Below are 72,089 nucleotides of genomic sequence, written 5' to 3' on the forward strand. Positions count from 1 at the left end.
AAGCAGAAAGAGAGATCCCAGCTACAGTAGTAAGTAGGTCCCCATGCAGTCTAGCAGCCAGCACGGTGTCACATTTGCAGCTGCTTTCCTGTGGGAGCTATCTTCAATACCACACTTTTTCTGTTCAGCTCCCATTGAAAAAACTACTTTTTGTCTCTTAAGGTATACCGCTGAGTATGGGAGCTACAAGAAAGCAGGAAGATAGATCCCAGCTACAGTAGTAAGTAGGTCCCCATGCAGTCTATCAGCCAGCACGGTGTCACACTTGCAGCTGCTTTCCTGTGGGAGCTATCTTCAATACCACACTTTTTCTCCTCAGTTCCCATTGAAAGAATACATTTGTCTGTTAAGGTATACCGCTGAGTATAGGAGCTTCAAGAAAGCAGAAAGAGAGATCCCAGCTACAGTAGTAAGTAGGTCCCCATGCAGTCTAGCAGCCAGCACAGTGTCACATTTGCAGCTGCTTTCCTGTGGGAGCTGTCTTCAATACCACAATTTTTCTCCTCAGTTCCCATTGAAGAAACTACATTTTGTCTCTTAAGGTATACCGCTGAGTATGGGAGCTACAAGAAAGCAGGAAGATAGATCCCAGCTACAGTAGTAAGTAGGTCCCCATGCAGTCTATCAGCCAGCACGGTGTCACATTTGCAGCTGCTTTCCTGTGGGAGCTATCTTCAATACCACAGTTTTTCTCCTCAGCTCCCATTGAAAGAATACATTTGTCAGTTAAGGTATACCGCTGAGTATGGGAGCTACAAGAAAGCAGGAAGGCAGACCCCAGCTACAGTAGTAAGTAGGTCCCCATGCAGTCTAGCAGCCAGCACGGTGTCACATTTGCAGCTGCTTTCCTGTGGGAGCTATCTTCAATACCACACTTTTTCTGTTCAGCTCCCATTGAAAGAATACATTTGTCAGTTAAGGTATACCACTGAGTATGGGAGCTACAAGAAAGCAGGAAGGCAGACCCCAGCTACAGTAGTAAGAAGGTCCCCATGCAGTCTAGCAGCCAGCACGGTGTCACATTTGCAGCTGCTTTCCTGTGGGAGCTATCTTCAATACCACACTTTTTCTTCTCAGCTCCCGTTGAAAAAACTACATTTTGTCAGTTAAGGTATACCGCTGAGTATGGGAGCTTCAAGAAAGCAGAAAGATAGATCCCAGCTACAGTACTAAGTAGGAACCCATGCAGTCTATCAGACAGCACGGTATCACATTTGCAGCTGCTTTCCTGTGGGAGCTATCTTCAATACCACAGTTTTTCTCCTCAGCTCCCATTGAAGAAACTACATTTTGTCTCTTAAGGTATACAACTGAGTATGGGAGCTACAAGAAAGCAGGAAGATAGATCCCAGCTACAGTAGTAAGTAGGTCCCCATGCAGTCTATCAGCCAGCACGGTGTCACATTTGCAGCTGCTTTCCTGTGGGAGCTATCTTCAATACCACAGTTTTTCTCCTCAGCTCCCATTGAAAGAATACATTTGTCAGTTAAGGTATACCGCTGAGTATGGGAGCTACAAGAAAGCAGGAAGGCAGACCCCAGCTACAGTAGTAAGTAGGTCCCCATGCAGTCTAGCAGCCAGCACGGTGTCACATTTGCAGCTGCTTTCCTGTGGGAGCTATCTTCAATACCACACTTTTTCTGTTCAGCTCCCATTGAAAGAATACATTTGTCAGTTAAGGTATACCACTGAGTATGGGAGCTACAAGAAAGCAGGAAGGCAGACCCCAGCTACAGTAGTAAGTAGGTCCCCATGCAGTCTAGCAGCCAGCACGGTGTCACATTTGCAGCTGCTTTCCTGTGGGAGCTATCTTCAATACCACACTTTTTCTTCTCAGCTCCCATTGAAAAAACTACATTTTGTCAGTTAAGGTATACCGCTGAGTATGGGAGCTACAAGAAAGCAGGAAGGCAGACCCCAGCTACAGTAGTAAGTAGGTCCCCATGCAGTCTATCAGCCAGCACGGTGTCACATTTGCAGCTGCTTTCCTGTGGGAGCTATCTTCAATACCACACTTTTTCACCTCAGTTCCCATTGAAAGAATACATTTGTCAGTTAAGGTTTACCACTGAGTATGGGAGCTACAAGAAAGCAGGAAGGAAGACCCCAGCTACAGTAGTAAGTAGGTCCCCATGCAGTCTAGCAGCCAGCACGGTGTCACATTTGCAGCTGCTTTCCTGTGGGAGCTATCTTCAATACCACACTTTTTCTCCTCAGTTCCCATTGAAAGAATACATTTGTCTGTTAAGGTATACCGCTGAGTATGGGAGCTTCAAGAAATCAGAAAGAGAGATCACAGCTACAGTAGTAAGTAGGTCCCCATGCAGTCTAGCAGCCAGCACGGTGTCACATTTGCAGCTGCTTTCCTGTGGGAGCTATCTTCAATACCACACTTTTTCTGTTCAGCTCCCATTGAAGAAACTACATTTTGTCTCTTAAGGTATACAACTGAGTATGGGAGCTACAAGAAAGCAGGAAGATAGATCCCAGCTACAATAGTAAGTAGGTCCCCATGCAGTCTATCAGCCAGCACGGTGTCACATTTGCAGCTGCTTTCCTGTGGGAGCTATCTTCAATACCACACTTTTTCTGTTCAGCTCCCATCGAAAGAATACATTTGTCAGTTAAGGTATACCGCTGAGTATGGGAGTTACAAGAAAGCAGGAAGATAGATCCCAGCTACAGTAGTAAGTAGGTCCCCATGCAGTCTATCAGCCAGCACGGTGTCACATTTGCAGCTGCTTTCCTGTGGGAGCTATCTTCAATACCACACTTTTTCTGTTCAGCTCCCATTGAAAAAACTACATTTTGTCAGTTAAGGTATACCGCTGACTATGGGAGCAACAAGAAAGCAGGAAGATAGATCCCAGCTACATTAGTAAGTAGGTCCCCATGCAGTCTATCAGCCAGCACGGTGTCACATTTGCAGCTGCTTTCCTGTGGGAGCTATCTTCAATACCACACTTTTTCTGTTCAGCTCCCATTGAAAAAACTACTTTTGTCTCTTAAGGTATACAACTGAGTATGGGAGCTACAAGAAAGCAGGAAGGCAGACCCCAGCTACAGTAGTAAGTAGGTCCCCATGCAGTCTAGCAGCCAGCACGGTGTCACATTTGCAGCTGCTTTCCTGTGGGAGCTATCTTCAATACCACACTTTTTCTGTTCAGCTCCCATTGAAAGAATACATTTGTCAGTTAAGGTATACCGCTGAGTATGGGAGCTACAAGAAAGCAGGAAGATAGATCCCAGCTACAGTAGTAAGTAGCTCCCCATGCAGTCTAGCAGCCAGCACGGTGTCACATTTGCAGCTGCTTTCCTGTGGGAGCTATCTTCAATACCACACTTTTTCTTCTCAGCTCCCATTGAAAAAACTACATTTTGTCAGTTAAGGTATACCGCTGAGTATGGGAGCTACAAGAAAGCAGGAAGGCAGACCCCAGCTACAGTAGTAAGTAGGTCCCCATGCAGTCTAGCAGCCAGCACGGTGTCACATTTGCAGCTGCTTTCCTGTGGGAGCTATCTTCAATACCACACTTTTTCTGTTCAGCTCCCATTGAAAGAATACATTTGTCAGTTAAGGTATACCACTGAGTATGGGAGCTACAAGAAAGCAGGAAGGCAGACCCCAGCTACAGTAGTAAGTAGGTCCCCATGCAGTCTAGCAGCCAGCACGGTGTCACATTTGCAGCTGCTTTCCTGTGGGAGCTATCTTCAATACCACACTTTTTCTTCTCAGCTCCCATTGAAAAAACTACATTTTGTCAGTTAAGGTATACCGCTGAGTATGGGAGCTACAAGAAAGCAGGAAGGCAGATCCCAGCTACAGTAGTAAGTAGGTCCCCATGCAGTCTATCAGCCAGCACGGTGTCACATTTGCAGCTGCTTTCCTGTGGGAGCTATCTTCAATACCACACTTTTTCTGTTCAGCTCCCATTGAAAGAATACATTTGTCAGTTAAGGTATACCACTGAGTATGGGAGCTACAAGAAAGCAGGAAGGCAGACCCCAGCTACAGTAGTAAGTAGGTCCCCATGCAGTCTAGCAGCCAGCACGGTGTCACATTTGCAGCTGCTTTCCTGTGGGAGCTATCTTCAATACCACACTTTTTCTGTTCAGCTCTCATTGAAAAAACTACATTTTGTCAGTTAAGGTATACAACTGAGTATGGGAGCTACAAGAAAGCAGGAAGATAGATCCCAGCTACAGTAGTAACTACGTCCCCATGCAATCTAGCAGCCAGCACGGTGTCACATTTGCAGCTGCTTTCCTGTGGGAGCTATCTTCAATACCACACTTTTTCTCCTCAGTTCCCATTGAAAGAATACATTTGTCAGTTAAGGTATACCGCTGAGTATGGGAGCTACAAGAAAGCAGGAAGGCAGACCCCAGCTACAGTAGTAAGTAGGTCCCCATGCAGTCTAGCAGCCAGCACGGTGTCACATTTGCAGCTGCTTTCCTGTGGGAGCTATCTTCAATACCACACTTTTTCATCTCAGCTCCCATTGAAAAAACTACATTTTGTCAGTGAAGGTACACCGCTGAGTATGGGAGCTACAAGAAAGCAGGAAGGCAGACCCCAGCTACAGTAGTAAGTAGGTCCCCATGCAGTCTATCACTCAGCACGGTGTCACATTTGCAGCTGCTTTCCTGTGGGAGCTATCTTCAATACCACACTTTTTCTCCTCAGTTCCCATTGAAAGAATACATTTGTCTGTTAAGGTATACCGCTGAGTATGGGAGCTTCAAGAAAGCAGAAAGAGAGATCCCAGCTACAGTAGTAAGTAGGTCCCCATGCAGTCTAGCAGCCAGCACGGTGTCACATTTGCAGCTGCTTTCCTGTGGGAGCTATCTTCAATACCACACTTTTTCTGTTCAGCTCCCATTGAAAAAACTACTTTTTGTCTCTTAAGGTATACAACTGAGTCTGGGAGCTACAAGAAAGCAGGAAGATAGATCCCAGCTACATTAGTAAGTAGGTCCCCATGCAGTCTATCAGCCAGCACGGTGTCACATTTGCAGCTGCTTTCCTGTGGGAGCTATCTTCAATACCACACTTTTTCTGTTCAGCTCTCATTGAAAAAACTACATTTTATCTCTTAAGGTATACAACTGAGTATGGGAGCTACAAGAAAGCAGGAAGATAGATCCCAGCTACATTAGTAAGTAGGTCCCCATGCAGTCTAGCAGCCAGCAGGGTGTCACATTTGCAGCTGCTTTCCTGTACGAGCTATCTTCAATACCGCACTTTTCCTGTTCAGGTCCCATTGAAAAAATACATTTGTCTCTTAAGGTATACCACTGAGTACGGGAGCTACAAGAAAGCAGGAAGGCAGACCCCAGCTACAGTATTAAGTAGCTCCCCATGCAGTCTAGCAGCCAGCACGGTGTCACATTTGCAGCTGCTTTCCTACGGGAGCTATCTTCAATAGCACACTTTTTCTGTTCAGCTCCCATTGAAAAAACTACATTTTGTCAGTTAAGGTATACCGCTGAGTATGGGAGCTTCAAGAAAGCAGAAAGAGAGATCCCAGCTACAGTACTAAGTAGGACGCCATGCAGTCTAGCAGCCAGCACGGTGTCACATTTGCAGCTGCTTTCCTGTGGGAGCTATCTTCAATACCACACTTTTTCTGTTCAGCTCCCATTGAAGAAACTACATTTTGTCTCTTAAGGTACACAACTGAGTATGGGAGCTACAAGAAAGCAGGAAGATAGATCCCAGCTACAGTAGTAAGTAGGTCCCCATGCAGTCTAGCAGCCAGCACGGTGTCACATTTGCAGCTGCTTTCCTGTGGGAGCTATCTTCAATACCACACTTTTTCTTCTCAGCTCCCATTGAAAAAACTACATTTTGTCAGTTAAGGTATACCGCTGAGTATGGGAGCTACAAGAAAGCAGGAAGGCAGATCCCAGCTACAGTAGTAAGTAGGTCCCCATGCAGTCTAGCAGCCAGCATGGTGTCACATTTGCATCTGCTTTCCTGTGGGAGCTATCTTCAATACCACACTTTTTCTGTTCAGCTCTCATTGAAAAAACTACATTTTATCTCTTAAGGTATACAACTGAGTATGGGAGCTACAAGAAAGTAGGAAGATAGATCCCAGCTACATTAGTAAGTAGGTCCCCATGCAGTCTAGCAGCCAGCAGGGTGTCACATTTGCAGCTGCTTTCCTGTACGAGCTATCTTCAATACCGCACTTTTCCTGTTCAGGTCCCATTGAAAAAATACATTTGTCTCTTAAGGTATACCACTGAGTACGGGAGCTACAAGAAAGCAGGAAGACAGACCCCAGCTACAGTAGTAAGTAGCTCCCCATGCAGTCTAGCAGCCAGCACGGTGTCACATTTGCAGCTGCTTTCCTACGGGAGCTATCTTCAATACCACACTTTTTCTTCTCAGCTCCCATTGAAAAAACTACATTTTGTCAGTTAAGGTATACCGCTGAGTATGGGAGCTACAAGAAAGCAGGAAGGCAGACCCCAGCTACAGTAGTAAGTAGGTCCCCATGCAGTCTAGCAGCCAGCACGGTGTCACATTTGCAGCTGCTTTCCTGTGGGAGCTATCTTCAATACCACACTTTTTCTGTTCAGCTCCCATTGAAAGAATACATTTGTCAGTTAAGGTATACCACTGAGTATGGGAGCTACAAGAAAGCAGGAAGGCAGACCCCAGCTACAGTAGTAAGTAGGTCCCCATGCAGTCTAGCAGCCAGCACGGTGTCACATTTGCAGCTGCTTTCCTGTGGGAGCTATCTTCAATACCACACTTTTTCTTCTCAGCTCCCGTTGAAAAAACTACATTTTGTCAGTTAAGGTATACCGCTGAGTATGGGAGCTACAAGAAAGCAGGAAGGCAGACCCCAGCTACAGTAGTAAGTAGGTCCCCATGCAGTCTAGCAGCCAGCACGGTGTCACATTTGCAGCTGCTTTCCTGTGGGAGCTATCTTCAATACCACACTTTTTCTGTTCAGCTCCCATTGAAAGAATACATTTGTCAGTTAAGGTATACCACTGAGTATGGGAGCTACAAGAAAGCAGGAAGGCAGACCCCAGCTACAGTAGTAAGTAGGTCCCCATGCAGTCTAGCAGCCAGCACGGTGTCACATTTGCAGCTGCTTTCCTGTGGGAGCTATCTTCAATTCCACAGTTTTTCTCCCCAGTTCCCATTGAAAGAATACATTTGTCTGTTAAGGTATACCGCTGAGTATGGGAGCTACAAGAAAGCAGGAAGAGAGATCCCAGCTACAGTAGTAAGTAGGTCCCCATGCAGTCTATCAGCCAGCACGGTGTCACATTTGCAGCTGCTTTCCTGTGGGAGCTATCTTCAATACCACACTTTTTCTGTTCAGCTCCCATTGAAGAAACTACATTTTGTCTCTTAAGGTATACAACTGAGTATGGGAGCTACAAGAAAGCAGGAAGATAGATCCCAGCTATATTAGTAAGTAGGTCCCCATGCAGACTAGCAGCCAGCACGGTGTCACATTTGCAGCTGCTTTCCTGTGGGAGCTATCTTCAATACCACACTTTTTGTGTTCAGCTCTCATCGAAAAAACTACATTTTATCTCTTAAGGTATACAACTGAGTATGGGAGCTACAAGAAAGCAGGAAGGCAGACCCCAGCTACAGTAGTAAGTAGGTCCCCATGCAGTCTAGCAGCCAGCACGGTGTCACATTTGCAGCTGCTTTCCTGTGGGAGCTATCTTCAATACCACACTTTTTATTCTCAGCTCCCATTGAAAAAACTACATTTTGTCAGTTAAGGTATACCGCTGAGTATGGGAGCTTCAAGAAAGCAGAAAGAGAGATCCCAGCTACAGTACTAAGTAGGAACCCATGCAGTCTAGCAGCCAGCACGGTGTCACATTTGCAGCTGCTTTCCTGTGGGAGCTATCTTCAATACCACAGTTTTTCTCCTCAGCTCCCATTGAAGAAACTACATTTTGTCTCTTAAGGTATAAAACTGAGTATGGGAGCTACAAGAAAGCAGGAAGAGAGATCCCAGCTACAGTACTAAGTAGGACCCCATGCAGTCTAGCAGCCAGCACGGTGTCACATTTGCAGCTGCTTTCCTGTGGGAGCTATCTTCAATACCACACTTTTTCAGTTCAGCTCTCATTGAAAAAACTACATTTTGTCTCTTAAGGTATACAACTGAGTATGGGAGCTACAAGAAAGCAGGAAGATAGATCCCAGCTACAGTAGTAAGTAGGTCCCCATGCAGTCTAGCAGCCAGCACGGTGTCACATTTGCAGCTGATTTCCTGTGGGAGGTATCTTCAATACCACACTTTTTCTGTTCAGCTCCCATTGAAAAAACTACATTTTGTCAGTTAAGGTATACTGCTGAGTATGGGAGCTACAAGAAAGCAGGAAGGCAGACCCCAGCTACAGTAGTAAGTAGGTCCCCATGCAGTCTAGCAGCCAGCACGGTGTCACATTTGCAGCTGCTTTCCTGTGGGAGCTATCTTCAATACCACAGTTTTTCTCCTCAGCTCCCATTGAAGAAACTACATTTTGTCTCTTAGGTATACAACTGAGTATGGGAGCTACAAGAAAGCAGGAAGATAGATCCCAGCTACAGTACTAAGTAAGTCCCCATGCAGTCTAGCAGCCAGCACGGTGTCACATTTGCAGCTGCTTTCCTGTGGGAGCTATCTTCAATACCACACTTTTTCTGTTCAGCTCTCATTGAAAAAACTACATTTTGTCTCTTAAGGTATACAACTGAGTATGGGAACTACAAGAAAGCAGGAAGATAGATCACAGCTACAGTAGTAAGTAGGTCCCCATGCAGTCTATCAGCCAGCACGGTGTCACATTTGCAGCTGCTTTCCTGTGGGAGCTATCTTCAATACCACAGTTTTTCTCCTCAGCTCCCATTGAAAGAATACATTTGTCAGTTAAGGTATACCGCTGAGTATGGGAGCTACAAGAAAGCAGGAAGGCAGACCCCAGCTACAGTAGTAAGTAGGTCCCCATGCAGTCTAGCAGCCAGCACGGTGTCACATTTGCAGCTGCTTTCCTGTGGGAGCTATTTTCAATACCACACTTTTTCTGTTCAGCTCCCATTGAAAAAACTACATTTTCTGTCTTAAGGTATACAACTGAGTATGGGAGCTACAAGAAAGCAGGAAGATAGATCCCAGCTACAGAAGTAAGTAGGTCCCCATGCAGTCTAGCAGCCAGCACGGTGTCACATTTGCAGCTGCTTTCCTGTGGGAGCTATCTTCAATACCACACTTTTTCTGTTCAGCTCTCATTAAAAAAACTACATTTTGTCTCTTGAGGTATACAACTGAGTATGGGAGCTACAAGAAAGCAGGAAGATAGATCACAGCTACAGTAGTAAGTAGGTCCCCATGCAGTCTAGCAACCAGCACGGTGTCACATTTGCAGCTGCTTTCCTGTGGGAGCTATCTTCAATACCACACTTTTTCTTCTCAGCTCCCATTGAAAAAACTACATTTTGTCAGTTAAGATATACCACTGAGTATGGGAGCTACAAGAAAGCAGGAAGGCAGACCCCAGCTACAGTACTAAGTAGGTCCCCATGCAGTCTAGCAGCCAGCACGGTGTCACATTTGCAGCTGCTTTCCTGTGGGAGCTATCTTCAATACCACACTTTTTCTCCTCAGCTCCCATTGAAAAAACTACATTTTGTCTCTTAAGGTATAAAACTGAGTATGGGAGCTACAAGAAAGCAGGAAGATAGATCCCAGCTACAGTAGTAAGTAGGTCCCCATGCAGTCTAGTAGCCAGCACGGTGTCACATTTGCAGCTGCTTTCCTGTGGGAGCTATCTTCAATACCACACTTTTTCTCCTCAGCTCCCATTGAAAGAATACATTTGTCAGTTAAGGTATACCGCTGAGTATGGGAGCTACAAGAAAGCAGGAAGGCAGACCCCAGCTACAGTAGTAAGTAGGTCCCCATGCAGTCTAGCAGCCAGCACGGTGTCACATTTGCAGCTGCTTTCCTGTGGGAGCTATCTTCTATACCACACTTTTTCTGTTCAGCTCCCTTTGAAAAAACTACATTTTGTCTCTTAAGGTATACAACTGAGTATGGGAGCTACAAGAAAGCAGGAAGATAGATCCCAGCTACAGTAGTAAGTAGTTCCCCATGCAGTCTATCAGCCAGCACGGTGTCACATTTGCAGCTGCTTTCCTGTGGGAGCTATCTTCAATACCACACTTTTTCTGTTCAGCTCCCATTGAAAGAATATATTTGTCAGTTAAGGTATACCGCTGAGTATGGGAGCTACAAGAAAGCAGGAAGATAGATCCCAGCTACAGTAGTAAGTAGGTCCCCATGCAGTCTAGCAGCCAGCACGGTGTCACATTTGCAGCTGCTTTCCTGTGGGAGTTATCTTCAATACCACACTTTTTCTTCTCAGCTCCCATTGAAAAAACTACATTTTGTCAGTTAAGGTATACCGCTGAGTATGGGAGCTACAAGAAAGCAGGAAGGCAGACCCCAGCTACAGTACTAAGTAGGTCCCCATGCAGTCTAGCAGCCAGCACGGTGTCACATTTGCAGCTGCTTTCCTGTGGGAGCTATCTTCAATACCACACTTTTTCTCCTCAGTTCCCATTGAAAGAATACATTTGTCAGTTAAGGTATACCGCTGAGTATGGGAGCTACAAGAAAGCAGGAAGGCAGACCCCAGCTACAGTAGTAAGTAGGTCCCCATGCAGTCTAGCAGCCAGCACGGTGTCACATTTGCAGCTGCTTTCCTGTGGGAGCTATCTTCAATACCACACTTCTTCTTCTCAGCTCCCATTGAAAAAACTACATTTTGTCAGTTAAGGTATACCGCTGAGTATGGGAGCTACAAGAAAGCAGGAAGGCAGACCCCAGCTACAGTACTAAGTAGGTCCCCATGCAGTCTAGCAGCCAGCACGGTGTCACATTTGCAGCTGCTTTCCTGTGGGAGCTATCTTCAATACCACACTTTTTCTCCTCAGTTCCCATTTAAAGAATATATTTGTGTCTTAAGATATACCACTGAGTATGGGAGCTACAAGAAAGCAGGAAGATAGATCCCAGCTACAGTAGTAAGTAGGTCCCCATGCAGTCTATCAGCCAGCACGGTGTCACATTTGCAGCTGCTTTCCTGTGGGAGCTATCTTCAATTCCACAGTTTTTCTCCTCAGCTCCCATTGAAAGAATACATTTGTCAGTTAAGGTATACCGCTGAGTATGGGAGCTACAAGAAAGCAGGAAGGCAGATCCCAGCTACAGTAGTAAGTAGGTCCCCATGCAGTCTATCAGCCAGCACGGTGTCACATTTGCAGCTGCTTTCCTGTGGGAGCTATCTTCAATACCACACTTTTTCTGTTCAGCTCTCATTGAAAGAATACATTTGTCAGTTAAGGTATACCACTGAGTACGGGAGCTACAAGAAAGCAAGAAGGCTGACCCCAGCTACAGTAGTAAGTAGGTCCCCATGCAGTCTAGCAGCCAGCACGGTGTCACATTTGCAGCTGCTTTCCTGTGGGAGCTATCTTCAATACCACACTTTTTCTTCTCAGCTCCCATTGAAAAAACTACATTTTGTCAGTTAAGGTATACCGCTGAGTATGGGAGCTACAAGAAAGCAGGAAGGCAGACCCCAGCTACAGTAGTAAGTAGGTCCCCTTGCAGTCTAGCAGCCAGCACGGTGTCACATTTGCAGCTGCTTTCCTGTGGGAGCTATCTTCAATACCACACTTTTTCTGTTCAGCTCCCATTGAAAAAACTACATTTTGTCTCTTAAGGTATACAACTGAGTATGGGAGCTACAAGAAAGCAGGAAGATAGATCCCAGCTACAGTAGTAAGTAGGTCCCCATGCAGTCTAGCAGCCAGCACGGTGTCACATTTGCAGCTGCTTTCCTGTGGGAGCTATCTTCAATACCACACTTTTTCTGTTCAGCTCCCATCGAAAGAATACATTTGTCAGTTAAGGTATACCGCTGAGTATGGGAGCTACAAGAAAGCAGGAAGATAGATCCCAGCTACAGTAGTAAGTAGGTCCCCATGCAGTCTAGCAGCCAGCACGGTGTCACATTTGCAGCTGCTTTCCTGTGGGAGCTATCTTCAATACCACACTTTTTCTTCTCAGCTCCCATTGAAAAAACTACATTTTGTCTCTTAAGGTATACAACTGAGTATGGGAGCTACAAGAAAGCAGGAAGATAGGTCCCAGCTACAGTAGTAAGTAGGTCCCCATGCAGTCTATCAGTCAGCACGGTGTCACATTTGCAGCTGCTTCCTGTGGGAGCTATCTTCAATACCACAGTTTTTCTCCTCTGCTCCCATTGAAAGAATACATTTGTCAGTTAAGGTATACCGCTGAGTATGGGAGCTACAAGAAAGCAGGAAGGCAGACCCCAGCTACAGTAGTAAGTAGGTCCCCTTGCAGTCTAGCAGCCAGCACGGTGTCACATTTGCAGCTGCTTTCCTGTGGGAGCTATCTTCAATACCACACTTTTTCTGTTCAACTCCCATTGAAAAAACTACATTTTGTCTCTTAAGGTATACCGCTGAGTATGGGAGCTACAAGAAAGCAGGAAGATAGATCCCAGCTACAGTAGTAAGTAGGTCCCCATGCAGTCTATCAGCCAGCACGGTGTCACATTTGCAGCTGCTTTCCTGTGGGAGCTATCTTCAATACCACACTTTTTCTGTTCAGCTCCCATCGAAAGAATACATTTGTCAGTTAAGGTATACCACTGAGTATGGGAGCTACAAGAAAGCAGGAAGGCAGACCCCAGCTACAGTAGTAAGTAGGTCCCCATGCAGTCTAGCAGCCAGCACGGTGTCACATTTGCAGCTGCTTTCCTGTGGGAGCTATCTTCAATACCACAATTTTTCTGTTCAGCTCACATTGAAAGAATACATTTGTCAGTTAAGGTATACCGCTGAGTATGGGAGCTACAATAAAGCAGGAAGATAGATCCCAACTACAGTAGTAAGTAGGTCCCCATGCAGTCTAGCAGCCAGCACGGTGTCACATTTGCAGCTGCTTTCCTGTGGGAGCTATCTTCAATACCACACTTTTTCTCCTCAGTTCCCATTGAAAGAATACATTTGTCTGTTAAGGTATACCGCTGAGTATGGGAGCTTCAAGAAAGCAGAAAGAGAGATCCCAGCTACAGTAGTAAGTAGGTCCCCATGCAGTCTAGCAGCCAGCACGGTGTCACATTTGCAGCTGCTTTCCTGTGGGAGCTATCTTCAATACCACACTTTTTCTGTTCAGCTCCCATTGAAGAAACTACATTTTGTCTCTTAAGGTATACAACGGAGTATGGGAGCTACAAGAAAGCAGGAAGATAGTTCCCAGCTACAATAGTAAGTAGGTCCCCATGCAGTCTATCAGCCAGCACGGTGTCACATTTGCAGCTGCTTTCCTGTGGGAGCTATCTTCAATACCACACTTTTTCTCCTCAGTTCCCATTGAAAGAATACATTTGTCTGTTAAGGTATACCGCTCTTTAGGGGAGCTTCAAGAAAGCAGAAAGAGAGATCCCAGCTACAGTAGTAAGTAGGTCCCCATGCAGTCTAGCAGCCAGCACGGTGTCACATTTGCAGCTGCTTTCCTGTGGGAGCTGTCTTCAATACCACACTTTTTCTCCTCAGTTCCCATTGAAGAAACTACATTTTGTCTCTTAAGGTATACAACTGAGTAGGGGAGCTACAAGAAAGCAGGAAGATAGATCCCAGCTACAGTAGTAAGTAGGTCCCCATGCAGTCTAGCAGCCAGCACGGTGTTACATTTGCAGCTGCTTTCCTGTGGGAGCTATCTTCAATACCACACTTTTTCTGTTCAGCTCCCATTGAAAGAATACATTTGTCAGTTAAGGTATACCACTGAGTATGGGAGCTACAAGAAAGCAAGAAGGCAGACCCCAGCTACAGTAGTAAGTAGGTCCCCATGCAGTCTAGCAGCCAGCACGGTGTCACATTTGCAGCTGCTTTCCTGTGGGAGCTATCTTCAATACCACACTTTTTCTTCTCAGCTCCCATTGAAAAAACTACATTTTGTCAGTTAAGGTATACCGCTGAGTATGGGAGCTACAAGAAAGCAGGAAGGCAGATCCCAGCTACAGTAGTAAGTAGGTCCCCATGCAGTCTAGCAGCCAGCACGGTGTCACATTTGCAGCTGCTTTCCTGTGGGAGCTATCTTCAATACCACACTTTTTCTGTTCAGCTCTCATTGAAAAAACTACATTTTATCTCTTAAGGTATACAACTGAGTATGGGAGCTACAAGAAAGCAGGAAGATAGATCCCAGCTACATTAGTAAGTAGGTCCCCATGCAGTCTAGCAGCCAGCAGGGTGTCACATTTGCAGCTGCTTTCCTGTACGAGCTATCTTCAATACCGCACTTTTCCTGTTCAGGTCCCATTGAAAAAATACATTTGTCTCTTAAGGTATACCACTGAGTACGGGAGCTACAAGAAACAGGAAGGCAGACCCCAGCTACAGTAGTAAGTAGCTCCCCATGCAGTCTAGCAGCCAGCACGGTGTCACATTTGCAGCTGCTTTCCTGTGGTAGCTATCTTCAATACCACACTTTTTCTTCTCAGTTCCCATTGAAAGAATACATTTGTCAGTTAAGGTATACCGCTGAGTATGGGAGCTACAAGAAAGCAGGAAGGCAGACCCCAGCTACAGTAGTAAGTAGGTCCCCATGCAGTCTAGCAGCCAGCACGGTGTCACATTTGCAGCTGCTTTCCTGTGGGAGCTATCTTCAATACCACACTTTTTCATCTAAGCTCCCATTGAAAAAACTACATTTTGTCAGTTAAGGTACACCGCTGAGTATGGGAGCTACAAGAAAGCAGGAAGGCAGACCCCAGCTACAGTAGTAAGTAGGTCCCCATGCAGTCTATCAGTCAGCACGGTGTCACATTTGCAGCTGCTTTCCTGTGGGAGCTATCTTCAATACCACACTTTTTCTCCTCAGTTCCCACTGAAAGAATACATTTGTCTGTTCAGGTATACCGCTGAGTATGGGAGCTTCAAGAAAGCAGAAAGAGAGATCCCAGCTACAGTAGTAAGTAGGTCCCCATGCAGTCTAGCAGCCAGCACGGTGTCACATTTGCAGCTGCTTTCCTGTGGGAGCTATCTTCAATACCACACTTTTTCTGTTCAGCTCCCATTGAAGAAACTACATTTTGTCTCTTAAGGTATACAACGGAGTATGGGAGCTACAAGAAAGCAGGAAGATAGTTCCCAGCTACAATAGTAAGTAGGTCCCCATGCAGTCTATCAGCCAGCACGGTGTCACATTTGCAGCTGCTTTCCTGTGGGAGCTATCTTCAATACCACACTTTTTCTCCTCAGTTCCCATTGAAAGAATACATTTGTCTGTTAAGGTATACCGCTGAGTATAGGAGCTTCAAGAAAGCAGAAAGAGAGATCCCAGCTACAGTAGTAAGTAGGTCCCCATGCAGTCTAGCAGCCAGCACGGTGTCACATTTGCAGCTGCTTTCCTGTGGGAGCTGTCTTCAATACCACAATTTTTCTCCTCATTTCCCATTGAAGAAACTACATTTTGTCTCTTAAGGTATACAACTGAGTAGGGGAGCTACAAGAAAGCAGGAAGATAGATCCCAGCTACAGTAGTAAGTAGGTCCCCATGCAGTCTAGCAGCCAGCACGGTGTTACATTTGCAGCTGCTTTCCTGTGGGAGCTATCTTCAATACCACACTTTTTCTGTTCAGCTCCCATTGAAAGAATACATTTGTCAGTTAAGGTATACCACTGAGTATGGGAGCTACAAGAAAGCAAGAAGGCAGACCCCAGCTACAGTAGTAAGTAGGTCCCCATGCAGTCTAGCAGCCAGCACGGTGTCACATTTGCAGCTGCTTTCCTGTGGGAGCTATCTTCAATACCACACTTTTTCTTCTCAGCTCCCATTGAAAAAACTACATTTTGTCAGTTAAGGTATACCGCTGAGTATGGGAGCTACAAGAAAGCAGGAAGGCAGATCCCAGCTACAGTAGTAAGTAGGTCCCCATGCAGTCTAGCAGCCAGCACGGTGTCACATTTGCAGCTGCTTTCCTGTGGGAGCTATCTTCAATACCACACTTTTTCTGTTCAGCTCTCATTGAAAAAACTACATTTTATCTCTTAAGGTATACAACTGAGTATGGGAGCTACAAGAAAGCAGGAAGATAGATCCCAGCTACATTAGTAAGTAGGTCCCCATGCAGTCTAGCAGCCAGCACGGTGTCACATTTGCAGCTGCTTTCCTGTACGAGCTATCTTCAATACCGCACTTTTCCTGTTCAGGTCCCATTGAAAAAATACATTTGTCTCTTAAGGTATACCACTGAGTACGGGAGCTACAAGAAGCAGGAAGGCAGACCCCAGCTACAGTAGTAAGTAGCTCCCCATGCAGTCTAGCAGCCAGCACGGTGTCACATTTGCAGCTGCTTTCCTGTGGTAGCTATCTTCAATACCACACTTTTTCTTCTCAGCTCCCATTGAAAAAACTACATTTTGTCAGTTAAGGTATACCGCTGAGTATGGGAGCTACAAGAAAGCAGGAAGGCAGACCCCAGCTACAGTAGTAAGTAGGTCCCCATGCAGTCTAGCAGCCAGCACGGTGTCACATTTGCAGCTGCTTTCCTGTGGGAGCTATCTTCAATACCACACTTTTTCTGTTCAGCTCCCATTGAAAGAATACATTTGTCAGTTAAGGTATACCACTGAGTATGGGAGCTACAAGAAAGCAGGAAGGCAGACCCCAGCTACAGTAGTAAGTAGGTCCCCATGCAGTCTAGCAGCCAGCACGGTGTCACATTTGCAGCTGCTTTCCTGTGGGAGCTATCTTCAATTCCACAGTTTTTCTTCTCAGCTCCCTTTGAAAAAACTACATTTTGTCAGTTAAGGTATACCGCTGAGTATGGGAGCTACAAGAAAGCAGGAAGGCAGACCCCAGCTACAGTAGTAAGTAGGTCCCCATGCAGTCTAGCAGCCAGCACGGTGTCACATTTGCAGCTGCTTTCCTGTGGGAGCTATCTTCAATACCACACTTTTTCTGTTCAGCTCCCATTGAAAGAATACATTTGTCAGTTAAGGTATACCACTGAGTATGGGAGCTACAAGAAAGCAGGAAGGCAGACCCCAGCTACAGTAGTAAGTAGGTCCCCATGCAGTCTAGCAGCCAGCACGGTGTCACATTTGCAGCTGCTTTCCTGTGGGAGCTATCTTCAATACCACACTTTTTCTCCTCAGTTCCCATTGAAAGAATACATTTGTCAGTTAAGGTATACCGCTGAGTATGGGAGCTACAAGAAAGCAGGAAGGCAGACCCCAGCTACAGTAGTAAGTAGGTCCCCATGCAGTCTAGCAGCCAGCACGGTGTCACATTTGCAGCTGCTTTCCTGTGGGAGCTATCTTCAATACCACACTTTTTCATCTCAGCTCCCATTGAAAAAACTACATTTTGTCAGTTAAGGTACACCGCTGAGTATGGGAGCTACAAGAAAGCAGGAAGGCAGACCCCAGCTACAGTAGTAAGTAGGTCCCCATGCAGTCTATCAGTCAGCACGGTGTCACATTTGCAGCTGCTTTCCTGTGGGAGCTATCTTCAATACCACACTTTTTCTCCTCAGTTCCCACTGAAAGAATACATTTGTCTGTTAAGGTATACCGCTGAGTATGGGAGCTACAAGAAAGCAGAAAGAGAGATCCCAGCTACAGTAGTAAGTAGGTCCCCATGCAGTCTAGCAGCCAGCACGGTGTCACATTTGCAGCTGCTTTCCTGTGGGAGCTATCTTCAATACCACACTTTTTCTGTTCAGCTCCCATTGAAAAAACTACTTTTTGTCTCTTAAGGTATACCGCTGAGTATGGGAGCTACAAGAAAGCAGGAAGATAGATCCCAGCTACAGTAGTAAGTAGGTCCCCATGCAGTCTATCAGCCAGCACGGTGTCACATTTGCAGCTGCTTTCCTGTGGGAGCTATCTTCAATACCACACTTTTTCTCCTCAGTTCCCATTGAAAGAATACATTTGTCTGTTAAGGTATACCGCTGAGTATAGGAGCTTCAAGAAAGCAGAAAGAGAGATCCCAGCTACAGTAGTAAGTAGGTCCCCATGCAGTCTAGCAGCCAGCACGGTGTCACATTTGCAGCTGCTTTCCTGTGGGAGCTGTCTTCAATACCACAATTTTTCTCCTCAGTTCCCATTGAAGAAACTACATTTTGTCTCTTAAGGTATACAACTGAGTATGGGAGCTACAAGAAAGCAGGAAGATAGATCCCAGCTACAGTAGTAAGTAGGTCCCCATGCAGTCTAGTAGCCAGCACGGTGTTACATTTGCAGCTGCTTTCCTGTGGGAGCTATCTTCAATACCACACTTTTTCTGTTCAGCTCCCATTGAAAGAATACATTTGTCAGTTAAGGTATACCACTGAGTATGGGAGCTACAAGAAAGCAAGAAGGCAGACCCCAGCTACAGTAGTAAGTAGGTCCCCATGCAGTCTAGCAGCCAGCACGGTGTCACATTTGCAGCTGCTTTCCTGTGGGAGCTATCTTCAATACCACACTTTTTCTTCTCAGCTCCCATTGAAAAAACTACATTTTGTCAGTTAAGGTATACCGCTGAGTATGGGAGCTACAAGAAAGCAGGAAGGCAGACCCCAGCTACAGTAGTAAGTAGGTCCCCATGCAGTCTAGCAGCCAGCACGGTGTCACATTTGCAGCTGCTTTCCTGTGGGAGCTATCTTCAATACCACACTTTTTCATCTCAGCTCCCATTGAAAAAACTACATTTTGTCAGTTAAGGTACACCGCTGAGTATGGGAGCTACAAGAAAGCAGGAAGGCAGACCCCAGCTACAGTAGTAAGTAGGTCCCCATGCAGTCTATCAGTCAGCACGGTGTCACATTTGCAGCTGCTTTCCTGTGGGAGCTATCTTCAATACCACACTTTTTCTCCTCAGTTCCCACTGAAAGAATACATTTGTCTGTTCAGGTATACCGCTGAGTATGGGAGCTTCAAGAAAGCAGAAAGAGAGATCCCAGCTACAGTAGTAAGTAGGTCCCCATGCAGTCTAGCAGCCAGCACGGTGTCACATTTGCAGCTGCTTTCCTGTGGGAGCTATCTTCAATACCACACTTTTTCTGTTCAGCTCCCATTGAAAAAACTACTTTTTGTCTCTTAAGGTATACCGCTGAGTATGGGAGCTACAAGAAAGCAGGAAGGCAGATCCCAGCTACAGTAGTAAGTAGGTCCCCATGCAGTCTAGCAGCCAGCACGGTGTCACATTTGCAGCTGCTTTCCTGTGGGAGCTATCTTCAATACCACACTTTTTCTCCTCAGTTCCCATTGAAAGAATACATTTGTCTGTTAAGGTATACCGCTGAGTATAGGAGCTTCAAGAAAGCAGAAAGAGAGATCCCAGCTACAGTAGTAAGTAGGTCCCCATGCAGTCTATCAGTCAGCACGGTGTCACATTTGCAGCTGCTTTCCTGTGGGAGCTGTCTTCAATACCACAATTTTTCTCCTCATTTCCCATTGAAGAAACTACATTTTGTCTCTTAAGGTATACAACTGAGTAGGGGAGCTACAAGAAAGCAGGAAGATAGATCCCAGCTACAGTAGTAAGTAGGTCCCCATGCAGTCTAGCAGCCAGCACGGTGTTACATTTGCAGCTGCTTTCCTGTGGGAGCTATCTTCAATACCACACTTTTTCTGTTCAGCTCCCATTGAAAGAATACATTTGTCAGTTAAGGTATACCACTGAGTATGGGAGCTACAAGAAAGCAAGAAGGCAGACCCCAGCTACAGTAGTAAGTAGGTCCCCATGCAGTCTAGCAGCCAGCACGGTGTCACATTTGCAGCTGCTTTCCTGTGGGAGCTATCTTCAATACCACACTTTTTCTTCTCAGCTCCCATTGAAAAAACTACATTTTGTCAGTTAAGGTATACCGCTGAGTATGGGAGCTACAAGAAAGCAGGAAGGCAGATCCCAGCTACAGTAGTAAGTAGGTCCCCATGCAGTCTAGCAGCCAGCACGGTGTCACATTTGCAGCTGCTTTCCTGTGGGAGCTATCTTCAATACCACACTTTTTCTGTTCAGCTCTCATTGAAAAAACTACATTTTATCTCTTAAGGTATACAACTGAGTATGGGAGCTACAAGAAAGCAGGAAGATAGATCCCAGCTACATTAGTAAGTAGGTCCCCATGCAGTCTAGCAGCCAGCAGGGTGTCACATTTGCAGCTGCTTTCCTGTACGAGCTATCTTCAATACCGCACTTTTCCTGTTCAGGTCCCATTGAAAAAATACATTTGTCTCTTAAGGTATACCACTGAGTACGGGAGCTACAAGAAGCAGGAAGGCAGACCCCAGCTACAGTAGTAAGTAGCTCCCCATGCAGTCTAGCAGCCAGCACGGTGTCACATTTGCAGCTGCTTTCCTGTGGTAGCTATCTTCAATACCACACTTTTTCTTCTCAGCTCCCATTGAAAAAACTACATTTTGTCAGTTAAGGTATACCGCTGAGTATGGGAGCTACAAGAAAGCAGGAAGGCAGACCCCAGCTACAGTAGTAAGTAGGTCCCCATGCAGTCTAGCAGCCAGCACGGTGTCACATTTGCAGCTGCTTTCCTGTGGGAGCTATCTTCAATACCACACTTTTTCTGTTCAGCTCCCATTGAAAGAATACATTTGTCAGTTAAGGTATACCACTGAGTATGGGAGCTACAAGAAAGCAGGAAGGCAGACCCCAGCTACAGTAGTAAGTAGGTCCCCATGCAGTCTAGCAGCCAGCACGGTGTCACATTTGCAGCTGCTTTCCTGTGGGAGCTATCTTCAATTCCACAGTTTTTCTTCTCAGCTCCCTTTGAAAAAACTACATTTTGTCAGTTAAGGTATACCGCTGAGTATGGGAGCTACAAGAAAGCAGGAAGGCAGACCCCAGCTACAGTAGTAAGTAGGTCCCCATGCAGTCTAGCAGCCAGCACGGTGTCACATTTGCAGCTGCTTTCCTGTGGGAGCTATCTTCAATACCACACTTTTTCTGTTCAGCTCCCATTGAAAGAATACATTTGTCAGTTAAGGTATACCACTGAGTATGGGAGCTACAAGAAAGCAGGAAGGCAGACCCCAGCTACAGTAGTAAGTAGGTCCCCATGCAGTCTAGCAGCCAGCACGGTGTCACATTTGCAGCTGCTTTCCTGTGGGAGCTATCTTCAATACCACACTTTTTCTGTTCAGCTCTCATTGAAAAAACTACATTTTGTCAGTTAAGGTATACAACTGAGTATGGGAGCTACAAGAAAGCAGGAAGATAGATCCCAGCTACAGTAGTAAGTACGTCCCCATGCAATCTAGCAGCCAGCACGGTGTCACATTTGCAGCTGCTTTCCTGTGGGAGCTATCTTCAATACCACACTTTTTCTCCTCAGTTCCCATTGAAAGAATACATTTGTCAGTTAAGGTATACCGCTGAGTATGGGAGCTACAAGAAAGCAGGAAGGCAGACCCCAGCTACAGTAGTAAGTAGGTCCCCATGCAGTCTAGCAGCCAGCACGGTGTCACATTTGCAGCTGCTTTCCTGTGGGAGCTATCTTCAATACCACACTTTTTCTGTTCAGCTCCCATTGAAAAAACTACTTTTTGTCTCTTAAGGTATACCGCTGAGTATGGGAGCTACAAGAAAGCAGGAAGATAGATCCCAGCTACAGTAGTAAGTAGGTCCCCATGCAGTCTATCAGCCAGCACGGTGTCACATTTGCAGCTGCTTTCCTGTGGGAGCTATCTTCAATACCACACTTTTTCTCCTCAGTTCCCATTGAAAGAATACATTTGTCTGTTAAGGTATACCGCTGAGTATAGGAGCTTCAAGAAAGCAGAAAGAGAGATCCCAGCTACAGTAGTAAGTAGGTCCCCATGCAGTCTAGCAGCCAGCACGGTGTCACATTTGCAGCTGCTTTCCTGTGGGAGCTGTCTTCAATACCACAATTTTTCTCCTCAGTTCCCATTGAAGAAACTACATTTTGTCTCTTAAGGTATACAACTGAGTAGGGGAGCTACAAGAAAGCAGGAAGATAGATCCCAGCTACAGTAGTAAGTAGGTCCCCATGCAGTCTAGCAGCCAGCACGGTGTTACATTTGCAGCTGCTTTCCTGTGGGAGCTATCTTCAATACCACACTTTTTCTGTTCAGCTCCCATTGAAAGAATACATTTGTCAGTTAAGGTATACCACTGAGTATGGGAGCTACAAGAAAGCAAGAAGGCAGACCCCAGCTACAGTAGTAAGTAGGTCCCCATGCAGTCTAGCAGCCAGCACGGTGTCACATTTGCAGCTGCTTTCCTGTGGGAGCTATCTTCAATACCACACTTTTTCTTCTCAGCTCCCATTGAAAAAACTACATTTTGTCAGTTAAGGTATACCGCTGAGTATGGGAGCTACAAGAAAGCAGGAAGGCAGACCCCAGCTACAGTAGTAAGTAGGTCCCCATGCAGTCTAGCAGCCAGCACGGTGTCACATTTGCAGCTGCTTTCCTGTGGGAGCTATCTTCAATACCACACTTTTTCTGTTCAGCTCCCATTGAAAGAATACATTTGTCAGTTAAGGTATACCACTGAGTATGGGAGCTACAAGAAAGCAGGAAGGCAGACCCCAGCTACAGTAGTAAGTAGGTCCCCATGCAGTCTAGCAGCCAGCACGGTGTCACATTTGCAGCTGCTTTCCTGTGGGAGCTATCTTCAATTCCACAGTTTTTCTTCTCAGCTCCCTTTGAAAAAACTACATTTTGTCAGTTAAGGTATACCGCTGAGTATGGGAGCTACAAGAAAGCAGGAAGGCAGATCCCAGCTACAGTAGTAAGTAGGTCCCCATGCAGTCTAGCAGCCAGCACGGTGTCACATTTGCAGCTGCTTTCCTGTGGGAGCTATCTTCAATACCACACTTTTTCTGTTCAGCTCCCATTGAAAGAATACATTTGTCAGTTAAGGTATACCACTGAGTATGGGAGCTACAAGAAAGCAAGAAGGCAGACCCCAGCTACAGTAGTAAGTAGGTCCCCATGCAGTCTAGCAGCCAGCACGGTGTCACATTTGCAGCTGCTTTCCTGTGGGAGCTATCTTCAATACCACACTTTTTCTGTTCAGCTCCCATTGAAAGAATACATTTGTCAGTTAAGGTATACCACTGAGTATGGGAGCTACAAGAAAGCAGGAAGGCAGACCCCAGCTACAGTAGTAAGTAGGTCCCCATGCAGTCTAGCAGCCAGCACGGTGTCACATTTGCAGCTGCTTTCCTGTGGGAGCTATCTTCAATACCACACTTTTTCATCTCAGCTCCCATTGAAAAAACTACATTTTGTCAGTTAAGGTACACCGCTGAGTATGGGAGCTACAAGAAAGCAGGAAGGCAGACCCCAGCTACAGTAGTAAGTAGGTCCCCATGCAGTCTATCAGTCAGCACGGTGTCACATTTGCAGCTGCTTTCCTGTGGGAGCTATCTTCAATACCACACTTTTTCTCCTCAGTTCCCACTGAAAGAATACATTTGTCTGTTAAGGTATACCGCTGAGTATGGGAGCTTCAAGAAAGCAGAAAGAGAGATCCCAGCTACAGTAGTAAGTAGGTCCCCATGCAGTCTAGCAGCCAGCACGGTGTCACATTTGCAGCTGCTTTCCTGTGGGAGCTATCTTCAATACCACACTTTTTCTGTTCAGCTCCCATTGAAAAAACTACTTTTTGTCTCTTAAGGTATACCGCTGAGTATGGGAGCTACAAGAAAGCAGGAAGATAGATCCCAGCTACAGTAGTAAGTAGGTCCCCATGCAGTCTATCAGCCAGCACGGTGTCACATTTGCAGCTGCTTTCCTGTGGGAGCTATCTTCAATACCACACTTTTTCTCCTCAGTTCCCATTGAAAGAATACATTTGTCTGTTAAGGTATACCGCTGAGTATAGGAGCTTCAAGAAAGCAGAAAGAGAGATCCCAGCTACAGTAGTAAGTAGGTCCCCATGCAGTCTAGCAGCCAGCACGGTGTCACATTTGCAGCTGCTTTCCTGTGGGAGCTGTCTTCAATACCACAATTTTTCTCCTCATTTCCCATTGAAGAAACTACATTTTGTCTCTTAAGGTATACAACTGAGTAGGGGAGCTACAAGAAAGCAGGAAGATAGATCCCAGCTACAGTAGTAAGTAGGTCCCCATGCAGTCTAGCAGCCAGCACGGTGTTACATTTGCAGCTGCTTTCCTGTGGGAGCTATCTTCAATACCACACTTTTTCTGTTCAGCTCCCATTGAAAGAATACATTTGTCAGTTAAGGTATACCACTGAGTATGGGAGCTACAAGAAAGCAAGAAGGCAGACCCCAGCTACAGTAGTAAGTAGGTCCCCATGCAGTCTAGCAGCCAGCACGGTGTCACATTTGCAGCTGCTTTCCTGTGGGAGCTATCTTCAATACCACAATTTTTCTTCTCAGCTCCCATTGAAAAAACTACATTTTGTCAGTTAAGGTATACCGCTGAGTATGGGAGCTACAAGAAAGCAGGAAGGCAGACCCCAGCTACAGTAGTAAGTAGGTCCCCATGCAGTCTAGCAGCCAGCACGGTGTCACATTTGCAGCTGCTTTCCTGTGGGAGCTATCTTCAATACCACACTTTTTCTGTTCAGCTCCCATTGAAAGAATACATTTGTCAGTTAAGGTATACCACTGAGTATGGGAGCTACAAGAAAGCAGGAAGGCAGACCCCAGCTACAGTAGTAAGTAGGTCCCCATGCAGTCTAGCAGCCAGCACGGTGTCACATTTGCAGCTGCTTTCCTGTGGGAGCTATCTTCAATTCCACAGTTTTTCTTCTCAGCTCCCTTTGAAAAAACTACATTTTGTCAGTTAAGGTATACCGCTGAGTATGGGAGCTACAAGAAAGCAGGAAGGCAGATCCCAGCTACAGTAGTAAGTAGGTCCCCATGCAGTCTAGCAGCCAGCACGGTGTCACATTTGCAGCTGCTTTCCTGTGGGAGCTATCTTCAATACCACACTTTTTCTGTTCAGCTCCCATTGAAAGAATACATTTGTCAGTTAAGGTATACCACTGAGTATGGGAGCTACAAGAAAGCAAGAAGGCAGACCCCAGCTACAGTAGTAAGTAGGTCCCCATGCAGTCTAGCAGCCAGCACGGTGTCACATTTGCAGCTGCTTTCCTGTGGGAGCTATCTTCAATACCACACTTTTTCTTCTCGGCTCCCATTGAAAAAACTACATTTTGTCAGTTAAGGTATACCGCTGAGTATGGGAGCTACAAGAAAGCAGGAAGGCAGACCCCAGCTACAGTAGTAAGTAGGTCCCCATGCAGTCTAGCAGCCAGCACGGTGTCACATTTGCAGCTGCTTTCCTGTGGGAGCTATCTTCAATACCACACTTTTTCTGTTCAGCTCCCATTGAAAGAATACATTTGTCAGTTAAGGTATACCACTGAGTATGGGAGCTACAAGAAAGCAGGAAGGCAGACCCCAGCTACAGTAGTAAGTAGGTCCCCATGCAGTCTAGCAGCCAGCACGGTGTCACATTTGCAGCTGCTTTCCTGTGGGAGCTATCTTCAATTCCACAGTTTTTCTTCACAGCTCCCTTTGAAAAAACTACATTTTGTCAGTTAAGGTATACCGCTGAGTATGGGAGCTACAAGAAAGCAGGAAGGCAGACCCCAGCTACAGTAGTAAGTAGGTCCCCATGCAGTCTAGCAGCCAGCACGGTGTCACATTTGCAGCTGCTTTCCTGTGGGAGCTATCTTCAATACCACACTTTTTCTGTTCAGCTCCCATTGAAAGAATACATTTGTCAGTTAAGATATACCACTGAGTATGGGAGCTACAAGAAAGCAGGAAGGCAGACCCCAGCTACAGTAGTAAGTAGGTCCCCATGCAGTCTAGCAGCCAGCACGGTGTCACATTTGCAGCTGCTTTCCTGTGGGAGCTATCTTCAATACCACACTTTTTCTGTTCAGCTCTCATTGAAAAAACTACATTTTGTCAGTTAAGGTATACAACTGAGTATGGGAGCTACAAGAAAGCAGGAAGATAGATCCCAGCTACAGTAGTAAGTACGTCCCCATGCAATCTAGCAGCCAGCACGGTGTCACATTTGCAGCTGCTTTCCTGTGGGAGCTATCTTCAATACCACACTTTTTCTCCTCAGTTCCCATTGAAAGAATACATTTGTCAGTTAAGGTATACCGCTGAGTATGGGAGCTACAAGAAAGCAGGAAGGCAGACCCCAGCTACAGTAGTAAGTAGGTCCCCATGCAGTCTAGCAGCCAGCACGGTGTCACATTTGCAGCTGCTTTCCTGTGGGAGCTATCTTCAATACCACACTTTTTCATCTCAGCTCCCATTGAAAAAACTACATTTTGTCAGTTAAGGTACACCGCTGAGTATGGGAGCTACAAGAAAGCAGGAAGGCAGACCCCAGCTACAGTAGTAAGTAGGTCCCCATGCAGTCTATCAGTCAGCACGGTGTCACATTTGCAGCTGCTTTCCTGTGGGAGCTATCTTCAATACCACACTTTTTCTCCTCAGTTCCCACTGAAAGAATACATTTGTCTGTTAAGGTATACCGCTGAGTATGGGAGCTTCAAGAAAGCAGAAAGAGAGATCCCAGCTACAGTAGTAAGTAGGTCCCCATGCAGTCTAGCAGCCAGCACGGTGTCACATTTGCAGCTGCTTTCCTGTGGGAGCTATCTTCAATACCACACTTTTTCTGTTCAGCTCCCATTGAAAAAACTACTTTTTGTCTCTTAAGGTATACCGCTGAGTATGGGAGCTACAAGAAAGCAGGAAGATAGATCCCAGCTACAGTAGTAAGTAGGTCCCCATGCAGTCTATCAGCCAGCACGGTGTCACATTTGCAGCTGCTTTCCTGTGGGAGCTATCTTCAATACCACACTTTTTCTCCTCAGTTCCCATTGAAAGAATACATTTGTCTGTTAAGGTATACCGCTGAGTATAGGAGCTTCAAGAAAGCAGAAAGAGAGATCCCAGCTACAGTAGTAAGTAGGTCCCCATGCAGTCTAGCAGCCAGCACGGTGTCACATTTGCAGCTGCTTTCCTGTGGGAGCTGTCTTCAATACCACAATTTTTCTCCTCAGTTCCCATTGAAGAAACTACATTTTGTCTCTTAAGGTATACAACTGAGTAGGGGAGCTACAAGAAAGCAGGAAGATAGATCCCAGCTACAGTAGTAAGTAGGTCCCCATGCAGTCTAGCAGCCAGCACGGTGTTACATTTGCAGCTGCTTTCCTGTGGGAGCTATCTTCAATACCACACTTTTTCTGTTCAGCTCCCATTGAAAGAATACATTTGTCAGTTAAGGTATACCACTGAGTATGGGAGCTACAAGAAAGCAAGAAGGCAGACCCCAGCTACAGTAGTAAGTAGGTCCCCATGCAGTCTAGCAGCCAGCACGGTGTCACATTTGCAGCTGCTTTCCTGTGGGAGCTATCTTCAATACCACACTTTTTCTTCTCAGCTCCCATTGAAAAAACTACATTTTGTCAGTTAAGGTATACCGCTGAGTATGGGAGCTACAAGAAAGCAGGAAGGCAGACCCCAGCTACAGTAGTAAGTAGGTCCCCATGCAGTCTAGCAGCCAGCACGGTGTCACATTTGCAGCTGCTTTCCTGTGGGAGCTATCTTCAATACCACACTTTTTCTGTTCAGCTCCCATTGAAAGAATACATTTGTCAGTTAAGGTATACCACTGAGTATGGGAGCTACAAGAAAGCAGGAAGGCAGACCCCAGCTACAGTAGTAAGTAGGTCCCCATGCAGTCTAGCAGCCAGCACGGTGTCACATTTGCAGCTGCTTTCCTGTGGGAGCTATCTTCAATTCCACAGTTTTTCTTCTCAGCTCCCTTTGAAAAAACTACATTTTGTCAGTTAAGGTATACCGCTGAGTATGGGAGCTACAAGAAAGCAGGAAGGCAGATCCCAGCTACAGTAGTAAGTAGGTCCCCATGCAGTCTAGCAGCCAGCACGGTGTCACATTTGCAGCTGCTTTCCTGTGGGAGCTATCTTCAATACCACACTTTTTCTGTTCAGCTCCCATTGAAAGAATACATTTGTCAGTTAAGGTATACCACTGAGTATGGGAGCTACAAGAAAGCAAGAAGGCAGACCCCAGCTACAGTAGTAAGTAGGTCCCCATGCAGTCTAGCAGCCAGCACGGTGTCACATTTGCAGCTGCTTTCCTGTGGGAGCTATCTTCAATACCACACTTTTTCTTCTCGGCTCCCATTGAAAAAACTACATTTTGTCAGTTAAGGTATACCGCTGAGTATGGGAGCTACAAGAAAGCAGGAAGGCAGACCCCAGCTACAGTAGTAAGTAGGTCCCCATGCAGTCTAGCAGCCAGCACGGTGTCACATTTGCAGCTGCTTTCCTGTGGGAGCTATCTTCAATACCACACTTTTTCTGTTCAGCTCCCATTGAAAGAATACATTTGTCAGTTAAGGTATACCACTGAGTATGGGAGCTACAAGAAAGCAGGAAGGCAGACCCCAGCTACAGTAGTAAGTAGGTCCCCATGCAGTCTAGCAGCCAGCACGGTGTCACATTTGCAGCTGCTTTCCTGTGGGAGCTATCTTCAATACCACACTTTTTCTGTTCAGCTCTCATTGAAAAAACTACATTTTGTCAGTTAAGGTATACAACTGAGTATGGGAGCTACAAGAAAGCAGGAAGGCAGACCCCAGCTACAGTAGTAAGTAGGTCCCCATGCAGTCTAGCAGCCAGCACGGTGTCACATTTGCAGCTGCTTTCCTGTGGGAGCTATCTTCAATACCACACTTTTTCTGTTCAGCTCTCATTGAAAAAACTACATTTTGTCAGTTAAGGTATACAACTGAGTATGGGAGCTACAAGAAAGCAGGAAGGCAGACCCCAGCTACAGTAGTAAGTAGGTCCCCATGCAGTCTATCAGTCAGCACGGTGTCACATTTGCAGCTGCTTTCCTGTGGGAGCTATCTTCAATACCACACTTTTTCTCCTCAGTTCCCACTGAAAGAATACATTTGTCTGTTCAGGTATACCGCTGAGTATGGGAGCTTCAAGAAAGCAGAAAGAGAGATCCCAGCTACAGTAGTAAGTAGGTCCCCATGCAGTCTAGCAGCCAGCACGGTGTCACATTTGCAGCTGCTTTCCTGTGGGAGCTATCTTCAATACCACACTTTTTCTGTTCAGCTCCCATTGAAAAAACTACTTTTTGTCTCTTAAGGTATACCGCTGAGTATGGGAGCTACAAGAAAGCAGGAAGATAGATCCCAGCTACAGTAGTAAGTAGGTCCCCATGCAGTCTATCAGCCAGCACGGTGTCACATTTGCAGCTGCTTTCCTGTGGGAGCTATCTTCAATACCACACTTTTTCTCCTCAGTTCCCATTGAAAGAATACATTTGTCTGTTAAGGTATACCGCTGAGTATAGGAGCTTCAAGAAAGCAGAAAGAGAGATCCCAGCTACAGTAGTAAGTAGGTCCCCATGCAGTCTAGCAGCCAGCACGGTGTCACATTTGCAGCTGCTTTCCTGTGGGAGCTGTCTTCAATACCACAATTTTTCTCCTCATTTCCCATTGAAGAAACTACATTTTGTCTCTTAAGGTATACAACTGAGTAGGGGAGCTACAAGAAAGCAGGAAGATAGATCCCAGCTACAGTAGTAAGTAGGTCCCCATGCAGTCTAGCAGCCAGCACGGTGTTACATTTGCAGCTGCTTTCCTGTGGGAGCTATCTTCAATACCACACTTTTTCTGTTCAGCTCCCATTGAAAGAATACATTTGTCAGTTAAGGTATACCACTGAGTATGGGAGCTACAAGAAAGCAAGAAGACAGACCCCAGCTACAGTAGTAAGTAGGTCCCCATGCAGTCTAGCAGCCAGCACGGTGTCACATTTGCAGCTGCTTTCCTGTGGGAGCTATCTTCAATACCACACTTTTTCTTCTCAGCTCCCATTGAAAAAACTACATTTTGTCAGTTAAGGTATACCGCTGAGTATGGGAGCTACAAGAAAGCAGGAAGGCAGATCCCAGCTACAGTAGTAAGTAGGTCCCCATGCAGTCTAGCAGCCAGCACGGTGTCACATTTGCAGCTGCTTTCCTGTGGGAGCTATCTTCAATACCACACTTTTTCTGTTCAGCTCTCATTGAAAAAACTACATTTTATCTCTTAAGGTATACAACTGAGTATGGGAGCTACAAGAAAGCAGGAAGATAGATCCCAGCTACATTAGTAAGTAGGTCCCCATGCAGTCTAGCAGCCAGCAGGGTGTCACATTTGCAGCTGCTTTCCTGTACGAGCTATCTTCAATACCGCACTTTTCCTGTTCAGGTCCCATTGAAAAAATACATTTGTCTCTTAAGGTATACCACTGAGTACGGGAGCTACAAGAAGCAGGAAGGCAGACCCCAGCTACAGTAGTAAGTAGCTCCCCATGCAGTCTAGCAGCCAGCACGGTGTCACATTTGCAGCTGCTTTCCTGTGGTAGCTATCTTCAATACCACACTTTTTCTTCTCAGCTCCCATTGAAAAAACTACATTTTGTCAGTTAAGGTATACCGCTGAGTATGGGAGCTACAAGAAAGCAGGAAGGCAGACCCCAGCTACAGTAGTAAGTAGGTCCCCATGCAGTCTAGCAGCCAGCACGGTGTCACATTTGCAGCTGCTTTCCTGTGGGAGCTATCTTCAATACCACACTTTTTCTGTTCAGCTCCCATTGAAAGAATACATTTGTCAGTTAAGGTATACCACTGAGTATGGGAGCTACAAGAAAGCAGGAAGGCAGACCCCAGCTACAGTAGTAAGTAGGTCCCCATGCAGTCTAGCAGCCAGCACGGTGTCACATTTGCAGCTGCTTTCCTGTGGGAGCGATCTTCAATTCCACAGTTTTTCTTCTCAGCTCCCTTTGAAAAAACTACATTTTGTCAGTTAAGGTATACCGCTGAGTATGGGAGCTACAAGAAAGCAGGAAGGCAGACCCCAGCTACAGTAGTAAGTAGGTCCCCATGCAGTCTAGCAGCCAGCACGGTGTCACATTTGCAGCTGCTTTCCTGTGGGAGCTATCTTCAATACCACACTTTTTCTGTTCAGCTCCCATTGAAAGAATACATTTGTCAGTTAAGGTATACCACTGAGTATGGGAGCTACAAGAAAGCAGGAAGGCAGACCCCAGCTACAGTAGTAAGTAGGTCCCCATGCAGTCTAGCAGCCAGCACGGTGTCACATTTGCAGCTGCTTTCCTGTGGGAGCTATCTTCAATACCACACTTTTTCTGTTCAGCTCTCATTGAAAAAACTACATTTTGTCAGTTAAGGTATACAACTGAGTATGGGAGCTACAAGAAAGCATGAAGATAGATCCCAGCTACAGTAGTAAGTACGTCCCCATGCAATCTAGCAGCCAGCACGGTGTCACATTTGCAGCTGCTTTCCTGTGGGAGCTATCTTCAATACCACACTTTTTCTCCTCAGTTCCCATTGAAAGAATACATTTGTCAGTTAAGGTATACCGCTGAGTATGGGAGCTACAAGAAAGCAGGAAGGCAGACCCCAGCTACAGTAGTAAGTAGGTCCCCATGCAGTCTAGCAGCCAGCACGGTGTCACATTTGCAGCTGCTTTCCTGTGGGAGCTATCTTCAATACCACACTTTTTCATCTCAGCTCCCATTGAAAAAACTACATTTTGTCAGTTAAGGTACACCGCTGAGTATGGGAGCTACAAGAAAGCAGGAAGGCAGACCCCAGCTACAGTAGTAAGTAGGTCCCCATGCAGTCTATCAGTCAGCACGGTGTCACATTTGCAGCTGCTTTCCTGTGGGAGCTATCTTCAATACCACACTTTTTCTCCTCAGTTCCCACTGAAAGAATACATTTGTCTCTTAAGGTATACCGCTGAGTATGGGAGCTTCAAGAAAGCAGAAAGAGAGATCCTAGCTACAGTAGTAAGTAGGTCCCCATGCAGTCTAGCAGCCAGCACGGTGTCACATTTGCAGCTGCTTTCCTGTGGGAGCTATCTTCAATACCACACTTTTTCTGTTCAGCTCCCATTGAAAAAACTACTTTTTGTCAGTTAAGGTATACCGCTGAGTATGGGAGCTACAAGAAAGCAGGAAGATAGATCCCAGCTACAGTAGTAAGTAGGTCCCCATGCAGTCTATCAGCCAGCACGGTGTCACATTTGCAGCTGCTTTCCTGTGGGAGCTATCTTCAATACCACACTTTTTCTCCTCAGTTCCCATTGAAAGAATACATTTGTCTGTTAAGGTATACCGCTGAGTATAGGAGCTTCAAGAAAGCAGAAAGAGAGATCCCAGCTACAGTAGTAAGTAGGTCCCCATGCAGTCTAGCAGCCAGCACGGTGTCACATTTGCAGCTGCTTTCCTGTGGGAGCTGTCTTCAATACCACAATTTTTCTCCTCAGTTCCCATTGAAGAAACTACATTTTGTCTCTTAAGGTATACAACTGAGTAGGGGAGCTACAAGAAAGCAGGAAGATAGATCCCAGCTACAGTAGTAAGTAGGTCCCCATGCAGTCTAGCAGCCAGCACGGTGTTACATTTGCAGCTGCTTTCCTGTGGGAGCTATCTTCAATACCACACTTTTTCTGTTCAGCTCCCATTGAAAGAATACATTTGTCAGTTAAGGTATACCACTGAGTATGGGAGCTACAAGAAAGCAAGAAGGCAGACCCCAGCTACAGTAGTAAGTAGGTCCCCATGCAGTCTAGCAGCCAGCACGGTGTCACATTTGCAGCTGCTTTCCTGTGGGAGCTATCTTCAATACCACACTTTTTCTTCTCAGCTCCCATTGAAAAAACTACATTTTGTCAGTTAAGGTATACCGCTGAGTATGGGAGCTACAAGAAAGCAGGAAGGCAGACCCCAGCTACAGTAGTAAGTAGGTCCCCATGCAGTCTAGCAGCCAGCACGGTGTCACATTTGCAGCTGCTTTCCTGTGGGAGCTATCTTCAATACCACACTTTTTCTGTTCAGCTCCCATTGAAAGAATACATTTGTCAGTTAAGGTATACCACTGAGTATGGGAGCTACAAGAAAGCAGGAAGGCAGACCCCAGCTACAGTAGTAAGTAGGTCCCCATGCAGTCTAGCAGCCAGCACGGTGTCACATTTGCAGCTGCTTTCCTGTGGGAGCTATCTTCAATACCACACTTTTTCTGTTCAGCTCTCATTGAAAAAACTACATTTTGTCAGTTAAGGTATACAACTGAGTATGGGAGCTACAAGAAAGCAGGAAGATAGATCCCAGCTACAGTAGTAAGTACGTCCCCATGCAATCTAGCAGCCAGCACGGTGTCACATTTGCAGCTGCTTTCCTGTGGGAGCTATCTTCAATACCACACTTTTTCTCCTCAGTTCCCATTGAAAGAATACATTTGTCAGTTAAGGTATACCGCTGAGTATGGGAGCTACAAGAAAGCAGGAAGGCAGACCCCAGCTACAGTAGTAAGTAGGTCCCCATGCAGTCTAGCAGCCAGCACGGTGTCACATTTGCAGCTGCTTTCCTGTGGGAGCTATCTTCAATACCACACTTTTTCATCTCAGCTCCCATTGAAAAAACTACATTTTGTCAGTTAAGGTACACCGCTGAGTATGGGAGCTACAAGAAAGCAGGAAGGCAGACCCCAGCTACAGTAGTAAGTAGGTCCCCATGCAGTCTATCAGTCAGCACGGTGTCACATTTGCAGCTGCTTTCCTGTGGGAGCTATCTTCAATACCACACTTTTTCTCCTCAGTTCCCACTGAAAGAATACATTTGTCTGTTAAGGTATACCGCTGAGTATGGGAGCTTCAAGAAAGCAGAAAGAGAGATCCCAGCTACAGTAGTAAGTAGGTCCCCATGCAGTCTAGCAGCCAGCACGGTGTCACATTTGCAGCTGCTTTCCTGTGGGAGCTATCTTCAATACCACACTTTTTCTGTTCAGCTCCCATTGAAAAAACTACTTTTTGTCTCTTAAGGTATACCGCTGAGTATGGGAGCTACAAGAAAGCAGGAAAATAGATCCCAGCTACAGTAGTAAGTAGGTCCCCATGCAGTCTATCAGCCAGCACGGTGTCACATTTGCAGCTGCTTTCCTGTGGGAGCTATCTTCAATACCACACTTTTTCTCCTCAGTTCCCATTGAAAGAATACATTTGTCTGTTAAGGTATACCGCTGAGTATAGGAGCTTCAAGAAAGCAGAAAGAGAGATCCCAGCTACAGTAGTAAGTAGGTCCCCATGCAGTCTAGCAGCCAGCACGGTGTCACATTTGCAGCTGCTTTCCTGTGGGAGCTATCTTCAATACCACAATTTTTCTCCTCAGTTCCCATTGAAGAAACTACATTTTGTCTCTTAAGGTATACAACTGAGTAGGGGAGCTACAAGAAAGCAGGAAGGCAGATCCCAGCTACAGTAGTAAGTAGGTCCCCATGCAGTCTAGCAGCCAGCACGGTGTCACATTTGCAGCTGCTTTCCTGTGGGAGCTATCTTCAATACCACACTTTTTCTGTTCAGCTCCCATTGAAAGAATACATTTGTCAGTTAAGGTATACCACTGAGTATGGGAGCTACAAGAAAGCAAGAAGGCAGACCCCAGCTACAGTAGTAAGTAGGTCCCCATGCAGTCTAGCAGCCAGCACGGTGTCACATTTGCAGCTGCTTTCCTGTGGGAGCTATCTTCAATACCACACTTTTTCTGTTCAGCTCCCATTGAAAGAATACATTTGTCAGTTAAGGTATACCACTGAGTATGGGAGCTACAAGAAAGCAGGAAGGCAGACCCCAGCTACAGTAGTAAGTAGGTCCCCATGCAGTCTAGCAGCCAGCACGGTGTCACATTTGCAGCTGCTTTCCTGTGGGAGCTATCTTCAATTCCACAGTTTTTCTTCTCAGCTCCCTTTGAAAAAACTACATTTTGTCAGTTAAGGTATACCGCTGAGTATGGGAGCTACAAGAAAGCAGGAAGGCAGACCCCAGCTACAGTAGTAAGTAGGTCCCCATGCAGTCTAGCAGCCAGCACGGTGTCACATTTGCAGCTGCTTTCCTGTGGGAGCTATCTTCAATACCACACTTTTTCTGTTCAGCTCTCATTGAAAAAACTACATTTTGTCAGTTAAGGTATACAACTGAGTATGGGAGCTACAAGAAAGCAGGAAGATAGATCCCAGCTACAGTAGTAAGTACGTCCCCATGCAATCTAGCAGCCAGCACGGTGTCACATTTGCAGCTGCTTTCCTGTGGGAGCTATCTTCAATACCACACTTTTTCTCCTCAGTTCCCATTGAAAGAATACATTTGTCAGTTAAGGTATACCGCTGAGTATGGGAGCTACAAGAAAGCAGGAAGGCAGACCCCAGCTACAGTAGTAAGTAGGTCCCCATGCAGTCTAGCAGCCAGCACGGTGTCACATTTGCAGCTGCTTTCCTGTGGGAGCTATCTTCAATACCACACTTTTTCATCTCAGCTCCCATTGAAAAAACTACATTTTGTCAGTTAAGGTACACCGCTGAGTATGGGAGCTACAAGAAAGCAGGAAGGCAGACCCCAGCTACAGTAGTAAGTAGGTCCCCATGCAGTCTATCAGTCAGCACGGTGTCACATTTGCAGCTGCTTTCCTGTGGGAGCTATCTTCAATACCACACTTTTTCTCCTCAGTTCCCACTGAAAGAATACATTTGTCTGTTAAGGTATACCGCTGAGTATGGGAGCTTCAAGAAAGCAGAAAGAGAGATCCCAGCTACAGTAGTAAGTAGGTCCCCATGCAGTCTAGCAGCCAGCACGGTGTCACATTTGCAGCTGCTTTCCTGTGGGAGCTATCTTCAATACCACACTTTTTCTGTTCAGCTCCCATTGAAAAAACTACTTTTTGTCTCTTAAGGTATACCGCTGAGTATGGGAGCTACAAGAAAGCAGGAAGATAGATCCCAGCTACAGTAGTAAGTAGGTCCCCATGCAGTCTATCAGCCAGCACGGTGTCACATTTGCAGCTGCTTTCCTGTGGGAGCTATCTTCAATACCACACTTTTTCTCCTCAGTTCCCATTGAAAGAATACATTTGTCTGTTAAGGTATACCGCTGAGTATAGGAGCTTCAAGAAAGCAGAAAGAGAGATCCCAGCTACAGTAGTAAGTAGGTCCCCATGCAGTCTAGCAGCCAGCACGGTGTCACATTTGCAGCTGCTTTCCTGTGGGAGCTGTCTTCAATACCACAATTTTTCTCCTCAGTTCCCATTGAAGAAACTACATTTTGTCTCTTAAGGTATACAACTGAGTAGGGGAGCTACAAGAAAGCAGGAAGATAGATCCCAGCTACAGTAGTAAGTAGGTCCCCATGCAGTCTAGCAGCCAGCACGGTGTTACATTTGCAGCTGCTTTCCTGTGGGAGCTATCTTCAATACCACACTTTTTCTGTTCAGCTCCCATTGAAAGAATACATTTGTCAGTTAAGGTATACCACTGAGTATGGGAGCTACAAGAAAGCAAGAAGGCAGACCCCAGCTACAGTAGTAAGTAGGTCCCCATGCAGTCTAGCAGCCAGCACGGTGTCACATTTGCAGCTGCTTTCCTGTGGGAGCTATCTTCAATACCACACTTTTTCTTCTCAGCTCCCATTGAAAAAACTACATTTTGTCAGTTAAGGTATACCGCTGAGTATGGGAGCTACAAGAAAGCAGGAAGGCAGACCCCAGCTACAGTAGTAAGTAGGTCCCCATGCAGTCTAGCAGCCAGCACGGTGTCACATTTGCAGCTGCTTTCCTGTGGGAGCTATCTTCAATACCACACTTTTTCTGTTCAGCTCCCATTGAAAGAATACATTTGTCAGTTAAGGTATACCACTGAGTATGGGAGCTACAAGAAAGCAGGAAGGCAGACCCCAGCTACAGTAGTAAGTAGGTCCCCATGCAGTCTAGCAGCCAGCACGGTGTCACATTTGCAGCTGCTTTCCTGTGGGAGCTATCTTCAATACCACACTTTTTCTTCTCGGCTCCCATTGAAAAAACTACATTTTGTCAGTTAAGGTATACCGCTGAGTATGGGAGCTACAAGAAAGCAGGAAGGCAGACCCCAGCTACAGTAGTAAGTAGGTCCCCATGCAGTCTAGCAGCCAGCACGGTGTCACATTTGCAGCTGCTTTCCTGTGGGAGCTATCTTCAATACCACACTTTTTCTGTTCAGCTCCCATTGAAAGAATACATTTGTCAGTTAAGGTATACCACTGAGTATGGGAGCTACAAGAAAGCAGGAAGGCAGACCCCAGCTACAGTAGTAAGTAGGTCCCCATGCAGTCTAGCAGCCAGCACGGTGTCACATTTGCAGCTGCTTTCCTGTGGGAGCTATCTTCAATTCCACAGTTTTTCTTCTCAGCTCCCTTTGAAAAAACTACATTTTGTCAGTTAAGGTATACCGCTGAGTATGGGAGCTACAAGAAAGCAGGAAGGCAGACCCCAGCTACAGTAGTAAGTAGGTCCCCATGCAGTCTAGCAGCCAGCACGGTGTCACATTTGCAGCTGCTTTCCTGTGGGAGCTATCTTCAATACCACACTTTTTCTGTTCAGCTCCCATTGAAAGAATACATTTGTCAGTTAAGGTATACCACTGAGTATGGGAGCTACAAGAAAGCAGGAAGGCAGACCCCAGCTACAGTAGTAAGTAGGTCCCCATGCAGTCTAGCAGCCAGCACGGTGTCACATTTGCAGCTGCTTTCCTGTGGGAGCTATCTTCAATACCACACTTTTTCTGTTCAGCTCTCATTGAAAAAACTACATTTTGTCAGTTAAGGTATACAACTGAGTATGGGAGCTACAAGAAAGCAGGAAGATAGATCCCAGCTACAGTAGTAAGTACGTCCCCATGCAATCTAGCAGCCAGCACGGTGTCACATTTGCAGCTGCTTTCCTGTGGGAGCTATCTTCAATACCACACTTTTTCTCCTCAGTTCCCATTGAAAGAATACATTTGTCAGTTAAGGTATACCGCTGAGTATGGGAGCTACAAGAAAGCAGGAAGGCAGACCCCAGCTACAGTAGTAAGTAGGTCCCCATGCAGTCTAGCAGCCAGCACGGTGTCACATTTGCAGCTGCTTTCCTGTGGGAGCTATCTTCAATACCACACTTTTTCATCTCAGCTCCCATTGAAAAAACTACATTTTGTCAGTTAAGGTACACCGCTGAGTATGGGAGCTACAAGAAAGCAGGAAGGCAGACCCCAGCTACAGTAGTAAGTAGGTCCCCATGCAGTCTATCAGTCAGCACGGTGTCACATTTGCAGCTGCTTTCCTGTGGGAGCTATCTTCAATACCACACTTTTTCTCCTCAGTTCCCACTGAAAGAATACATTTGTCTGTTAAGGTATACCGCTGAGTATGGGAGCTACAAGAAAGCAGAAAGAGAGATCCCAGCTACAGTAGTAAGTAGGTCCCCATGCAGTCTAGCAGCCAGCACGGTGTCACATTTGCAGCTGCTTTCCTGTGGGAGCTATCTTCAATACCACACTTTTTCTGTTCAGCTCCCATTGAAAAAACTACTTTTTGTCTCTTAAGGTATACCGCTGAGTATGGGAGCTACAAGAAAGCAGGAAGATAGATCCCAGCTACAGTAGTAAGTAGGTCCCCATGCAGTCTATCAGCCAGCACGGTGTCACATTTGCAGCTGCTTTCCTGTGGGAGCTATCTTCAATACCACACTTTTTCTCCTCAGTTCCCATTGAAAGAATACATTTGTCTGTTAAGGTATACCGCTGAGTATAGGAGCTTCAAGAAAGCAGAAAGAGAGATCCCAGCTACAGTAGTAAGTAGGTCCCCATGCAGTCTAGCAGCCAGCACGGTGTCACATTTGCAGCTGCTTTCCTGTGGGAGCTGTCTTCAATACCACAATTTTTCTCCTCAGTTCCCATTGAAGAAACTACATTTTGTCTCTTAAGGTATACAACTGAGTAGGGGAGCTACAAGAAAGCAGGAAGATAGATCCCAGCTACAGTAGTAAGTAGGTCCCCATGCAGTCTAGCAGCCAGCACGGTGTTACATTTGCAGCTGCTTTCCTGTGGGAGCTATCTTCAATACCACACTTTTTCTGTTCAGCTCCCATTGAAAGAATACATTTGTCAGTTAAGGTATACCACTGAGTATGGGAGCTACAAGAAAGCAAGAAGGCAGACCCCAGCTACAGTAGTAAGTAGGTCCCCATGCAGTCTAGCAGCCAGCACGGTGTCACATTTGCAGCTGCTTTCCTGTGGGAGCTATCTTCAATACCACACTTTTTCTTCTCAGCTCCCATTGAAAAAACTACATTTTGTCAGTTAAGGTATACCGCTGAGTATGGGAGCTACAAGAAAGCAGGAAGGCAGACCCCAGCTACAGTAGTAAGTAGGTCCCCATGCAGTCTAGCAGCCAGCACGGTGTCACATTTGCAGCTGCTTTCCTGTGGGAGCTATCTTCAATACCACACTTTTTCTGTTCAGCTCCCATTGAAAGAATACATTTGTCAGTTAAGGTATACCACTGAGTATGGGAGCTACAAGAAAGCAGGAAGGCAGACCCCAGCTACAGTAGTAAGTAGGTCCCCATGCAGTCTAGCAGCCAGCACGGTGTCACATTTGCAGCTGCTTTCCTGTGGGAGCTATCTTCAATTCCACAGTTTTTCTTCTCAGCTCCCTTTGAAAAAACTACATTTTGTCAGTTAAGGTATACCGCTGAGTATGGGAGCTACAAGAAAGCAGGAAGGCAGATCCCAGCTACAGTAGTAAGTAGGTCCCCATGCAGTCTAGCAGCCAGCACGGTGTCACATTTGCAGCTGCTTTCCTGTGGGAGCTATCTTCAATACCACACTTTTTCTGTTCAGCTCCCATTGAAAGAATACATTTGTCAGTTAAGGTATACCACTGAGTATGGGAGCTACAAGAAAGCAAGAAGGCAGACCCCAGCTACAGTAGTAAGTAGGTCCCCATGCAGTCTAGCAGCCAGCACGGTGTCACATTTGCAGCTGCTTTCCTGTGGGAGCTATCTTCAATACCACACTTTTTCTGTTCAGCTCCCATTGAAAGAATACATTTGTCAGTTAAGGTATACCACTGAGTATGGGAGCTACAAGAAAGCAGGAAGGCAGACCCCAGCTACAGTAGTAAGTAGGTCCCCATGCAGTCTAGCAGCCAGCACGGTGTCACATTTGCAGCTGCTTTCCTGTGGGAGCTATCTTCAATTCCACAGTTTTTCTTCTCAGCTCCCTTTGAAAAAACTACATTTTGTCAGTTAAGGTATACCGCTGAGTATGGGAGCTACAAGAAAGCAGGAAGGCAGACCCCAGCTACAGTAGTAAGTAGGTCCCCATGCAGTCTAGCAGCCAGCACGGTGTCACATTTGCAGCTGCTTTCCTGTGGGAGCTATCTTCAATACCACACTTTTTCTGTTCAGCTCTCATTGAAAAAACTACATTTTGTCAGTTAAGGTATACAACTGAGTATGGGAGCTACAAGAAAGCAGGAAGATAGATCCCAGCTACAGTAGTAAGTACGTCCCCATGCAATCTAGCAGCCAGCACGGTGTCACATTTGCAGCTGCTTTCCTGTGGGAGCTATCTTCAATACCACACTTTTTCTCCTCAGTTCCCATTGAAAGAATACATTTGTCAGTTAAGGTATACCGCTGAGTATGGGAGCTACAAGAAAGCAGGAAGGCAGACCCCAGCTACAGTAGTAAGTAGGTCCCCATGCAGTCTAGCAGCCAGCACGGTGTCACATTTGCAGCTGCTTTCCTGTGGGAGCTATCTTCAATACCACACTTTTTCATCTCAGCTCCCATTGAAAAAACTATATTTTGTCAGTTAAGGTACACCGCTGAGTATGGGAGCTACAAGAAAGCAGGAAGGCAGACCCCAGCTACAGTAGTAAGTAGGTCCCCATGCAGTCTATCAGTCAGCACGGTGTCACATTTGCAGCTGCTTTCCTGTGGGAGCTATCTTCAATACCACACTTTTTCTCCTCAGTTCCCACTGAAAGAATACATTTGTCTGTTAAGGTATACCGCTGAGTATGGGAGCTTCAAGAAAGCAGAAAGAGAGATCCCAGCTACAGTAGTAAGTAGGTCCCCATGCAGTCTAGCAGCCAGCACGGTGTCACATTTGCAGCTGCTTTCCTGTGGGAGCTATCTTCAATACCACACTTTTTCTGTTCAGCTCCCATTGAAAAAACTACTTTTTGTCTCTTAAGGTATACCGCTGAGTATGGGAGCTACAAGAAAGCAGGAAGATAGATCCCAGCTACAGTAGTAAGTAGGTCCCCATGCAGTCTATCAGCCAGCACGGTGTCACATTTGCAGCTGCTTTCCTGTGGGAGCTATCTTCAATACCACACTTTTTCTCCTCAGTTCCCATTGAAAGAATACATTTGTCTGTTAAGGTATACCGCTGAGTATAGGAGCTTCAAGAAAGCAGAAAGAGAGATCCCAGCTACAGTAGTAAGTAGGTCCCCATGCAGTCTAGCAGCCAGCACGGTGTCACATTTGCAGCTGCTTTCCTGTGGGAGCTGTCTTCAATACCACAATTTTTCTCCTCAGTTCCCATTGAAGAAACTACATTTTGTCTCTTAAGGTATACAACTGAGTAGGGGAGCTACAAGAAAGCAGGAAGATAGATCCCAGCTACAGTAGTAAGTAGGTCCCCATGCAGTCTAGCAGCCAGCACGGTGTTACATTTGCAGCTGCTTTCCTGTGGGAGCTATCTTCAATACCACACTTTTTCTGTTCAGCTCCCATTGAAAGAATACATTTGTCAGTTAAGGTATACCACTGAGTATGGGAGCTACAAGAAAGCAAGAAGGCAGACCCCAGCTACAGTAGTAAGTAGGTCCCCATGCAGTCTAGCAGCCAGCACGGTGTCACATTTGCAGCTGCTTTCCTGTGGGAGCTATCTTCAATACCACACTTTTTCTTCTCAGCTCCCATTGAAAAAACTACATTTTGTCAGTTAAGGTATACCGCTGAGTATGGGAGCTACAAGAAAGCAGGAAGGCAGACCCCAGCTACAGTAGTAAGTAGGTCCCCATGCAGTCTAGCAGCCAGCACGGTGTCACATTTGCAGCTGCTTTCCTGTGGGAGCTATCTTCAATACCACACTTTTTCTGTTCAGCTCCCATTGAAAGAATACATTTGTCAGTTAAGGTATACCACTGAGTATGGGAGCTACAAGAAAGCAGGAAGGCAGACCCCAGCTACAGTAGTAAGTAGGTCCCCATGCAGTCTAGCAGCCAGCACGGTGTCACATTTGCAGCTGCTTTCCTGTGGGAGCTATCTTCAATTCCACAGTTTTTCTTCTCAGCTCCCTTTGAAAAAACTACATTTTGTCAGTTAAGGTATACCGCTGAGTATGGGAGCTACAAGAAAGCAGGAAGGCAGATCCCAGCTACAGTAGTAAGTAGGTCCCCATGCAGTCTAGCAGCCAGCACGGTGTCACATTTGCAGCTGCTTTCCTGTGGGAGCTATCTTCAATACCACACTTTTTCTGTTCAGCTCCCATTGAAAGAATACATTTGTCAGTTAAGGTATACCACTGAGTATGGGAGCTACAAGAAAGCAAGAAGGCAGACCCCAGCTACAGTAGTAAGTAGGTCCCCATGCAGTCTAGCAGCCAGCACGGTGTCACATTTGCAGCTGCTTTCCTGTGGGAGCTATCTTCAATACCACACTTTTTCTTCTCGGCTCCCATTGAAAAAACTACAGTTTGTCAGTTAAGGTATACCGCTGAGTATGGGAGCTACAAGAAAGCAGGAAGGCAGACCCCAGCTACAGTAGTAAGTAGGTCCCCATGCAGTCTAGCAGCCAGCACGGTGTCACATTTGCAGCTGCTTTCCTGTGGGAGCTATCTTCAATACCACACTTTTTCATCTCAGCTCCCATTGAAAAAACTACATTTTGTCAGTTAAGGTACACCGCTGAGTATGGGAGCTACAAGAAAGCAGGAAGGCAGACCCCAGCTACAGTAGTAAGTAGGTCCCCATGCAGTCTATCAGTCAGCACGGTGTCACATTTGCAGCTGCTTTCCTGTGGGAGCTATCTTCAATACCACACTTTTTCTCCTCAGTTCCCACTGAAAGAATACATTTGTCTGTTCAGGTATACCGCTGAGTATGGGAGCTTCAAGAAAGCAGAAAGAGAGATCCCAGCTACAGTAGTAAGTAGGTCCCCATGCAGTCTAGCAGCCAGCACGGTGTCACATTTGCAGCTGCTTTCCTGTGGGAGCTATCTTCAATACCACACTTTTTCTGTTCAGCTCCCATTGAAAAAACTACTTTTTGTCTCTTAAGGTATACCGCTGAGTATGGGAGCTACAAGAAAGCAGGAAGATAGATCCCAGCTACAGTAGTAAGTAGGTCCCCATGCAGTCTATCAGCCAGCACGGTGTCACATTTGCAGCTGCTTTCCTGTGGGAGCTATCTTCAATACCACACTTTTTCTCCTCAGTTCCCATTGAAAGAATACATTTGTCTGTTAAGGTATACCGCTGAGTATAGGAGCTTCAAGAAAGCAGAAAGAGAGATCCCAGCTACAGTAGTAAGTAGGTCCCCATGCAGTCTAGCAGCCAGCACGGTGTCACATTTGCAGCTGCTTTCCTGTGGGAGCTGTCTTCAATACCACAATTTTTCTCCTCAGTTCCCATTGAAGAAACTACATTTTGTCTCTTAAGGTATACAACTGAGTAGGGGAGCTACAAGAAAGCAGGAAGATAGATCCCAGCTACAGTAGTAAGTAGGTCCCCATGCAGTCTAGCAGCCAGCACGGTGTTACATTTGCAGCTGCTTTCCTGTGGGAGCTATCTTCAATACCACACTTTTTCTGTTCAGCTCCCATTGAAAGAATACATTTGTCAGTTAAGGTATACCACTGAGTATGGGAGCTACAAGAAAGCAAGAAGGCAGACCCCAGCTACAGTAGTAAGTAGGTCCCCATGCAGTCTAGCAGCCAGCACGGTGTCACATTTGCAGCTGCTTTCCTGTGGGAGCTATCTTCAATACCACACTTTTTCTTCTCAGCTCCCATTGAAAAAACTACATTTTGTCAGTTAAGGTATACCGCTGAGTATGGGAGCTACAAGAAAGCAGGAAGGCAGACCCCAGCTACAGTAGTAAGTAGGTCCCCATGCAGTCTAGCAGCCAGCACGGTGTCACATTTGCAGCTGCTTTCCTGTGGGAGCTATCTTCAATACCACACTTTTTCTGTTCAGCTCCCATTGAAAGAATACATTTGTCAGTTAAGGTATACCACTGAGTATGGGAGCTACAAGAAAGCAGGAAGGCAGACCCCAGCTACAGTAGTAAGTAGGTCCCCATGCAGTCTAGCAGCCAGCACGGTGTCACATTTGCAGCTGCTTTCCTGTGGGAGCTATCTTCAATACCACACTTTTTCTGTTCAGCTCTCATTGAAAAAACTACATTTTGTCAGTTAAGGTATACAACTGAGTATGGGAGCTACAAGAAAGCAGGAAGATAGATCCCAGCTACAGTAGTAAGTACGTCCCCATGCAATCTAGCAGCCAGCACGGTGTCACATTTGCAGCTGCTTTCCTGTGGGAGCTATCTTCAATACCACACTTTTTCTCCTCAGTTCCCATTGAAAGAATACATTTGTCAGTTAAGGTATACCGCTGAGTATGGGAGCTACAAGAAAGCAGGAAGGCAGACCCCAGCTACAGTAGTAAGTAGGTCCCCATGCAGTCTAGCAGCCAGCACGGTGTCACATTTGCAGCTGCTTTCCTGTGGGAGCTATCTTCAATACCACACTTTTTCATCTCAGCTCCCATTGAAAAAACTACATTTTGTCAGTTAAGGTACACCGCTGAGTATGGGAGCTACAAGAAAGCAGGAAGGCAGACCCCAGCTACAGTAGTAAGTAGGTCCCCATGCAGTCTATCAGTCAGCACGGTGTCACATTTGCAGCTGCTTTCCTGTGGGAGCTATCTTCAATACCACACTTTTTCTCCTCAGTTCCCACTGAAAGAATACATTTGTCTGTTAAGGTATACCGCTGAGTATAGGACCTTCAAGAAAGCAGAAAGAGAGATCCCAGCTACAGTAGTAAGTAGGTCCCCATGCAGTCTAGCAGCCAGCACGGTGTCACATTTGCAGCTGCTTTCCTGTGGGAGCTGTCTTCAATACCACAATTTTTCTCCTCAGTTCCCATTGAAGAAACTACATTTTGTCTCTTAAGGTATACAACTGAGTAGGGGAGCTACAAGAAAGCAGGAAGATAGATCCCAGCTACAGTAGTAAGTAGGTCCCCATGCAGTCTAGCAGCCAGCACGGTGTTACATTTGCAGCTGCTTTCCTGTGGGAGCTATCTTCAATACCACACTTTTTCTGTTCAGCTCCCATTGAAAGAATACATTTGTCAGTTAAGGTATACCACTGAGTATGGGAGCTACAAGAAAGCAAGAAGGCAGACCCCAGCTACAGTAGTAAGTAGGTCCCCATGCAGTCTAGCAGCCAGCACGGTGTCACATTTGCAGCTGCTTTCCTGTGGGAGCTATCTTCAATACCACACTTTTTCTTCTCAGCTCCCATTGAAAAAACTACATTTTGTCAGTTAAGGTATACCGCTGAGTATGGGAGCTACAAGAAAGCAGGAAGGCAGATCCCAGCTACAGTAGTAAGTAGGTCCCCATGCAGTCTAGCAGCCAGCACGGTGTCACATTTGCAGCTGCTTTCCTGTGGGAGCTATCTTCAATACCACACTTTTTCTGTTCAGCTCCCATTGAAGAAAGTACATTTTGTCTCTTAAGGTATACAACGGAGTATGGGAGCTACAAGAAAGCAGGAAGATAGATCCCAGCTACAATAGTAAGTAGGTCCCCATGCAGTCTATCAGCCAGCACGGTGTCACATTTGCAGCTGCTTTCCTGTGGGAGCTATCTTCAATACCACACTTTTTCTCCTCAGTTCCCATTGAAAGAATACATTTGTCTGTTAAGGTATACCGCTCAGTAGGGGAGCTTCAAGAAAGCAGAAAGAGAGATCCCAGCTACAGTAGTAAGTAGGTCCCCATGCAGTCTAGCAGCCAGCACGGTGTCACATTTGCAGCTGCTTTCCTGTGGGAGCTGTCTTCAATACCACACTTTTTCTCCTCAGTTCCCATTGAAGAAACTACATTTTGTCTCTTAAGGTATACAACTGAGTAGGGGAGCTACAAGAAAGCAGGAAGATAGATCCCAGCTACAGTAGTAAGTAGGTCCCCATGCAGTCTAGCAGCCAGCACGGTGTTACATTTGCAGCTGCTTTCCTGTGGGAGCTATCTTCAATACCACACTTTTTCTGTTCAGCTCCCATTGAAAGAATACATTTGTCAGTTAAGGTATACCACTGAGTATGGGAGCTACAAGAAAGCAAGAAGGCAGACCCCAGCTACAGTAGTAAGTAGGTCCCCATGCAGTCTAGCAGCCAGCACGGTGTCACATTTGCAGCTGCTTTCCTGTGGGAGCTATCTTCAATACCACACTTTTTCTTCTCAGCTCCCATTGAAAAAACTACATTTTGTCAGTTAAGGTATACCGCTGAGTATGGGAGCTACAAGAAAGCAGGAAGGCAGATCCCAGCTACAGTAGTAAGTAGGTCCCCATGCAGTCTAGCAGCCAGCACGGTGTCACATTTGCAGCTGCTTTCCTGTGGGAGCTATCTTCAATACCACACTTTTTCTGTTCAGCTCTCATTGAAAAAACTACATTTTATCTCTTAAGGTATACAACTGAGTATGGGAGCTACAAGAAAGCAGGAAGATAGATCCCAGCTACATTAGTAAGTAGGTCCCCATGCAGTCTAGCAGCCAGCACGGTGTCACATTTGCAGCTGCTTTCCTGTGGGAGCTATCTTCAATACCACACTTTTTCTGTTCAGCTCCCATTGAAAGAATACATTTGTCAGTTAAGGTATACCACTGAGTATGGGAGCTACAAGAAAGCAGGAAGGCAGACCCCAGCTACAGTAGTAAGTAGGTCCCCATGCAGTCTATCAGCCAGCACGGTGTCACATTTGCAGCTGCTTTCCTGTGGGAGCTATCTTCAATACCACACTTTTTCTGTTCAGCTCTCATTGAAAAAACTACATTTTGTCAGTTAAGGTATACAACTGAGTATGGGAGCTACAAGAAAGCAGGAAGATAGATCCCAGCTACAGTAGTAAGTACGTCCCCATGCAATCTAGCAGCCAGCACGGTGTCACATTTGCAGCTGCTTTCCTGTGGGAGCTATCTTCAATACCACACTTTTTCTCCTCAGTTCCCATTGAAAGAATACATTTGTCAGTTAAGGTATACCGCTGAGTATGGGAGCTACAAGAAAGCAGGAAGGCAGACCCCAGCTACAGTAGTAAGTAGGTCCCCATGCAGTCTAGCAGCCAGCACGGTGTCACATTTGCAGCTGCTTTCCTGTGGGAGCTATCTTCAATACCACACTTTTTCATCTCAGCTCCCATTGAAAAAACTACATTTTGTCAGTTAAGGTACACCGCTGAGTATGGGAGCTACAAGAAAGCAGGAAGGCAGACCCCAGCTACAGTAGTAAGTAGGTCCCCATGCAGTCTATCAGTCAGCACGGTGTCACATTTGCAGCTGCTTTCCTGTGGGAGCTATCTTCAATACCACACTTTTTCTCCTCAGTTCCCACTGAAAGAATACATTTGTCTGTTAAGGTATACCGCTGAGTATGGGAGCTTCAAGAAAGCAGGAAGGCAGACCCCAGCTACAGTAGTAAGTAGGTCCCCATGCAGTCTAGCAGCCAGCACGGTGTCACATTTGCAGCTGCTTTCCTGTGGGAGCTATCTTCAATACCACACTTTTTCTGTTCAGCTCCCATTGAAAAAACTACTTTTTGTCTCTTAAGGTATACCGCTGAGTATGGGAGCTACAAGAAAGCAGGAAGATAGATCCCAGCTACAGTAGTAAGTAGGTCCCCATGCAGTCTATCAGCCAGCACGGTGTCACATTTGCAGCTGCTTTCCTGTGGGAGCTATCTTCAATACCACACTTTTTCTCCTCAGTTCCCATTGAAAGAATACATTTGTCTGTTAAGGTATACCGCTCTTTAGGGGAGCTTCAAGAAAGCAGAAAGAGAGATCCCAGCTACAGTAGTAAGTAGGTCCCCATGCAGTCTAGCAGCCAGCACGGTGTCACATTTGCAGCTGCTTTCCTGTGGGAGCTGTCTTCAATACCACAATTTTTCTCCTCAGTTCCCATTGAAGAAACTACATTTTGTCTCTTAAGGTATACAACTGAGTAGGGGAGCTACAAGAAAGCAGGAAGATAGATCCCAGCTACAGTAGTAAGTAGGTCCCCATGCAGTCTAGCAGCCAGCACGGTGTTACATTTGCAGCTGCTTTCCTGTGGGAGCTATCTTCAATACCACACTTTTTCTGTTCAGCTCCCATTGAAAGAATACATTTGTCAGTTAAGGTATACCACTGAGTATGGGAGCTACAAGAAAGCAAGAAGGCAGACCCCAGCTACAGTAGTAAGTAGGTCCCCATGCAGTCTAGCAGCCAGCACGGTGTCACATTTGCAGCTGCTTTCCTGTGGGAGCTATCTTCAATACCACACTTTTTCTTCTCAGCTCCCATTGAAAAAACTACATTTTGTCAGTTAAGGTATACCGCTGAGTATGGGAGCTACAAGAAAGCAGGAAGGCAGATCCCAGCTACAGTAGTAAGTAGGTCCCCATGCAGTCTAGCAGCCAGCACGGTGTCACATTTGCAGCTGCTTTCCTGTGGGAGCTATCTTCAATACCACACTTTTTCTGTTCAGCTCCCATTGAAAGAATACATTTGTCAGTTAAGGTATACCACTGAGTATGGGAGCTACAAGAAAGCAGGAAGGCAGACCCCAGCTACAGTAGTAAGTAGGTCCCCATGCAGTCTAGCAGCCAGCACGGTGTCACATTTGCAGCTGCTTTCCTGTGGGAGCTATCTTCAATACCACACTTTTTCTGTTCAGCTCTCATTGAAAAAACTACATTTTGTCAGTTAAGGTATACAACTGAGTATGGGAGCTACAAGAAAGCAGGAAGATAGATCCCAGCTACAGTAGTAAGTAGGTCCCCATGCAGTCTAGCAGCCAGCACGGTGTCACATTTGCAGCTGCTTTCCTGTGGGAGCTATCTTCAATACCACACTTTTTCTGTTCAGCTCCCATTGAAAGAATACATTTGTCAGTTAAGGTATACCGCTGAGTATGGGAGCTACAAGAAAGCAGGAAGGCAGACCCCAGCTACAGTAGTAAGTAGGTCCCCATGCAGTCTAGCAGCCAGCACGGTGTCACATTTGCAGCTGCTTTCCTGTGGGAGCTATCTTCAATACCACACTTTTTCATCTCAGCTCCCATTGAAAAAACTACATTTTGTCAGTTAAGGTACACCGCTGAGTATGGGAGCTACAAGAAAGCAGGAAGGCAGACCCCAGCTACAGTAGTAAGTAGGTCCCCATGCAGTCTATCAGTCAGCACGGTGTCACATTTGCAGCTGCTTTCCTGTGGGAGCTATCTTCAATACCACACTTTTTCTCCTCAGTTCCCACTGAAAGAATACATTTGTCTCTTAAGGTATACCGCTGAGTATGGGAGCTTCAAGAAAGCAGAAAGAGAGATCCCAGCTACAGTAGTAAGTAGGTCCCCATGCAGTCTATCAGCTAGCACGGTGTCACATTTGCAGCTGCTTTCCTGTGGGAGCTATCTTCAATACCACACTTTTTCTGTTCAGCTCCCATTGAAGAAACTACATTTTGTCTCTTAAGGTATACAACTGAGTATGGGAGCTACAAGAAAGCAGGAAGATAGATCCCAGCTACAGTAGTAAGTAGGTCCCCACGCAGTCTAGCAGCCAGCACGGTGTCACATTTGCAGCTGCTTTCCTGTGGGAGCTATCTTCAATACCACACTTTTTCTGTTCAGCTCCCATCGAAAGAATACATTTGTCAGTTAAGGTATACCGCTGAATATGGGAGCTACAAGAAAGCAGGAAGATAGATCTCAGCTACAGTAGTAAGTAAGTCCCCATGCAGTCTATCAGCCAGCACGGTGTCACATTTGCAGCTGCTTTCCTACGGGAGCTATCTTCAATAGCACACTTTTTCTGTTCAGCTCCCATTGAAAAAACTACATTTTGTCAGTTAAGGTATACCGCTGAGTATGGGAGCTTCAAGAAAGCAGAAAGAGAGATCCCAGCTACAGTACTAAGTAGGACCCCATGCAGTCTAGCAGCCAGCACGGTGTCACATTTGCAGCTGCTTTCCTGTGGGAGCTATCTTCAATACCACAGTTTTTCTCCTCAGCTCCCATTGAAGAAACTACATTTTGTCTCTTAAGGTATACAACTGAGTATGGGAGCTACAAGAAAGCAGGAAGAGAGATCCCAGCTACAGTACTAAGTAGGACCCCATGCAGTCTAGCAGCCAGCACGGTGTCACATTTGCAGCTGCTTTCCTGTGGGAGCTATCTTCAATACCACACTTTTTCAGTTCAGCTCTCATTGAAAAAACTACATTTTGTCTCTTAAGGTATACAACTGAGTATGGGAGCTACAAGAAAGCAGGAAGATAGATCCCAGCTACAGTAGTAAGTAGGTCCCCATGCAGTCTAGCAGCCAGCACGGTGTCACATTTGCAGCTGCTTTCCTGTGGGAGCTATCTTCAATACCACACTTTTTCTGTTCAGCTCCCATTGAAAGAATACATTTGTCAGTTAAGGTATACCGCTGAGTATGGGAGCTACAAGAAAGCAGGAAGGCAGACCCCAGCTACAGTAGTAAGTAGGTCCCCATGCAGTCTAGCAACCAGCACGGTGTCACATTTGCAGCTGCTTTCCTGTGGGAGCTATCTTCAATACAACACTTTTTCTTCTCAGCTCCCATTGAAAAAACTACATTTTGTCAGTTAAGGTATACCGCTGAGTATGGGAGCTTCAAGAAAGCAGAAAGATAGATCCCAGCTACAGTACTAAGTAGGACCCCATGCAGTCTAGCAGCCAGCACGGTGTCACATTTGCAGCTGCTTTCCTGTGGGAGCTATCTTCAATACCACAGTTTTTCTCCTCAGCTCCCGTTGAAGAAACTACATTTTGTCTCTTAAGGTATACAACTGAGTATGGGAGCTACAAGAAAGCAGGAAGATAGATCCCAGCTACAGTAGTAAGTAGGTCCCCATGCAGTCTAGCAGCCAGCACGGTGTCACATTTGCAGCTGCTTTCCTGTGGGAGCTATCTTCAATACCACACTTTTTCTGTTCAGCTCCCATTGAAAGAATACATTTGTCAGTTAAGGTATACCGCTGAGTATGGGAGCTACAAGAAAGCAGGAAGGCAGACCCCAGCTACAGTAGTAAGTAGGTCCCCATGCAGTCTAGCAGCCAGCACGGTGTCACATTTGCAGCTGCTTTCCTGTGGGAGCTATCTTCAATACCACACTTTTTCATCTCAGCTCCCATTGAAAAAACTACATTTTGTCAGTTAAGGTACACCGCTGAGTATGGGAGCTACAAGAAAGCAGGAAGGCAGACCCCAGCTACAGTAGTAAGTAGGTCCCCATGCAGTCTATCAGTCAGCACGGTGTCACATTTGCAGCTGCTTTCCTGTGGGAGCTATCTTCAATACCACACTTTTTCTCCTCAGTTCCCACTGAAAGAATACATTTGTCTCTTAAGGTATACCGCTGAGTATGGGAGCTTCAAGAAAGCAGAAAGAGAGATCCCAGCTACAGTAGTAAGTAGGTCCCCATGCAGTCTATCAGCTAGCACGGTGTCACATTTGCAGCTGCTTTCCTGTGGGAGCTATCTTCAATACCACACTTTTTCTGTTCAGCTCCCATTGAAGAAACTACATTTTGTCTCTTAAGGTATACAACTGAGTATGGGAGCTACAAGAAAGCAGGAAGATAGATCCCAGCTACAGTAGTAAGTAGGTCCCCACGCAGTCTAGCAGCCAGCACGGTGTCACATTTGCAGCTGCTTTCCTGTGGGAGCTATCTTCAATACCACACTTTTTCTGTTCAGCTCCCATCGAAAGAATACATTTGTCAGTTAAGGTATACCGCTGAATATGGGAGCTACAAGAAAGCAGGAAGATAGATCTCAGCTACAGTAGTAAGTAAGTCCCCATGCAGTCTATCAGCCAGCACGGTGTCACATTTGCAGCTGCTTTCCTACGGGAGCTATCTTCAATAGCACACTTTTTCTGTTCAGCTCCCATTGAAAAAACTACATTTTGTCAGTTAAGGTATACCGCTGAGTATGGGAGCTTCAAGAAAGCAGAAAGAGAGATCCCAGCTACAGTACTAAGTAGGACCCCATGCAGTCTAGCAGCCAGCACGGTGTCACATTTGCAGCTGCTTTCCTGTGGGAGCTATCTTCAATACCACAGTTTTTCTCCTCAGCTCCCATTGAAGAAACTACATTTTGTCTCTTAAGGTATACAACTGAGTATGGGAGCTACAAGAAAGCAGGAAGAGAGATCCCAGCTACAGTACTAAGTAGGACCCCATGCAGTCTAGCAGCCAGCACGGTGTCACATTTGCAGCTGCTTTCCTGTGGGAGCTATCTTCAATACCACACTTTTTCAGTTCAGCTCTCATTGAAAAAACTACATTTTGTCTCTTAAGGTATACAACTGAGTATGGGAGCTACAAGAAAGCAGGAAGATAGATCCCAGCTACAGTAGTAAGTAGGTCCCCATGCAGTCTAGCAGCCAGCACGGTGTCACATTTGCAGCTGCTTTCCTGTGGGAGCTATCTTCAATACCACACTTTTTCTGTTCAGCTCCCATTGAAAGAATACATTTGTCAGTTAAGGTATACCGCTGAGTATGGGAGCTACAAGAAAGCAGGAAGGCAGACCCCAGCTACAGTAGTAAGTAGGTCCCCATGCAGTCTAGCAACCAGCACGGTGTCACATTTGCAGCTGCTTTCCTGTGGGAGCTATCTTCAATACAACACTTTTTCTTCTCAGCTCCCATTGAAAAAACTACATTTTGTCAGTTAAGGTATACCGCTGAGTATGGGAGCTTCAAGAAAGCAGAAAGATAGATCCCAGCTACAGTACTAAGTAGGACCCCATGCAGTCTAGCAGCCAGCACGGTGTCACATTTGCAGCTGCTTTCCTGTGGGAGCTATCTTCAATACCACAGTTTTTCTCCTCAGCTCCCGTTGAAGAAACTACATTTTGTCTCTTAAGGTATACAACTGAGTATGGGAGCTACAAGAAAGCAGGAAGATAGATCCCAGCTACAGTAGTAAGTAGGTCCCCATGCAGTCTAGCAGCCAGTACGGTGTTACATTTGCAGCTGCTTTCCTGTGGGAGCTATCTTCAATACCACACTTTTTCTGTTCAGCTCCCATTGAAAGAATACATTTGTCAGTTAAGGTATACCACTGAGTATGGGAGCTACAAGAAAGCAAGAAGGCAGACCCCAGCTACAGTAGTAAGTAGGTCCCCATGCAGTCTAGCAGCCAGCACGGTGTCACATTTGCAGCTGCTTTCCTGTGGGAGCTATCTTCAATACCACACTTTTTCTTCTCAGCTCCCATTGAAAAAACTACATTTTGTCAGTTAAGGTATACCGCTGAGTATGGGAGCTACAAGAAAGCAGGAAGGCAGATCCCAGCTACAGTAGTAAGTAGGTCCCCATGCAGTCTAGCAGCCAGCACGGTGTCACATTTGCAGCTGCTTTCCTGTGGGAGCTATCTTCAATACCACACTTTTTCTGTTCAGCTCCCATTGAAGAAAGTACATTTTGTCTCTTAAGGTATACAACGGAGTATGGGAGCTACAAGAAAGCAGGAAGATAGATCCCAGCTACAATAGTAAGTAGGTCCCCATGCAGTCTATCAGCCAGCACGGTGTCACATTTGCAGCTGCTTTCCTGTGGGAGCTATCTTCAATACCACACTTTTTCTCCTCAGTTCCCATTGAAAGAATACATTTGTCTGTTAAGGTATACCGCTCAGTAGGGGAGCTTCAAGAAAGCAGAAAGAGAGATCCCAGCTACAGTAGTAAGTAGGTCCCCATGCAGTCTAGCAGCCAGCACGGTGTCACATTTGCAGCTGCTTTCCTGTGGGAGCTGTCTTCAATACCACACTTTTTCTCCTCAGTTCCCATTGAAGAAACTACATTTTGTCTCTTAAGGTATACAACTGAGTAGGGGACCTACAAGAAAGCAGGAAGATAGATCCCAGCTACAGTAGTAAGTAAGTCCCCATGCAGTCTATCAGCCAGCACGGTGTCACATTTGCAGCTGCTTTCCTACGGGAGCTATCTTCAATAGCACACTTTTTCTGTTCAGCTCCCATTGAAAAAACTACATTTTGTCAGTTAAGGTATACCGCTGAGTATGGGAGCTTCAAGAAAGCAGAAAGAGAGATCCCAGCTACAGTACTAAGTAGGACCCCATGCAGTCTAGCAGCCAGCACGGTGTCACATTTGCAGCTGCTTTTCTGTGGGAGCTATCTTCAATACCACAGTTTTTCTCCTCAGCTCCCATTGAAGAAACTACATTTTGTCTCTTAAGGTATACAACTGAGTATGGGAGCTACAAGAAAGCAGGAAGAGAGATCCCAGCTACAGTACTAAGTAGGACCCCATGCAGTCTAGCAGCCAGCACGGTGTCACATTTGCAGCTGCTTTCCTGTGGGAGCTATCTTCAATACCACACTTTTTCAGTTCAGCTGTCATTGAAAAAACTACATTTTGTCTCTTAAGGTATACAACTGAGTATGGGAGCTACAAGAAAGCAGGAAGATAGATCCCAGCTACAGTAGTAAGTAGGTCCCCATGCAGTCTAGCAGCCAGCACGGTGTCACATTTGCAGCTGCTTTCCTGTGGGAGCTATCTTCAATACCACACTTTTTCTGTTCAGCTCCCATTGAAAGAATACATTTGTCAGTTAAGGTATACCGCTGAGTATGGGAGCTACAAGAAAGCAGGAAGGCAGACCCCAGCTACAGTAGTAAGTAGGTCCCCATGCAGTCTAGCAACCAGCACGGTGTCACATTTGCAGCTGCTTTCCTGTGGGAGCTATCTTCAATACAACACTTTTTCTTCTCAGCTCCCATTGAAAAAACTACATTTTGTCAGTTAAGGTATACCGCTGAGTATGGGAGCTTCAAGAAAGCAGAAAGATAGATCCCAGCTACAGTACTAAGTAGGACCCCATGCAGTCTAGCAGCCAGCACGGTGTCACATTTGCAGCTGCTTTCCTGTGGGAGCTATCTTCAATACCACAGTTTTTCTCCTCAGCTCCCATTGAAGAAACTACATTTTGTCTCTTAAGGTATACAACTGAGTATGGGAGCTACAAGAAAGCAGGAAGATAGATCCCAGCTACAGTAGTAAGTAGGTCCCCATGCAGTCTATCAGCCAGCACGGTGTCACATTTGCAGCTGCTTTCCTGTGGGAGCTATCTTCAATACCACAGTTTTTCTCCTCAGCTCCCATTGAAAGAATACATTTGTCAGTTAAGGTATACCGCTGAGTATGGGAGCTACAAGAAAGCAGGAAGGCAGACCCCAGCTACAGTAGTAAGTAGGTCCCCATGCAGTCTAGCAACCAGCACGGTGTCACATTTGCAGCTGCTTTCCTGTGGGAGCTATCTTCAATACCACACTTTTTCTCCTCAGTTCCCATTGAAAGAATACATTTGTCTGTTAAGGTATACCGCTGAGTATAGGAGCTTCAAGAAAGCAGAAAGAGAGATCCCAGCTACAGTAGTAAGTAGGTCCCCATGCAGTCTAGCAGCCAGCACGGTGTCACATTTGCAGCTGCTTTCCTGTGGGAGCTGTCTTCAATACCACAATTTTTCTCCTCAGTTCCCATTGAAGAAACTACATTTTGTCTCTTAAGGTATACAACTGAGTAGGGGAGCTACAAGAAAGCAGGAAGATAGATCCCAGCTACAGTAGTAAGTAGGTCCCCATGCAGTCTAGCAGCCAGCACGGTGTTACATTTGCAGCTGCTTTCCTGTGGGAGCTATCTTCAATACCACACTTTTTCTGTTCAGCTCCCATTGAAAGAATACATTTGTCAGTTAAGGTATACCACTGAGTATGGGAGCTACAAGAAAGCAAGAAGGCAGACCCCAGCTACAGTAGTAAGTAGGTCCCCATGCAGTCTAGCAGCCAGCACGGTGTCACATTTGCAGCTGCTTTCCTGTGGGAGCTATCTTCAATACCACACTTTTTCTTCTCAGCTCCCATTGAAAAAACTACATTTTGTCAGTTAAGGTATACCGCTGAGTATGGGAGCTACAAGAAAGCAGGAAGGCAGATCCCAGCTACAGTAGTAAGTAGGTCCCCATGCAGTCTAGCAGCCAGCACGGTGTCACATTTGCAGCTGCTTTCCTGTGGGAGCTATCTTCAATACCACACTTTTTCTGTTCAGCTCCCATTGAAGAAAGTACATTTTGTCTCTTAAGGTATACAACGGAGTATGGGAGCTACAAGAAAGCAGGAAGATAGATCCCAGCTACAATAGTAAGTAGGTCCCCATGCAGTCTATCAGCCAGCACGGTGTCACATTTGCAGCTGCTTTCCTGTGGGAGCTATCTTCAATACCACACTTTTTCTCCTCAGTTCCCATTGAAAGAATACATTTGTCTGTTAAGGTATACCGCTCAGTAGGGGAGCTTCAAGAAAGCAGAAAGAGAGATCCCAGCTACAGTAGTAAGTAGGTCCCCATGCAGTCTAGCAGCCAGCACGGTGTCACATTTGCAGCTGCTTTCCTGTGGGAGCTGTCTTCAATACCACACTTTTTCTCCTCAGTTCCCATTGAAGAAACTACATTTTGTCTCTTAAGGTATACAACTGAGTAGGGGACCTACAAGAAAGCAGGAAGATAGATCCCAGCTACAGTAGTAAGTAGGTCCCCATGCAGTCTAGCAGCCAGCACGGTGTCACATTTGCAGCTGCTTTCCTGTGGGAGCTATCTTCAATACCACACTTTTTCTGTTCAGCTCCCATTGAAAGAATACATTTGTCAGTTAAGGTATACCACTGAGTATGGGAGCTACAAGAAAGCAAGAAGGCAGACCCCAGCTACAGTAGTAAGTAGGTCCCCATGCAGTCTAGCAGCCAGCACGGTGTCACATTTGCAGCTGCTTTCCTGTGGGAGCTATCTTCAATACCACACTTTTTCTTCTCAGCTCCCATTGAAAAAACTACATTTTGTCAGTTAAGGTATACCGCTGAGTATGGGAGCTACAAGAAAGCAGGAAGGCAGATCCCAGCTACAGTAGTAAGTAGGTCCCCATGCAGTCTAGCAGCCAGCACGGTGTCACATTTGCAGCTGCTTTCCTGTGGGAGCTATCTTCAATACCACACTTTTTCTGTTCAGCTCCCATTGAAGAAAGTACATTTTGTCTCTTAAGGTATACAACGGAGTATGGGAGCTACAAGAAAGCAGGAAGATAGATCCCAGCTACAATAGTAAGTAGGTCCCCATGCAGTCTATCAGCCAGCACGGTGTCACATTTGCAGCTGCTTTCCTGTGGGAGCTATCTTCAATACCACACTTTTTCTCCTCAGTTCCCATTGAAAGAATACATTTGTCTGTTAAGGTATACCGCTCAGTAGGGGAGCTTCAAGAAAGCAGAAAGAGAGATCCCAGCTACAGTAGTAAGTAGGTCCCCATGCAGTCTATCAGCCAGCACGGTGTCACATTTGCAGCTGCTTTCCTGTGGGAGCTGTCTTCAATACCACACTTTTTCTCCTCAGTTCCCATTGAAGAAACTACATTTTGTCTCTTAAGGTATACAACTGAGTAGGGGACCTACAAGAAAGCAGGAAGATAGATCCCAGCTACAGTAGTAAGTAGGTCCCCATGCAGTCTAGCAGCCAGCACGGTGTCACATTTGCAGCTGCTTTCCTGTGGGAGCTATCTTCAATACCACACTTTTTCTGTTCAGCTCCCATTGAAAGAATACATTTGTCAGTTAAGGTATACCACTGAGTATGGGAGCTACAAGAAAGCAAGAAGGCAGACCCCAGCTACAGTAGTAAGTAGGTCCCCATGCAGTCTAGCAGCCAGCACGGTGTCACATTTGCAGCTGCTTTCCTGTGGGAGCTATCTTCAATACCACACTTTTTCTTCTCAGCTCCCATTGAAAAAACTACATTTTGTCAGTTAAGGTATACCGCTGAGTATGGGAGCTACAAGAAAGCAGGAAGGCAGATCCCAGCTACAGTAGTAAGTAGGTCCCCATGCAGTCTAGCAGCCAGCACGGTGTCACATTTGCAGCTGCTTTCCTGTGGGAGCTATCTTCAATACCACACTTTTTCTGTTCAGCTCTCATTGAAAAAACTACATTTTATCTCTTAAGGTATACAACTGAGTATGGGAGCTACAAGAAAGCAGGAAGATAGATCCCAGCTACATTAGTAAGTAGGTCCCCATGCAGTCTAGCAGCCACTAGGGTGTCACATTTGCAGCTGCTTTCCTGTACGAGCTATCTTCAATACCGCACTTTTCCTGTTCAGGTCCCATTGAAAAAATACATTTGTCTCTTAAGGTATACCACTGAGTACGGGAGCTACAAGAAGCAGGAAGGCAGATCCCAGCTACAGTAGTAAGTAGGTCCCCATGCAGTCTAGCAGCCAGCACGGTGTCACATTTGCAGCTGCTTTCCTGTGGTAGCTATCTTCAATACCACACTTTTTCTTCTCAGCTCCCATTGAAAAAACTACATTTTGTCAGTTAAGGTATACCGCTGAGTATGGGAGCTACAAGAAAGCAGGAAGGCAGACCCCAGCTACAGTAGTAAGTAGGTCCCCATGCAGTCTAGCAGCCAGCACGGTGTCACATTTGCAGCTGCTTTCCTGTGGGAGCTATCTTCAATACCACACTTTTTCTGTTCAACTCCCATTGAAAGAATACATTTGTCAGTTAAGGTATACCACTGAGTATGGGAGCTACAAGAAAGCAGGAAGGCAGACCCCAGCTACAGTAGTAAGTAGGTCCCCATGCAGTCTAGCAGCCAGCACGGTGTCACATTTGCAGCTGCTTTCCTGTGGGAGCTATCTTCAATTCCACAGTTTTTCTTCTCAGCTCCCTTTGAAAAAACTACATTTTGTCAGTTAAGGTATACCGCTGAGTATGGGAGCTACAAGAAAGCAGGAAGGCAGATCCCAGCTACAGTAGTAAGTAGGTCCCCATGCAGTCTAGCAGCCAGCACGGTGTCACATTTGCAGCTGCTTTCCTGTGGGAGCTATCTTCAATACCACACTTTTTCTGTTCAGCTCCCATTGAAAAAACTACTTTTTGTCTCTTAAGGTATACCGCTGAGTATGGGAGCTACAAGAAAGCAGGAAGATAGATCCCAGCTACAGTAGTAAGTAGGTCCCCATGCAGTCTATCAGCCAGCACGGTGTCACATTTGCAGCTGCTTTCCTGTGGGAGCTATCTTCAATACCACACTTTTTCTGTTCAGCTCTCATTGAAAAAACTACATTTTGTCAGTTAAGGTATACCGCTGAGTATGGGAGCTACAAGAAAGCAGGAAGATAGATCCCAGCTACAGTAGTAAGTAGGTCCCCATGCAGTCTAGCAGCCAGCACGGTGTCACATTTGCAGCTGCTTTCCTGTGGGAGCTATCTTCAATACCACACTTTTTCTCCTCAGTTCCCATTGAAAGAATACATTTGTCAGTTAAGGTATACCGCTGAGTATGGGAGCTACAAGAAAGCAGGAAGGCAGACCCCAGCTACAGTAGTAAGTAGGTCCCCATGCAGTCTAGCAGCCAGCACGGTGTCACATTTGCAGCTGCTTTCCTGTGGGAGCTATCTTCAATACCACACTTTTTCATCTCAGCTCCCATTGAAAAAACTACATTTTGTCAGTTAAGGTACACCGCTGAGTATGGGAGCTACAAGAAAGCAGGAAGGCAGACCCCAGCTACAGTAGTAAGTAGGTCCCCATGCAGTCTATCAGTCAGCACGGTGTCACATTTGCAGCTGCTTTCCTGTGGGAGCTATCTTCAATACCACACTTTTTCTGTTCAGCTCCCATTGAAAGAATACATTTGTCAGTTAAGGTATACCGCTGAGTATGGGAGCTACAAGAAAGCAGGAAGGCAGACCCCAGCTACAGTAGTAAGTAGGTCCCCATGCAGTCTAGCAACCAGCACGGTGTCACATTTGCAGCTGCTTTCCTGTGGGAGCTATCTTCAATACAACACTTTTTCTTCTCAGCTCCCATTGAAAAAACTACATTTTGTCAGTTAAGGTATACCGCTGAGTATGGGAGCTTCAAGAAAGCAGAAAGATAGATCCCAGCTACAGTACTAAGTAGGACCCCATGCAGTCTAGCAGCCAGCACGGTGTCACATTTGCAGCTGCTTTCCTGTGGGAGCTATCTTCAATACCACAGTTTTTCTCCTCAGCTCCCATTGAAGAAACTACATTTTGTCTCTTAAGGTTATACCACTGAGTATGGGAGCTACAAGAAAGCAGGAAGATAGATCCCAGCTACAGTAGTAAGTAGGTCCCCATGCAGTCTATCAGCCAGCACGGTGTCACATTTGCAGCTGCTTTCCTGTGGGAGCTATCTTCAATACCACAGTTTTTCTCCTCAGCTCCCATTGAAAGAATACATTTGTCAGTTAAGGTATACCGCTGAGTATGGGAGCTACAAGAAAGCAGGAAGGCAGACCCCAGCTACAGTAGTAAGTAGGTCCCCATGCAGTCTATCAGCCAGCACGGTGTCACATTTGCAGCTGCTTTCCTGTGGGAGCTATCTTCAATACCACACTTTTTCTGTTCAGCTCCCATTGAAAGAATACATTTGTCAGTTAAGGTATACCACTGAGTATGGGAGCTACAAGAAAGCAGGAAGGCAGACCCCAGCTACAGTAGTAAGTAGGTCCCCATGCAGTCTAGCAGCCAGCACGGTGTCACATTTGCAGCTGCTTTCCTGTGGGAGCTATCTTCAATACCACACTTTTTCTTCTCAGCTCCCGTTGAAAAAACTACATTTTGTCAGTTAAGGTATACCGCTGAGTATGGGAGCTTCAAGAAAGCAGAAAGAGAGATCCCAGCTACAGTACTAAGTAGGAACCCATGCAGTCTATCAGACAGCACGGTGTCACATTTGCAGCTGCTTTCCTGTGGGAGCTATCTTCAATACCACAGTTTTTCTCCTCAGCTCTCATTGAAAAAACTACATTTTGTCTCTTAAGGTATACAACTGAGTATGGGAGCTACAAGAAAGCAGGAAGATAGATCCCAGCTACAGTAGTAAGTAGGTCCCCATGCAGTCTAGCAGCCAGCACGGTGTCACATTTGCAGCTGCTTTCCTGTGGGAGCTATCTTCAATACCACACTTTTTCTGTTCAGCTCCCATTGAAAGACTACATTTGTCAGTTAAGGTATACCGCTGAGTATGGGAGCTACAAGAAAGCAGGAAGGCAGACCCCAGCTACAGTAGTAAGTAGGTCCCCATGCAGTCTAGCAACCAGCACGGTGTCACATTTGCAGCTGCTTTCCTGTGGGAGCTATCTTCAATACAACACTTTTTCTTCTCAGCTCCCATTGAAAAAACTACATTTTGTCAGTTAAGGTATACCGCTGAGTATGGGAGCTTCAAGAAAGCAGAAAGATAGATCCCAGCTACAGTACTAAGTAGGACCCCATGCAGTCTAGCAGCCAGCACGGTGTCACATTTGCAGCTGCTTTCCTGTGGGAGCTATCTTCAATACCACAGTTTTTCTCCTCAGCTCCCATTGAAGAAACTACATTTTGTCTCTTAAGGTATACCGCTGAGTATGGGAGCTACAAGAAAGCAGGAAGGCAGACCCCAGCTACAGTAGTAAGCAGGTCCCCATGCAGTCTAGCAACCAGCACGGTGTCACATTTGCAGCTGCTTTCCTGTGGGAGCTATCTTCAATACCACACTTTTTCTTCTCAGCTCCCATTGAAAAAACTACATTTTGTCAGTTAAGGTATACCGCTGATTATGGGAGCTACAAGAAAGCAGGAAGGCAGACACCAGCTACAGTAGTAAGTAGGTCCCCATGCAGTCTAGCAGCCAGCACGGTGTCACATTTGCAGCTGCTTTCCTGTGGGAGCTATCTTCAATACCACAGTTTTTCTCCTCAGCTCCCATTGAAGAAACTACATTTTGTCTCTTAGGTATACAACTGAGTATGGGAGCTACAAGAAAGCAGGAAGAGAGATCCCAGCTACAGTACTAAGTAGGACCCCATGCAGTCTAGCAGCCAGCACGGTGTCACATTTGCAGCTGCTTTCCTGTGGGAGCTATCTTCAATACCACACTTTTTCAGTTCAGCTCTCATTGAAAAAACTACATTTTGTCTCTTAAGGTATACAACTGAGTATGGGAGCTACAAGAAAGCAGGAAGATAGATCCCAGCTACAGTAGTAAGTAGGTCCCCATGCAGTCTAGCAGCCAGCACGGTGTCACATTTGCAGCTGCTTTCCTGTGGGAGCTATCTTCAATACCACACTTTTTCTGTTCAGCTCCCATTGAAAGACTACATTTGTCAGTTAAGGTATACCGCTGAGTATGGGAGCTACAAGAAAGCAGGAAGGCAGACCCCAGCTACAGTAGTAAGTAGGTCCCCATGCAGTCTAGCAACCAGCACGGTGTCACATTTGCAGCTGCTTTCCTGTGGGAGCTATCTTCAATACAACACTTTTTCTTCTCAGCTCCCATTGAAAAAACTACATTTTGTCAGTTAAGGTATACCGCTGAGTATGGGAGCTTCAAGAAAGCAGAAAGATAGATCCCAGCTACAGTACTAAGTAGGACCCCATGCAGTCTAGCAGCCAGCACGGTGTCACATTTGCAGCTGCTTTCCTGTGGGAGCTATCTTCAATACCACAGTTTTTCTCCTCAGCTCCCATTGAAGAAACTACATTTTGTCTCTTAAGGTATACCGCTGAGTATGGGAGCTACAAGAAAGCAGGAAGGCAGACCCCAGCTACAGTAGTAAGCAGGTCCCCATGCAGTCTAGCAACCAGCACGGTGTCACATTTGCAGCTGCTTTCCTGTGGGAGCTATCTTCAATACCACACTTTTTCTTCTCAGCTCCCATTGAAAAAACTACATTTTGTCAGTTAAGGTATACCGCTGATTATGGGAGCTACAAGAAAGCAGGAAGGCAGACACCAGCTACAGTAGTAAGTAGGTCCCCATGCAGTCTAGCAGCCAGCACGGTGTCACATTTGCAGCTGCTTTCCTGTGGGAGCTATCTTCAATACCACAGTTTTTCTGTTCAGCTCCCATTGAAAGAATACATTTGTCAGTTAAGGTATACCACTGAGTATGGGAGCTACAAGAAAGCAGGAAGGCAGATCCCAGCTACAGTAGTAAGTAGGTCCCCATGCAGTCTATCAGCCAGCACGGTGTCACATTTGCAGCTGCTTTCCTGTGGGGGCTATCTTCAATACCACACTTTTTCTGTTCAGCTCCCATTGAAAGAATACATTTGTCAGTTAAGGTATACCGCTGAGTATGGGAGCTACAAGAAAGCAGGAAGGCAGACCCCAGCTACAGTAGTAAGTAGGTCCCCATGCAGTCTAGCAACCAGCACGGTGTCACATTTGCAGCTGCTTTCCTGTGGGAGCTATCTTCAATACAACACTTTTTCTTCTCAGCTCCCATTGAAAAAACTACATTTTGTCAGTTAAGGTATACCGCTGAGTATGGGAGCTTCAAGAAAGCAGAAAGATAGATCCCAGCTACAGTACTAAGTAGGACCCCATGCAGTCTAGCAGCCAGCACGGTGTCACATTTGCAGCTGCTTTCCTGTGGGAGCTATCTTCAATACCACAGTTTTTCTCCTCAGCTCCCATTGAAGAAACTACATTTTGTCTCTTAAGGTATACAACTGAGTATGGGAGCTACAAGAAAGCAGGAAGATAGATCCCAGCTACAGTAGTAAGTAGGTCCCCATGCAGTCTAGCAGCCAGCACGGTGTCACATTTGCAGCTGCTTTCCTGTGGGAGCTATCTTCAATACCACAGTTTTTCTCCTCAGCTCCCATTGAAAGAATACATTTGTCAGTTAAGGTATACCACTGAGTATGGGAGCTACAAGAAAGCAGGAAGGCAGACCCCAGCTACAGTAGTAAGTAGGTCCCCATGCAGTCTAGCAGCCAGCACGGTGTCACATTTGCAGCTGCTTTCCTGTGGGAGCTATCTTCAATACCACACTTTTTCTTCTCAGCTCCCGTTGAAAAAACTACATTTTGTCAGTTAAGGTATACCGCTGAGTATGGGAGCTTCAAGAAAGCAGAAAGAGAGATCCCAGCTACAGTACTAAGTAGGAACCCATGCAGTCTATCAGACAGCACGGTGTCACATTTGCAGCTGCTTTCCTGTGGGAGCTATCTTCAATACCACACTTTTTCTGTTCAGCTCCCATTGAAGAAACTACATTTTGTCTCTTAAGGTATACAACTGAGTATGGGAGCTACAAGAAAGCAGGAAGAGAGATCCCAGCTACAGTACTAAGTAGGACCCCATGCAGTCTAGCAGCCAGCACGGTGTCACATTTGCAGCTGCTTTCCTGTGGGAGCTATCTTCAATACCACACTTTTTCAGTTCAGCTCTCATTGAAAAAACTACATTTTGTCTCTTAAGGTATACAACTGAGTATGGGAGCTACAAGAAAGCAGGAAGATAGATCCCAGCTACAGTAGTAAGTAGGTCCCCATGCAGTCTAGCAGCCAGCACGGTGTCACATTTGCAGCTGCTTTCCTGTGGGAGCTATCTTCAATACCACACTTTTTCTGTTCAGCTCCCATTGAAAGAATACATTTGTCAGTTAAGGTATACCGCTGAGTATGGGAGCTACAAGAAAGCAGGAAGGCAGACCCCAGCTACAGTAGTAAGTAAGTCCCCATGCAGTCTATCAGCCAGCACGGTGTCACATTTGCAGCTGCTTTCCTACGGGAGCTATCTTCAATAGCACACTTTTTCTGTTCAGCTCCCATTGAAAAAACTACATTTTGTCAGTTAAGGTATACCGCTGAGTATGGGAGCTTCAAGAAAGCAGAAAGAGAGATCCCAGCTACAGTACTAAGTAGGACCCCATGCAGTCTATCAGCCAGCACGGTGTCACATTTGCAGCTGCTTTCCTGTGGGAGCTATCTTCAATACCACACTTTTTCTCCTCAGTTCCCATTGAAAGAATACATTTGTCTGTTAAGGTATACCGCTGAGTATAGGAGCTTCAAGAAAGCAGAAAGAGAGATCCCAGCTACAGTAGTAAGTAGGTCCCCATGCAGTCTAGCAGCCAGCACGGTGTCACATTTGCAGCTGCTTTCCTGTGGGAGCTGTCTTCAATACCACAATTTTTCTCCTCAGTTCCCATTGAAGAAACTACATTTTGTCTCTTAAGGTATACAACTGAGTAGGGGAGCTACAAGAAAGCAGGAAGGCAGACCCCAGCTACAGTAGTAAGTAGGTCCCCATGCAGTCTAGCAGCCAGCACGGTGTTACATTTGCAGCTGCTTTCCTGTGGGAGCTATCTTCAATACCACACTTTTTCTGTTCAGCTCCCATTGAAAGAATAAATTTGTCAGTTAAGGTATACCACTGAGTATGGGAGCTACAAGAAAGCAAGAAGGCAGACCCCAGCTACAGTAGTAAGTAGGTCCCCATGCAGTCTAGCAGCCAGCACGGTGTCACATTTGCAGCTGCTTTCCTGTGGGAGCTATCTTCAATACCACACTTTTTCTTCTCAGCTCCCATTGAAAAAACTACATTTTGTCAGTTAAGGTATACCGCTGAGTATGGGAGCTACAAGAAAGCAGGAAGGCAGATCCCAGCTACAGTAGTAAGTAGCTCCCCATGCAGTCTAGCAGCCAGCACGGTGTCACATTTGCAGCTGCTTTCCTGTGGGAGCTATCTTCAATACCACACTTTTTCTGTTCAGCTCCCTTTGAAGAAAGTACATTTTGTCTCTTAAGGTATACAACGGAGTATGGGAGCTACAAGAAAGCAGGAAGATAGATCCCAGCTACAATAGTAAGTAGGTCCCCATGCAGTCTATCAGCCAGCACGGTGTCACATTTGCAGCTGCTTTCCTGTGGGAGCTATCTTCAATACCACACTTTTTCTCCTCAGTTCCCATTGAAAGAATACATTTGTCTGTTAAGGTATACCGCTCAGTAGGGGAGCTTCAAGAAAGCAGAAAGAGAGATCCCAGCTACAGTAGTAAGTAGGTCCCCATGCAGTCTAGCAGCCAGCACGGTGTCACATTTGCAGCTGCTTTCCTGTGGGAGCTATCTTCAATACCACAGTTTTTCTCCTCAGCTCCCATTGAAAAAATACATTTGTCAGTTAAGGTATACCGCTGAGTATGGGAGCTACAAGAAAGCAGGAAGGCAGACCCCAGCTACAGTAGTAAGTAGGTCCCCATGCAGTCTATCAGCCAGCACGGTGTCACATTTGCAGCTGCTTTCCTGTGGGAGCTATCTTCAATACCACAGTTTTTCTCCTCAGCTCCCATTGAAAGAATACATTTGTCAGTTAAGGTATACCGCTGAGTATGGGAGCTACAAGAAAGCAGGAAGGCAGACCCCAGCTACAGTAGTAAGTAGGTCCCCATGCAGTCTATCAGCCAGCACGGTGTCACATTTGCAGCTGCTTTCCTGTGGGAGCTATCTTCAATACCACACTTTTTCTCCTCAGTTCCCATTGAAAGAATACATTTGTCTGTTAAGGTATACCGCTGAGTATAGGAGCTTCAAGAAAGCAGAAAGAGAGATCCCAGCTACAGTAGTAAGTAGGTCCCCATGCAGTCTAGCAGCCAGCACGGTGTCACATTTGCAGCTGCTTTCCTGTGGGAGCTGTCTTCAATACCACAATTTTTCTCCTCAGTTCCCATTGAAGAAACTACATTTTGTCTCTTAAGGTATACAACTGAGTAGGGGAGCTACAAGAAAGCAGGAAGATAGATCCCAGCTACAGTAGTAAGTAGGTCCCCATGCAGTCTAGCAGCCAGCACGGTGTTACATTTGCAGCTGCTTTCCTGTGGGAGCTATCTTCAATACCACACTTTTTCTGTTCAGCTCCCATTGAAAGAATACATTTGTCAGTTAAGGTATACCACTGAGTATGGGAGCTACAAGAAAGCAAGAAGGCAGACCCCAGCTACAGTAGTAAGTAGGTCCCCATGCAGTCTAGCAGCCAGCACGGTGTCACATTTGCAGCTGCTTTCCTGTGGGAGCTATCTTCAATACCACACTTTTTCTTCTCAGCTCCCATTGAAAAAACTACATTTTGTCAGTTAAGGTATACCGCTGAGTATGGGAGCTACAAGAAAGCAGGAAGGCAGATCCCAGCTACAGTAGTAAGTAGGTCCCCATGCAGTCTAGCAGCCAGCACGGTGTCACATTTGCAGCTGCTTTCCTGTGGGAGCTATCTTCAATACCACACTTTTTCTGTTCAGCTCCCATTGAAGAAAGTACATTTTGTCTCTTAAGGTATACAACGGAGTATGGGAGCTACAAGAAAGCAGGAAGATAGATCCCAGCTACAATAGTAAGTAGGTCCCCATGCAGTCTATCAGCCAGCACGGTGTCACATTTGCAGCTGCTTTCCTGTGGGAGCTATCTTCAATACCACACTTTTTCTCCTCAGTTCCCATTGAAAGAATACATTTGTCTGTTAAGGTATACCGCTCAGTAGGGGAGCTTCAAGAAAGCAGAAAGAGAGATCCCAGCTACAGTAGTAAGTAGGTCCCCATGCAGTCTAGCAGCCAGCACGGTGTCACATTTGCAGCTGCTTTCCTGTGGGAGCTGTCTTCAATACCACACTTTTTCTCCTCAGTTCCCATTGAAGAAACTACATTTTGTCTCTTAAGGTATACAACTGAGTAGGGGACCTACAAGAAAGCAGGAAGATAGATCCCAGCTACAGTAGTAAGTAGGTCCCCATGCAGTCTAGCAGCCAGCACGGTGTTACATTTGCAGCTGCTTTCCTGTGGGAGCTATCTTCAATACCACACTTTTTCATCTCAGCTCCCATTGAAAGAATACATTTGTCAGTTAAGGTATACCACTGAGTATGGGAGCTACAAGAAAGCAAGAAGGCAGACCCCAGCTACAGTAGTAAGTAGGTCCCCATGCAGTCTAGCAGCCAGCACGGTGTCACATTTGCAGCTGCTTTCCTGTGGGAGCTATCTTCAATACCACACTTTTTCTTCTCAGCTCCCATTGAAAAAACTACATTTTGTCAGTTAAGGTATACCGCTGAGTATGGGAGCTACAAGAAAGCAGGAAGGCAGATCCCAGCTACAGTAGTAAGTAGGTCCCCATGCAGTCTAGCAGCCAGCACGGTGTCACATTTGCAGCTGCTTTCCTGTGGGAGCTATCTTCAATACCACTCTTTTTCTGTTCAGCTCTCATTGAAAAAACTACATTTTATCTCTTAAGGTATACAACTGAGTATGGGAGCTACAAGAAAGCAGGAAGATAGATCCCAGCTACATTAGTAAGTAGGTCCCCATGCAGTCTAGCAGCCACTAGGGTGTCACATTTGCAGCTGCTTTCCTGTACGAGCTATCTTCAATACCGCACTTTTCCTGTTCAGGTCCCATTGAAAAAATACATTTGTCTCTTAAGGTATACCACTGAGTACGGGAGCTACAAGAAGCAGGAAGGCAGACCCCAGCTACAGTAGTAAGTAGCTCCCCATGCAGTCTAGCAGCCAGCACGATGTCACATTTGCAGCTGCTTTCCTGTGGTAGCTATCTTCAATACCACACTTTTTCTTCTCAGCTCCCATTGAAAAAACTACATTTTGTCAGTTAAGGTATACCGCTGAGTATGGGAGCTACAAGAAAGCAGGAAGGCAGACCCCAGCTACAGTAGTAAGTAGGTCCCCATGCAGTCTAGCAGCCAGCACGGTGTCACATTTGCAGCTGCTTTCCTGTGGGAGCTATCTTCAATACCACACTTTTTCTGTTCAGCTCCCATTGAAAGAATACATTTGTCAGTTAAGGTATACCACTGAGTATGGGAGCTACAAGAAAGCAGGAAGGCAGACCCCAGCTACAGTAGTAAGTAGGTCCCCATGCAGTCTATCAGCCAGCACGGTGTCACATTTGCAGCTGCTTTCCTGTGGGAGCTATCTTCAATTCCACAGTTTTTCTTCTCAGCTCCCTTTGAAAAAACTACATTTTGTCAGTTAAGGTATACCGCTGAGTATGGGAGCTACAAGAAAGCAGGAAGGCAGATCCCAGCTACAGTAGTAAGTAGGTCCCCATGCAGTCTAGCAGCCAGCACGGTGTCACATTTGCAGCTGCTTTCCTGTGGGAGCTATCTTCAATACCACACTTTTTCTGTTCAGCTCCCATTGAAAGAATACATTTGTCAGTTAAGGTATACCGCTGAGTATGGGAGCTACAAGAAAGCAGGAAGGCAGACCCCAGCTACAGTAGTAAGTAGGTCCCCATGCAGTCTAGCAGCCAGCACGGTGTCACATTTGCAGCTGCTTTCCTGTGGGAGCTATCTTCAATACCACACTTTTTCTGTTCAGCTCCCATTGAAAAAACTACTTTTTGTCTCTTATGGTATACCGCTGAGTATGGGAGCTACAAGAAAGCAGGAAGATAGATCCCAGCTACAGTAGTAAGTAGGTCCCCATGCAGTCTAGCAGCCAGCACGGTGTCACATTTGCAGCTGCTTTCCTGTGGGAGCTATCTTCAATACCACACTTTTTCTGTTCAGCTCCCATTGAAAGAATACATTTGTCAGTTAAGGTATACCACTGAGTATGGGAGCTACAAGAAAGCAGGAAGGCAGACCCCAGCTACAGTAGTAAGTAGGTCCCCATGCAGTCTAGCAGCCAGCACGGTGTCACATTTGCAGCTGCTTTCCTGTGGGAGCTATCTTCAATACCACACTTTTTCTGTTCAGCTCTCATTGAAAAAACTACATTTTGTCAGTTAAGGTATACAACTGAGTATGGGAGCTACAAGAAAGCAGGAAGATAGATCCCAGCTACAGTAGTAAGTACGTCCCCATGCAATCTAGCAGCCAGCACGGTGTCACATTTGCAGCTGCTTTCCTGTGGGAGCTATCTTCAATACCACACTTTTTCTCCTCAGTTCCCATTGAAAGAATACATTTGTCAGTTAAGGTATACCGCTGAGTATGGGAGCTACAAGAAAGCAGGAAGGCAGACCCCAGCTACAGTAGTAAGTAGGTCCCCATGCAGTCTAGCAGCCAGCACGGTGTCACATTTGCAGCTGCTTTCCTGTGGGAGCTATCTTCAATACCACACTTTTTCTGTTCAGCTCCCATTGAAAAAACTACTTTTTGTCTCTTAAGGTATACCGCTGAGTATGGGAGCTACAAGAAAGCAGGAAGATAGATCCCAGCTACAGTAGTAAGTAGGTCCCCATGCAGTCTATCAGCCAGCACGGTGTCACATTTGCAGCTGCTTTCCTGTGGGAGCTATCTTCAATACCACACTTTTTCTCCTCAGTTCCCATTGAAAGAATACATTTGTCTGTTAAGGTATACCGCTGAGTATAGGAGCTTCAAGAAAGCAGAAAGAGAGATCCCAGCTACAGTAGTAAGTAGGTCCCCATGCAGTCTAGCAGCCAGCACGGTGTCACATTTGCAGCTGCTTTCCTGTGGGAGCTGTCTTCAATACCACAATTTTTCTCCTCAGTTCCCATTGAAGAAACTGCATTTTGTCTCTTAAGGTATACAACTGAGTAGGGGAGCTACAAGAAAGCAGGAAGATAGATCCCAGCTACAGTAGTAAGTAGGTCCCCATGCAGTCTAGCAGCCAGCACGGTGTTACATTTGCAGCTGCTTTCCTGTGGGAGCTATCTTCAATACCACACTTTTTCTGTTCAGCTCCCATTGAAAGAATACATTTGTCAGTTAAGGTATACCACTGAGTATGGGAGCTACAAGAAAGCAAGAAGGCAGACCCCAGCTACAGTAGTAAGTAGGTCCCCATGCAGTCTAGCAGCCAGCACGGTGTCACATTTGCAGCTGCTTTCCTGTGGGAGCTATCTTCAATACCACACTTTTTCTTCTCAGCTCCCATTGAAAAAACTACATTTTGTCAGTTAAGGTATACCGCTGAGTATGGGAGCTACAAGAAAGCAGGAAGGCAGATCCCAGCTACAGTAGTAAGTAGGTCCCCATGCAGTCTAGCAGCCAGCACGGTGTCACATTTGCAGCTGCTTTCCTGTGGGAGCTATCTTCAATACCACACTTTTTCTGTTCAGCTCCCATTGAAAGAATACATTTGTCAGTTAAGGTATACCACTGAGTATGGGAGCTACAAGAAAGCAGGAAGATAGATCCCAGCTACATTAGTAAGTAGGTCCCCATGCAGTCTACCAGCCAGCACGGTGTCACATTTGCAGCTCCTTTCCTGTACGAGCTATCTTCAATACCGCACTTTTCCTGTTCAGGTCCCATTGAAAAAATACATTTGTCTCTTAAGGTATACCACTGAGTACGGGAGCTACAAGAAAGCAGGAAGGCAGACCCCAGCTACAGTAGTAAGTAGCTCCCCATTCAGTCTAGCAGCCAGCACGGTGTCACATTTGCAGCTGCTTTCCTGTGGTAGCTATCTTCAATACCACACTTTTTCTTCTCAGCTCCCATTGAAAAAACTACATTTTGTCAGTTAAGGTATACCGCTGAGTATGGGAGCTACAAGAAAGCAGGAAGGCAGACCCCAGCTACAGTAGTAAGTAGGTCCCCATGCAGTCTAGCAGCCAGCACGGTGTCACATTTGCAGCTGCTTTCCTGTGGGAGCTATCTTCAATACCACACTTTTTCTGTTCAGCTCCCATTGAAAGAATACATTTGTCAGTTAAGGTATACCACTGAGTATGGGAGCTACAAGAAAGCAGGAAGGCAGACCCCAGCTACAGTAGTAAGTAGGTCCCCATGCAGTCTAGCAGCCAGCACGGTGTCACATTTGCAGCTGCTTTCCTGTGGGAGCTATCTTCAATACCACACTTTTTCTGTTCAGCTCTCATTGAAAAAACTACGTTTTGTCAGTTAAGGTATACAACTGAGTATGGGAGCTACAAGAAAGCAGGAAGATAGATCCCAGCTACAGTAGTAAGTAGGTCCCCATGCAG

Source organism: Colius striatus, unplaced genomic scaffold (genome assembly GCF_028858725.1).
Source record: "Colius striatus isolate bColStr4 unplaced genomic scaffold, bColStr4.1.hap1 scaffold_47, whole genome shotgun sequence".
NCBI lineage: Eukaryota > Metazoa > Chordata > Aves > Coliiformes > Coliidae > Colius > Colius striatus.